At 41.1% G+C, this 72,089-nt stretch overlaps 1 protein-coding gene across 1 annotated transcript; it reads left to right on the top strand.

Moving 5' to 3' along the window:
• The first annotated feature begins 19,316 nt into the window (after window positions 1-19,316).
• Window positions 19,317-33,717, top strand: LOC147445631 (succinate dehydrogenase [ubiquinone] iron-sulfur subunit 2, mitochondrial-like). Its single transcript, XM_086525085.1, has 2 exons — window positions 19,317-20,028; window positions 33,326-33,717. The coding sequence occupies exons 1-2, from the start codon at window positions 19,367-19,369 to the stop codon at window positions 33,501-33,503; spliced, it is 840 nt and encodes a 279-aa protein (XP_086381211.1). The 5' UTR covers window positions 19,317-19,366; the 3' UTR covers window positions 33,504-33,717.
• Window positions 33,718-72,089: the final 38,372 nt, after the last annotated feature.

Raw genomic sequence — 72,089 nt, 5'->3', positions numbered from 1 at the left:
ACCCTCTTCTCCTTCTTCTTCACCTTCCTCTTCTTTCGATGAAAGCTATGGCTATTCTCCTAGAGAATACAAGAGGGGAGGACATTGCAAATCATACCCTGCATGGCAAAGGTCCCAAAAGCTAAAGAAGTTCAAGGAGGAAGGAAAGAGTATCTCTTTTCTCACCTATGATGGCACCTTTGGTGCTACAGACAAAGTGTTGGCCTTCATGCAGTAATTTGATGTGGCCTTTGGAGACAACGGATTCACGGAGTCCTCCAAGCTACACCATGTACATATGCACTTTCAAAAATCATCTTGTCAATGGTGGGCTAGCCTTCATGGCAGCAGCAAAGCCCCAAAGACATGGAAAACTCTATGAGTTTCCATCATGAAGCAATTCCTTGCAAGTGATGCAAAGGACAAAGTGCTTACCGAATGGCGCAGCTTGAAGCTTCTCTCTCATGAGTCTATCCACAAGTATGTAGAAAAGTTTTGGGATTTACATCTCAAGGCTACTGTCTTTCAAAAGATAGACTTTGCCGAGCAAAGGCAGCAATTCTTTGTGGGATTACATGAAGAGATGGCCGAATACATCAACTCTTAATGGCCTGGTTCTATTAGCGAAGTAATCCATCACACCATGGTTGCTTCACGCATCAATTTCCATCAAGGGGCTAGACAGAATGTCAACAAGACAACAATGATGCAAAGGGGAAAACCAATGCTCAAAATTCTTCCCAAGGCACTTCCAACAACAACAACAACAATCGGTCAAAGGAGAAGGAAGTTTACAAAGGTAAAAAAAAACTCTCTCCTGAAGAGCTTGAAGGTTTTCGCAAGGACAATTGTGGGGAGAAAGGACATGGCTATCGTTCTTGCCCCAAAAAGAATGCTCGCAGTGAGACTCCTAGGGCTTCCACCATCGAAGCTCCAAAAGAGGATGCTCATTGCAAAGGATCATCACTTTCCTATGCTTGGGGAAAGGTAAGAGAGCATGATGCCTTCATCTTGTTTGACCCTGGCTCTACTCACAACTTCATATCAATGGAGTTGGCCACCAAGTTGGGCATTCAAGCTTTTAAGATGGGAGATATGGTAATGGTTGGCACAGCTTTCAAGGGACAACAAGCCTCCGTCACTCCCTTGATTGGGAAGTTGAGGCTTCATGTCCAAAGCTATGTCCACAAAGAAGACTTTTTTATCTCTCCTCTCCAACATGAGGATGCTATCCTAGGGGCGCCATGGTTTAATTGCATGGCTGCCAATATGAAGTTCCCTAAAAGAAGAATTTACTTCACCTACAGGGGGAAGAACATGTATATAGATGCTAGTGAGCGTGGTCGCACTATTCCACTTGTAAATCCTCTTGCTTTTGATAAGTCAATGAAGAGCCCAGTTTCTGCGTACATGATTTTTGTCAAAGAGTCTCTAAAAAATCCTAATGCTTCATCAAATGTAAATGGTAGGAATCAAGAAGAGAGACTTGTCTAATTTTCTAAAAGGATTTCAAGATGTGTTCATTGATGATATCCCTATGGAACTACCTTCAAAACGAGGGGATGATGACCATCGCATTGAGCTCCTTCCAAGAAGCTCACCGCCTAACAAGCCTCCTTATCAAGTCTCTCAAACTCAACAAGAGAAGATCATGAGGCAAGAATAGGAATTGGTAGACAAAGGGATGGTGAGGCCTAGTTCCTCTCCCTTTTGTTCTCCAGTCCTTTTAGTGCAAAAGAAAGATGGTACATACCATATGTGTGTAGACTATCGAGCACTAAACCATATCACTATCAAAAACAAATTTCCCATGCCTCAGGTAGAAGTCTGTTTGACAAGCTACAAGGCTCTACCTACTTCAATAGGATTGGCCTTAAAAGTGGCTATCATCAAATAAGGATAGTGGATGAAGATATCCTAAAAACCGCATTTCACACAACGTTTGGTCTTTATGAATATCTAGTCATGCCTTTTGGCTTCACTAATGCAACAGCTATATTCAATCGTCTAATGGAGAAAAAATTTAGACCGTAACGCAAATTCACTGGAGTGTTCTTTGATGATATCACCATCTACTCCAAGTCTTTGGAGGAACATAAGCAACATCTCCAAGTGATTTTTCAAGCATTGAGGGAGAACAAGATTTTTCTGAACCAAAAGAAAAGCGAATTTTTCCTTCAAGAGATTCAATACCTAGGTCATATTATCTCTCAAGATGGTATCTGTATGGATCCATCCAAGTTAGAGATAATAAAAGCATGGCCTAATCCACGGAATCTACGTGAGCTAAGAAGCTTTATTGGTATGTGCGCATATTATAGATGCTTCAATACGGGCCATCAAAAGTATTATACTAAGTTATCAAAAAGATACTATGGTCCTTTCCAAATCTTGAAGCCCATCAATGAGATGGCTTACCAACTCAAGTTGCCCAACCATTTGCTCATACACAATGCCTTTCATGTGAGCCTACTTAAGCCCTACAAAGGAGAGCCACCAAGTGAACCAATTATCAAAGACCCTCCCGAAGTTGAAGACCAAGAAGAGGTGCTACAACCCGAAGCTATCCTTCGGCATGAAGACAAGGTACTACGGCATGGTAAGATTATCCGACCGTATCTTATTAAGTTCAAAAACTGTCCTTTTTGAAGATGCTAGATGGATGCAAGGAATACAACCTTAAGGATAGTATGAACCTTGTCAATGCTTACAATTCTACATTAGAGTAAGCAAATGTACAAATTTCTTTTAAATGACCCATGGTTTTGTCTTATAAGACTATTTCTCTTTTTAATTATGCACAGATTTAAATAGTATGCATGCTTAGAATCATGTTTGTGATGACGAGTCCCTCAAACACAAAGTAGAATTTGTCACTATGTTTTGGGAGAATCAAATGGACTAAAGAGCATACATGCTTGCGACAGCTATGTCTCCCAAGCACCAAGTGGATGAGTCCTCCATCTTGGAAAGATATCGTGGGGTAAAAAGGGATCCTCTACCTTCTAAGTAAGATTGACTAATGACTAAGGATTTATCTTTTCTACCTCATAGTCGAGGACGATCATGATTTCAAGAGAGAGGTAATGTCATAAATCTAATATCTAACCAACCCAAATGATTTTCTCATATTAAACTGATCATTTAATGTGGGAGAATAAATGGGAACAAGGGTTAAGAATAGACATGTGCTTATAGATCTATCTCAACACGGGGCCAATGGTAAAGGGGCCCAAAGACCTCCAATAATGAGTGTAAAAGTACTTTGACCTTAGGTAAGCTAGGGCTATGCTTGAGATGGGAACCCGGCCCAAGCTTGAGGTGCTTGTCGTGCTTGATGACTAAGGTGATTGAGGTGCTTTATGATTGAGGTGTTTGAGGTGCTTGATGATTGGGATGCTTGAGGTGCTTGTCATGCTTGAGATGCTAGGGTTGTCTTGAGGTGGGAACCCGGGCCAAGCTTGAGGGGCTTAAGGGCCAAGCTTGTGGTGGGAACCAAGCCCAAGTTGAGTGTATTGAGATGTGAAAGGTCAATGCCAATCCGTACAAGGAGGGGGTGAGCCCTACATGAGGGGGGATGAGAGAGAACACACACACACACACACACTCACACAAGGCATGCATAGTACAAAGAAAGCAAAAGGGACACTTGTCAAGTTCCTCCTCATGTTACCCTCATGGTGTGCCTGAAGCCTATTGGTTGGCCACCCAAGGGGTCCAATGGTAACTTAGGAGATCTAATTAATTGATTTTTCATTTATCAAGTCCTATATCTCAAAGGGGAAAGGGGGACACTTGTCCCAAGGCTTTTGTCCCAAGGCTACCCTTGTTGCTTGGTATGACTCCTGCTTATGATTGGCTAGGCTTGGAGGGGTCCAATGAGCTTCAAGCATGAGCTACAAGGGGGGGTCGACCAAATCAAGCTAGGGAGTTGCTTAGTGGGTATACTCTCCCACACACACACACTCATTATGCATTGTAAAAAGTGCAAGAGCTCCATATCCTTCTCCAAGAAAGTAGAAGTTGGGAGACTACACTAACACACTTGGCTATAGAGTGCAAATCCAACCAAGAGCCATGCTTCAATGCTTAAGCTTGCCATCTTTATTACAATGCTATTATGTATGCTAGCAAGAAGAGTTATGATAAGTGAGGAACTAATTCTTTCTCCTATGAAATGTTTCTTCTTCCTCTTCCCTACCCTCATTCCTTGCTAGCTCTCTCCACCTTCGAAGTGTTTGAGGTCTTGGGACTAAGGCTTGGGATAGTTAAAGCTTTCTTCAAAGTTTATTTTAAGCTTGTGATGGATAAATATTTCCATCTTCATTGCATCACCTAGGTCACAAGGAACACAAAGATTGTATTGTAGCAAGTCTCTCTTAATGGGAAATATCATAATACAAAGGCCTATTGGAGGGGGGACCGGCTCCACATAAATCCGGTCCTTAACTGTTGTCATGTTCTCTAAATTCTCTCTCTTGCAAAAATATTGTTCATGACAAGTTAACTAATTGCTATGTTTATGTTGTTATCTTCAACCATGTTCACCCGCTATGCTCACGAAGTAATTTCTTAAAAGTATTCTCATTAATTTCTGCTACTCTCAAGTTAATACATAAGGACCTCTCTTCTTAAGTAAGAAAAGAGAAACCAAATTCTTTGATACCAATGTAATGGGAATGGCCTATGGACTTTGAGAATAGCGGAATTAAGAGACTTAGGGTGAGCATTTTTGTGAGATCACTTTGAAAACATAGAGGGTGAACTTAATTGATGGTAGCAACATAAACATAAACACAAGCAAGAGAGAGAGAGAGAGAGTATTAGAGAACATGACAATAGTTGAGGACCAGATTTACTTGGAGCCGGTCCCCCTCCAAAAAGCATTTGTATTATAGATTCTCCCATCAAGAGAGACTTGGTACAATAAAATCTTTGTGTTCCTTGTGACCTTGGTGATGCTATGAAGATGGAAAGCTTCATGTCACGAGCATAACATAAACTTTCCAAAAAGCATTAACTATCCCAAACCTCAGTCCCAAGGCCTTAAACACCTTTGAAGGTGGAGAGAGCTAGCGGGGAATGAGGGTAGGGAAGAGGAAGAAGAATCATTCATAGGAAAAAGAAATAGTTCTTCACTTATCATCATTCTTCTTGCTTAGCATAACATAAATAATAGCATAGTAATGAAGATGAAGAAGATGGCAAGCTTAAGCATTGAAGCATGGCTCTTGGTTGGATTTGCATTCCATAGCCAAGAGTGTTGATGTAGGCTCTCCACTTCTCAACAAGCTTGGAGAAGGAGATGGAGCTCTTGCACTTTGCACTCCACATAATGAGAGAATGTGTGTGTGTGTGGGAGAGTATACCCCCCTCTCATGCTTGGTCCACCTCTCTCTCTCTCTCTCTCAATATTTAATTATATCATTTGGAACATGTCCTCTTTTTCCTCTTTCAAGGAAAGAACTTAATTATTTAGTTTTATGCATCTAATTCTCATTCGACCCCTTTAAAGCCTATAGGATTCAAGCACATCATGAGGGCCACATGTGGAGAATTTTTTGAACATGTGTCTTTTATGCTTCTTAAGTCATTTGGTTTGATTTGAATACTTTAAGCACTTAGTCAATCAATCATGTGTCTTTTATGTTTCTTAAGTCATTTTGTTTGAATTGAATACTTCAAACCTTAGTCAATCAAGCATGGAAACATTCATGCCTCTTGAGAATTTATCTTTGAACTTAACATTTCAAAAACCTTAGTCATTAAGCATAAAAATCACCTCAAGATTTGGGCAAGGTTCCCACAACCACTTTAAGTATCTTAACACCTCATGCTTAGGTAGGATTCCCACCTTGAGGTTAACCCTAGCTTACGTAAGGTCAAGGGGCTTTTTAACACTAACTTTTGGAGGTCTTTAATGAAGTTAACCCTAAGGTCTTTTAAGCTACATTAGATGCACGTTGCTCTTTGATAGACTACCTCCTTTTGGACCCCTATTGAGATGTAACCATCTCTCCTCTTGGTCCCTTGCTAAGGTAAATCAAGAAGCACTTATTGCACATTTCTCTTTGGTAGACCGTCTCCTTTTGGACTCCTATTGAGATGCAACCATTTCTCATTTTGGTCCCCTATTGAGATAGGTCTAGAAGCACATATCTATATCCTAACTCTTGTTCCCCTTTATCTTCCCCTATTAAGTTATCAGTTTAATATGAGAAAATCATTTGGTAAAGTTAGATATTATATTTTATGACAAGCTGGGTGCTTACAAAGTCCCAAGAACTATGCGACACAATCATGGAGGAATAGAGGAAACACATGACACATAATAACACTGGAGAAACTTATACTATGGGTGGCACGAGAACTTAGAGATGTCCCCTAATAAGTTTGTATGCACCATCCATGACAAAATGCATCATAAAAAATAGAAAATCCTTGATTGAAGACTAAGCCAAAGGGTGTGCATAACTCACAACACCTGCAAGTGTCCTTGACTAGCATGATAACTTATGGGCACAATCGTGGAAGACATAACCTAGAAAGCATAGATAAACATGACAAGTGGGATTTGGGAGAACAATACTGGACATGATCATGAAAAATAGCTCGTCTAATACTTTGCTACACAAAACTTCTTTGAGTGCTTCAAGAGATTTGGTCAATGAGGGTTTCTAGACAACGTCCCATGAAGAGGTATGAAAAACCTTGATCAAGGGAGGAAACTGACAACAAACTAGTGTGAAGGTCACACGCAAACCCAAAGAACTTTTAAAACACCACCAGGTAACTTCCTATTGTAGATAATTATGCATCTGAAAATAAGAATATATACGCGTTTTCATATCCCTCCATGTTGTCTGCAAGACTATGCAATTGGGTTTCTTAATGGTGGGACACACACATGAAGACATTGATTCCATGTTTTGAAAGGTCTTATAAAGCTTAAGAAATAATAGTGCCTTCACGTTCACTCATTTGATGGAGATTTTCCACCATCAGTGTGAGAAGTCATCACCAGCTCCATTTTTGTTGAGATAAGTGCCCGACTTCAAGAGCTTTGTCAAAGGATACATATGTCATGGTCTAGATGCTCTATTGAGGCACTCAAAACTCTTACAATCTAGATTTTTCATGCAAGATGATGTGTCTACCATGCAATACAATGTGCACTCAAAGATGTGTGATTGGAAACCAACATAGGGAGAGATAGAGCTATGGAAGAGGGATGATACAGGCAAAGGTCAAGCTTCCTCAAGGTCACCAATGGTCTTACAACTAGCTAATTTTTTTGAAAACAATAACCAAGTGGTTCGAGGGTTAAATGATTACATAAGGTATTGGGAGAAATGGGTGGGCATGAAGGGTTTTAAGTCGAGTGATGAAAAACATATCAGTTTTGTGATTGATTATTGGAAGTGGATGGTTTTGAATTTAAAAAATCCTCTACTAAATACACGAGTGTATGAAAGATTATGGCCTCTATTTAAAGGAACTCATTATGTGGAGCCTTTGAGATGGAAGAGGATTCTGAGTTTGAGGGCTATGAGGAGCACAATGACCACCATTATGCAAAACTAGAGGACAAAGGACTTATTTGCACTATTGATTTATGTCAAGAAATGGAATTTCATATTGGTACGATCTTTAGAGGAAGTATAACCGATATGTCTCGGTGTTTCCCAATCTAACATTGATGTCGATCTTAAATCGGGTAGCTTTAGGAAGGTCCTCATTCAATATTGGGCACCAATGTGCAAGAAGAAGGGTGTGAGTGATGTTGAGGTTTATGAAAACTGTTGGGATAAGCAATGAGGTCGATGCAATTATCTTCCTATGGGTAAGAAGGCGGAAACCAAATAATTCAAATAGGGTGAAGATCCCAAAGCATGTTCTTGAAAGGTGAGCAGTAGAGCACGAACATCCTCAAAGAAGGATTAGATGTTATGGGTTTCTTAGCAATTGAGGAGTGAGCAATCAAATTATGTAAGGCTCTAATTTTTTAATCCAGCCCTTTTCAATTTCTTTTCAAAAGTTGTGTCATGATGCTTGTGGTATATAAGGTGTTTATCAACCCACATATCCTATGGGATGTGGCCTCTTTTTCAAATCAAAAAAATCATCCCACGAGTGAGTATAGCATATATTTAACCTCATGCTTGAACAAAAGTCATGGTGTGTATAGTTCCTAGATTTTTCTAAAATTATATTTTCCCAAAATCGGTGGCATTTTCTCATTTTAACTGGGAAGTATCAAAGTTTAAGATCCCCAGTTTATTGAGAATTTTCCATTGTATCTAATATGGTGTAAAATTTGAGAGACTGACAAGAATGACTAATAGTGTTGGTAGACTAACACATATCTAAAGACAGGATGATGATTGCTCTTAGAAATATCCAAAAGAAACTTTTGAAATTACATCTCCCATGGCATGCTATTGTATACAAATTTGAAGACCTCATGCGAGATCATATAAAATCTCCTAGGACCTAGCACAAGTGTCATTGGAATTTTAATACATCTAACAAGATGGGAGTACATGAAGATAGGTTTTTTGCCCAGCAACTTGTAACAATAATCATCAACTTTCTTATAATAGAATCCCTTCAAAATGTACGACCTTGCTTCAATTTTTCTACCCCAACTGTCCACTTCGAGTGCTTTGAGTTACTACTTTGTACTTGCGCACTTGATGAGGTAGAAGTTCGCACATTCTTCATTGTTTCCCTCCTCATCATTGACAACAAGGTTATCACCTACTTGGATTGCCTCACTCAAAGCTTCATACTCCCCTTCATAGGTAGGCTCTTCCACTTCATCATCGTACCGTCACTTAGAGTGATCTTATGGAAGCTCCAACTTGACACTTGTTTTATTATTGCATTTCCTCCTATGATTTTTCATGCATGCACTAAAGGATAACTTCCTGTGTGTAATGGATGAACCATCTTGTTTTGAGTAGCTAAAAATTGAATGCATCAAGTGTGCATCAAGGACATCTTCACAATCCCACATATTCTCTTGGTGTACATCTCCCAACTTGATCTCCTAAAATAGACGTTCTACATGCCTATAGTTGGAAGGGTAGTGTGCAATGGATCCACCGGATAAGTGGTGACGAAGGAATTGCACAACATCAAGTTACCATATACATGTGTTAGTGATGTGTGTGAACACACTTAGGACCATCGGGGCATTTTTTCCCTCAATAGGACGTTTTCTCCCGCCCATCACTTTAAGGCTATCTTATCTTTCCATTGCACACTAAGTAATATACTCTCTATTGTGTGCCTTGAGCTTCCTTCATCTTCTCCAAGCTGTGTGTGTTTCCCTACAACCCTAATTCCAACAATTGGTATCAGAGAAGGTTGCATCCTCCTGCGCTTAGTCGCCAGCAGCTCCAACACACACTTGCTCACTTTCTCCAATTTTTGTGAGCTTTGGCGAGCATGAGTAGGTCGACAAATTTTGGTCTCATTTTGGCCTCCGTTTCACTACAGGAAGTACTGCACATGCTATTTTGTCATTTTGTGCAAAAAATTTGTCACTGCCAATTTTGGCATAACATGTCTCTTATAGTCTTCTACGGTTTGTGCTATATAGCACGTATTGTTCCCGCTTTGTTTCTCCTCTTTTGGGCAGTTTTTACATCAAGTACAACATTTTCCATGGCTGACAACAACACAGACATGTCCAAGATGTTTGCTGATGAGGATAGATTGGATGGGGACGATTACCCTATGTGGGCTTACATGATGCAACATGTCCATGTGTCAAAGGGCATTTGGAATATTGTGCAGGGCATTGATGTACATCGTGGTTCTGAGGATGTAGGCAATGTTGAGGATGGTGCAGGTTTTGGTGGTAGGATTGTTACTGCCCTAGAGCTGTTTTGCCTACAACTGAGCAAGCTCGTTGGGATGTAAAGGATGTGCACACTCATGCATTGATTGTGTTGTCTGTGAAGTGCACCATTGCTCCTTACATTTGTTCATTGAAATCTGCAAAACAGGCTTGGGATATTATGGTTGGTCTTTAAAATTGCATTGTTGCGTAAAGAGCTAGAGTCAAAGATTATGCATGAGGAAGATTATATGATACTTTCCTTGTGGTGTCAAGGATATCAAAGAGCAACTTTTTTCTGTAGCCAAAGTCATTTCTGACAACGTTTCCTTGTGTAGACTATTCTTGATGCTTTGCCAGATTCTTACCAAATTTTTGCTAGTACTTGGAAACTTATGATCCAAGGAAATCTAGAAGTTGTCAAGTTTGATGCATTATGCCCATTGCTGTTGCAAGAGTCACTTTCCAGAAAAAACAAGACTAGACAACATGCAATTGTGCATGCCTTTACTGTTGCTCAAAGAAAGGTGGTAACAACAATGTAGCCACTTCTCATGGTTCTTCTACGAGTGGTATATCACATGATCCTAATGCTTTTGCTGGCAGCAATTCATTTGGGAATTTTGATGAAAAGGGCAAGAAGAAGATGTGTTGCCATTATTGCAAAGCTAATGATCACTTGATCAAGAAGTGTCCTAAGTTGAAGGCAAAAGAGGCTAAGAAGAAAGATATTGGTTCCACTACAAATGATGGTTCCATTACAAATGCAGTTGTTGAGTCTTTTGTGAAAGGAGACTGTGATGTTGATGCTGATGTTGATGTAGAATGGGCTTTTAGTGCAGAGTGCACTTATGATCCTTCCATCCATGATGCATGTTTGTCAGTTGTTATAGATTCACATGTATGGTATTTTAACAGTGGTGCTACAAAGCACATTACCTCACATCATGATTTGTTTACCTCTCTTGAGTCTATCCTCATGTGAATTCAGTCACTTGTACCAACAATGCCTCTTATTTGGTTTAGGGAGTTGGGAAGATTGTGCTTACTAATGCAAATGGCAGTTCTTTCACACTTGTTGATGCACTGTATGTACTTGGGGTCAAGAAGAATGCTTTGTATGTATCTACACTTGATAGACTTGATCTTGTAGTTAAATTTGTGGATGACAGATGTACAATATATGATCTCGATTTTGGTGATAAAATTGTTGCATCACGCACTTTATGTCGTGGGCTATATAAGCTCACTCTGTATGACAATTGTGGGAAGAATTTTACAAATGTAGTTATGGATTCTAAGGCTATTTTAGATGCAAACTTTGGCATGCACGTTTTGGGCATCTGAATTTTGTCAGTTTGTTGCGTTTGCATTTTCAAAAATTTGATATGGTCTCTTCTTTGCCACCTCTTGAAGCACCTTTCAAACACGTTTGTGAAGGCTGTATTTTGGGTAAGATGTAGTGTTTGAAGTTTCCAAAGGATGGTTCAGTTAGGGCCACATGCAGATTGCAGCTTGTGCATAGTGATGTTTGTGGGCCCATGCAAACTCCATCCTTGGGCAATTATCTTTACTTCATGACTTTCATTGATGATTACTCCAGGAATGCATGGGTGTATCCGCTTAAAATACATTGGTCCAATGTGTTTTTGTGCTTCAAGAAATTTCTGGCTATAGCTGAAAATGTCTCGAAATGTATTATGTGCACCCTCCGTTCTGATTGAGGGGGGGATTATATGTCTCATGAATTTAATGAATTTATGGCAAGGTGTGGGATAAAACACCAATGTATAGTTCCATATACACCTCAACAAAATGGTGTTTTTGAGAGGAAAAATAGGTCTCTTATGGAAATGGAAAGATGTATGGTCAAAAGTCAAGCTTTGCCACATTCATTTTGGATTGAGGCTAATATGTGTACCAATTATGTATTTAATAGGTGTCCTACAAAATCTTTGCAGTCTATGACTCCATATGAAGCATGGCATGATAAAAAGCCCTTTATTGAGCACATGCTTGTTTTTGGTTGTTTGGCATATGCTTTGGTTCCACAAATGCAATGGATAAAATTGGATGATAAGGCTGTCAAATGTAGTTTTGTTGGTTATAGTGCTGAAAGCAAGGGTTACAAGTTGTATCATCCACAAATAAAGCGTATCTTGGTTTCACGGGATGTGTTTGTGGAAGATTTTGTTTAGCCCTTGTTGTCATGTACTAGAGATAATAATGTAAGCTAGGAAATTTATAACACTTTGTTGCCTCTTTTCGGTGGTGGAAGTTCGAATGTAAATTCCAATGAGGCAAATGTGCAGCCTACGGGGGTTTCTGAAAATTTTACAGATCAACCTACTACTAATGCAGAAATACATGATGTCATTGATGAGGAAATGGTTGAGAATGAGCAGGGTAGAGGTATGCCTAAATGGTTGGTGCATACTTTGTGTGACAGTAAATTGGATGCACCTTTGTCTTGTTGTAATTGTTTAGGTTCTCACCATGCATCTTGTGCATCAAATTGTTATTCTTTGGTTGTGTCTAGTTTATGTGACGTTGAGGAACCTCTCGCTTTTGATGAAGCACAAAATTTAGAAAATTTGATGGCTGCCATGCAATCAAAATATGATGCACTTATGGAAAATGACACATAGACTTTATGTGATTTTCCCCCTAGAAAAAAGGCCATTGGTATTAAGTGGGTTTACAACTTGAAACGTAAGCCAGATGGTAAGATTGATTGATATAGGGATCGACTTGCTGCAAAGGGTTATGCACAGCGAAAAGGCATAGATTATGAAGAGACTTTTGCTCCCACTTGTCGTCTGAATACTGTGCATTTTCTATGTGCATTGGCATCTCATTTTGGTTGGGATGTACATCAGTCAGACATTGTTACTGCTTTCTTGAATGGTGAAATATTTGAGGAAGTTTATGTTACGCGTCCTTGTGGTTTTGTGAAGAAAGGTTGAGAGGATAAAGTGTGCAGATGTAAGAATCTTTGTATGGGTTAAAGCAATCTCCTCGTGCTTGGTATGAGAAATCTGATACTCATTTGGTCAAATGAGGCTTTCGTAACATTCCAACAGAAAAAGCACATTGTATGTAAAGCGTGAGGGTGATGTACTTCTCATTGTCATTCTCTATGTGGATGATTCATTGATTACTAGACCAAATGAGAGACATGTTGCTAAATTTAAGGTTGTTATGAATGCTACTTTCAAGATGAAAGATCTAGGACTGTTGCATACAATTTAAGCAATGTGTTGGTGGTATTGCCTTGTGTCAAACAAGTTCCATAGAGACATTGCTATGTAAATTTGGACTTGAGGATTGCAAACCTGTTGCCACTCCCATGGAAACAGGTTTGAAATTAAGTCTTCATGATGCTAATGATCCCGCTGATGTCACTCTTTACCAAGATGTTGTTGGATGCCTTATTTACGTATGCAACACGAGGCCAGTTATTTAGTTTGTAGTCTCACAGGTCAACAAATTTATGCATAGCCCAGGTGCACTCAAATACTACTGGATGGCCATGGAGGTGGACCAAAAAAAATTAGGCTAGAGTAAATCTAGTTTAATTAATTTAAAAACACTTAATAAAAGAACCAATAAGAATTAAGCTCTCTAGAAGACTATTGGATAGTCTCCCAAGGGGTCCAATGAGCATTTAGTAGCCCAATGGCTTGCCTGATTCCTATTGGCCAGAAGACAAAGGGATCCAATGAGAGTTTAGTTGCATTAATTAATTATCTAAAGCTCTCACAAAAGGGGAAAGGGGGACACATGTCAGAAGGCTATCACTTATGCTACTTAATTCTCATTGGCTAAGCTTGGAGAGGTCCAATGGGGTGTCAGCATGAGTAATTTTGCATTAGGGGTCGACCAAGAGAGAGAGGGGGCTGAATTTCTGAAGGCGTTATTCCACACACACTCACACTAGCTCATGTGTGAAGCAAGAAGACTCTCTCTCTCCTTCTCAAGCTTTAATGGAAAGCTTATCATCTACTCCAAGCTTGTGAGAAGGGAGACCTACACCAACAACTCTTGTGAGAAGGGAGACCTACACCAACAACTCTTGGCTTTGTGATGCAAATCCAACCAAGATCCAAGCTTCAATGCATGCTCATCTCCTCTACCATGCTAATTACTAAGCTATGCTATGCTAATATGAGTGATTATGTGAGGAGATGTATATCTTTCTTGTAAGACTACTCCTTCTTCCTCTCAATCTTCTCTCATACCCCGCTAGCTCTCACCATCTTCGAAGGTATGTCAGGTCTTGGATCTGAGACCGTGAGGGAATTGATGTTGTGTTTATAGGTGTTTTGCTTAGTGCTTGAAGCTTCCATCTTCATTGGACTAGCTATTTATTGAAGGAACACAAAGAGTTGTATTGTAAAATGTCTCTCTTGATGGGGGAAACCTATAATACAAAGACTTTTGGAGGGGAACCAATCCGGTTCTCAATTGTTGTCAATAGCTTAATTTTTCTCTCTTTTGAAGTAATGTTCATGCCTATCTAACGAGGTGTTATGCTTTTTGTTGCTCTCTCCACCCAAGCACTCTTGTTATGCTCATTAGGAACCTATTCTAATGAAATGCTCACTATGTTCATGTTATTTTCCACTACACACAAGTTACTAGGCCATTAAATGTTACAACTCCCCTTTGACTAATCATGTCCTCAAAACATGGCACTTCCCTATACTCTATGTGCCAGCTCTCGTTCAACGCATCACTCCCAGGGGGGATTTGTTATCATATACATGTGGTAGTGATGTGTGTGAACACATTTAGGACCGTCGGGGCATTTTTTCCCTCAATAGGAGGTTTTTTCCTCTTGCATTGTATATACACCCATCACTCTAGGGCTATATTATCTTTCCACTGCACACTAAGTAATAATACTTTATGTTGTGTGCCTTGAGCTTCCTTTGTCTTCTCCAAGCTGTGTTTGTTTCCTTGCAACCCTAATTCCAACACATCAGCAACACACTTAAATCGCACTCCATTGCACTTCAATTGCTCATGTGTTAGAGCCCTCTTCACAATTGCTCTTGCCCCATTATGTTCTCCCTTTCCGTCACCACTTTCAAAGAAATTCCACACCATGACTTTTCCTGTCATTCTAGCATATGTGCCAACAAAATAGAAGGGCCTCTTTGCCTTAAATTGGTACATCGCTCCATTAAACCAAACCCAATGCTGGTTGACATCTATTTTGTGATGTGTTGTTTAGTGACATAGGTGGTGCTATTTTGACCAGGTCTCTAGGGGAAGCTAGTTACCTTGTAACATTAGTAGACGACTCTACTCAGAAGGTGTGGGTTTACCCTTTGAAACATAAGGATGAGGTAGTCACTATGTTTCATTAGTTCCTTGTTCTTGTTGAGAATCAGTCGTGCAAAAATTTAAGGGCTTGAGAACTGATGACAGTGGGGAATATGTCTCAAAAGGCATGACAAAATTTATGCAAAAAGAGAGATTTGGTGGTAGTTTATTGTACCAGACACACTTGCTTAGAATGGAGTTGTTGAGCATATGAATTGCATGATTCAAAAGCATGTTACAACTATGCTTTTTATGGAGAACTATATACAAGGCTTTTGGGTTGAGACTGTTTTGACAACAGTTCACATCATTAATAAATTGCCTAGAATGCCATTGAGATAAAAACTCTTGGTTTCATTGAACCTCCTACTGAACCGTGTTTTGGTCAAGCAAATAGCTGGATCCAAGAAGGATGCCACTCTTGTTTTCAAGGACAAAAACGCTTCTCCAAGGGGGAGTAATGTCATGCCAAGGGTAGGACCGGGCAGGGCCAAGGGCCAGGACGGACATGCAGTCAAGGGGGTCTCTATGTTTAGCAGGCCAAGGGCATATATAGAGCACGTCTGGGTGGAGATTAGCATGTTCTAGTCCCCTCTACCTCACATCGCACATACTGGTAACTCTTTTAAAAAACATTTTTGTCGAATATTCTCTCCCCCCTTTCGCCTATACGGGGTCGCCTTCCTTGCCTCCACCTAGCCATTGCCTACCCTGCTTCCCACCCTTGCACCTCCTTTTTTTCTTTAGCCAGCTTTGCTTTGGTGAGGATACCACACTAGGCATACCCGCCCCAACCCTTGACCCCCGGTTTTGTCATGGTTCTGTTGTACACCATTGTCCATAGTAGCACAACAATATCACGCTATCAAGCATGGCTGCCCTTCTTTCCATAGTGATAGCAGGCATCCAACAGTAGCCTTACCCTACACACGCAAACAATTGCACGACACCTCTGCTCTCTTCTTGCTCATGCGCTCATGCGGCGGCTTTGATTTTGTCCGTTCATGATATTAACATATGTGTGTGTGCCGACACGTCGACTTCTTCCTCTATGGTTACAACTCAAGAGTATCCGATTCTTCCATTGGAGAGTGGCATAGCTTGCAGATTTGCTTCATTTGAAGGCCCCTCCTAAGATTCTGTGTTTTAACGAATTTTTAACTAGTCTTGCTTGGTGGGCCTTGATATATAACATCTATAGAATATAATAGGACATATGCAAATTGACTTTTAGCAGCTAGCACTGAAAGGAATAAGAGCAAGACTAATTTGGCAAGGGCGGCACTGCGTGAAAGGGATATACATTTGAAAAATGCTATAATGTTTATGGGAGGAGACAAACTTAAGTGCATCAATTATTCGAGATTATAGGGATGGTTATAGATGAGATTATATCCAAGCGAGGTTGTCTAATGATGAATGTTTTTTCTAGTAGACGTGCTACATGTAAATTCTTGCAAACAAAAAGTTCAATATTTTTCATCGAATGGTTGGTAGCGCAACACGTCGGCTCGCATTTTTGAAGGTGGATTTCGAGCGTGTTTTGCCTTTCTTCTTTTATAGTTGTTTGTGTTTTGCCTTTCTTCTTTTGTAGTTATTCCCAATACAATGAATGAGGACAATCATACATGTAAGTTCACCTTCTGTGTTCAGTGTTATGGCATTGGCAATGCATGCTCCAATCTCTATACAATGCAGTGATTTCAAACCATGACCTAGCATATGGACGGTAAGCTAGTATGGTATAAATTATTTAGAGCTAAAAGTAAAGATGAACAAGGTGAATTCACTAATGTGATACACCACATGCATTCACTACTTGTATATTCACTTCTGTAATACATCACATAAATTTGGCAGGCAATCGTATGCTAAAAGTTACATGTGTAACTCACGTGCATATGTTGATCGACATTGAGTGTATACTTCTGAAAACCAGATCCAAATAAACCAAAGCAAAGGAAGTAATGCGGAAAATTCTAGAACAAGTAAATAGATAAAGCATGAATGAACTGCAAAAATGAGGTCCTTTACTGACCTGCAATGTTGTACTCCTGCTGTTTGATTGTCCAATCTACAAGCCGATATGTGAGTCAAGCTACAAAAAAGCAATGTAAATAGTTAAACATATCGTCTTGCAATGAAATGGCACATTGAAAGTGCAAAGTATATTGTGCACGTCATACAGAGGTGCCATACAAAAGTATGGTGGAGAGCTGGCACTGTGGTCTCTCCAAAAAATTATAAGAAACGGAAGCCGTGCCCTACCCCGTAGCGTTTATGTGTTGTGCCAAGCAAACGCATGCGCATGGACAATTGGATGCAGATAACGGACCTTGCAATGTTGTCGAGCTGGAGTCGCATTTGTGTAATTGGAACGTGTAGTGTTGTGAATATATGTCCTCCCTGCCATACACAAAACATGTAGATGTAACTTTATGCTCTATGTCCTATGATCAATATTACCTTCTCTCTCTCTCTCTCTCTGTCTGTCTCTCTCTCTCTCTCTCTCTCTCTCTCTCTCTCTGAGTTGTAAGCTGCTTCGCTCAGCAATTATGTCTTCTTGCCTCCTTGCTGACTAACTTGCGTTATGTATCGATGCCAAATTGATGTTTGCATTTGCAACCATCTGAACTTGATCCAATAGCTGCTGCGTACATGGACCTTTGCTCATAGAATCTGCCACCAACATTCCCTGCTTCGTATGCATATGCTGAAAAGCAACACTGCAATATACTATTGTTGCTAATCCCAACTGCGACCGCATTGACTGCCACCTGCACGCGGTTTAGAAAGAGAATCTCTTTACAGGACACAATATTGACCATATTGTCTATTAAATTTTCTGCTATCCCATTGAATGGCCAACAGTAGTTCACTGCTGGAGTCTAATAAGTGTTGACATATTGGTATGCCTGTCTCCGGAAATGCTATTGCTCCGTAGTCCTTGTTCTCCAGCTTCTGCAGCATCAAAGCTCTTTGTGTGGAGAAAAGAATTAGCTTCCGCTTTTGCTCTTTGACTATTCTTTTGATCCTGGCCAGCAGCGTAGGCACCTACATGATTGACTACTTGACTTCCGCTACAATGCTCTTGCATCTCCTTGGAGCTATACATTAACCAACTCCTACGGACACCATATTCTGCGTTGAATTGGTTATGAGAGATGTTTCTATTTGTTTGCAGATCGTCGTGAATTGCTCGACTCATCAAATTTTCAGATAGGCTATCAATGGAGTTGGACGAGAAGTGCGACTAAAGTCAACAACTCAGCAGACCATGACTTGCACTAGTGACAATATTCCCCAATGCCTTTCCCTCGACATTGAGCTGTCTGCCACTAATCCCCTCACACTCTCTACTAAAAGCGACACTCTTTGCTAAAAGCGCAAGCAGCTAGCACTAAGGCCGCTGGCTTAATTACTTGAGGATGACCATCATAAGCTTCGGTATGATCGATCCTGCTAAGCTTTTCTGCCCTCATGTCTAGTTCGATGTTTATTCTTTCCATTTCTTTTACCTCTTCCGTCTGCATCGCCAACACCCTGAACGGGCCTACGAAGGCAATGAGTTTTGGTGGTTCGACTCCAGATTAGGCCAACTGATTATCTTTTGTTTCATGAGTAGCACTAGAACAAACCTCTTCCATTGGTTGATCGCATGAAATATCTGATCTTTGAGCATGCTCATCACTCCAGCTTGATGATCTACGAAATATAACCGGTCTCTGGTATTCTTTTCCGGTTCTACCCAGCTTACTGCTGCACAGGCAAACTGCGCGGAAAAAATTGGTGTGGATCTTGAGAATTAAGCATCGGGATCTGCTGCATATCTCTCGCAAACTTGCGGCTTTTGGGGAACCTGCGAACTGCCTGCGTGGAGAAGTTCGAAGTGCTTTTGAGCTCTGTCTGCGAACTCGTTGCACGGCGGCGTTTTTATTGTTATTTGAGCTTTTTGCTAGCGCCAGTGGGAATGTGCCACGTGGTTGCTTGTGCGATCAGAGAGTGGGAAAAGAGCCTTTGGCTCACCAAGTAAAAATCGATGGAAGGCCAAAAAATCCATTGTGAGAAGTCGGTCTGGGACAACGTTGCCACGTGTCAGGTTTTAACTGGATGTTAGTTCACTACTGCGAAGAAAATCACTTATTTACGCACGGATTTTGGTTGCAACAGTGCAAGAGAGACGATCGCGGGAAGGAGAACATAACGAGCATGTCGGTCTGCTCCAAAATTTCTGCATTGGCGCGGAGATCAAGAATCCCTAACACCATCTTCCTAAGAGCAACCTCTACCGCAGCGCAGAAACAGCCCTCCTCTTCTTCTGCGCCCCCGCCTTCAAATCTCAAGAAATTCAACATCTACAGATGGAATCCCGACAATGGGGGCAAGCCCGAGATGAAGACATACACCATTGACACCAACGATTGCGGTCCCATGGTGCTGGATGCTCTCATCAAGATAAAAAATGAAATGGACCCAACTCTCACCTTCAGAAGGTCATGCCGAGAGGGAATTTGCGGCTCATGCGCCATGAACATCGATGGTTGCAATGGTCTTGCCTGCCTCACCAAGATTGACACGAATCCGGCAAAGGAATCGCCCATATCCCCTCTTCCTCACATGTTTGTAGTGAAGGATCTTGTTGTGGATATGACCAACTTTTACAGCCAGTACAAGAGTGTGGAGCCTTGGCTCAAAACCAAGAAACCTCCTCCTGAAGCTGGCAAGGAACACCTCCAATCAAAGCAGGATCGTGCCAAGCTGGACGGCATGTATGAATGCATCCTTTGTGCCTGTTGTAGTACCTCTTGTCCCAGTTACTGGTGGAATCCTGAGCTGTATCTTGGTCCTGCTGCACTTCTTCAAGCCCACAGGTATGTCTGATTAGCACAGTCTTTTTTCTTATTTTAACAACTGGCTAGTATGTATGTTCTTATATTTACTTTATCTTTGTCTTGTGGAGTCATTTCTACTGATGGACTTTCTATGAGGGTTTATGTGGTTTTTTTTTTTGGATGGATTTCTTTTTGGTAAGAGAAAACAAACACTGACACACTCTTATCATCTATCATTTTAGATACATATCAGCGAGGGTGTTAGGCCTTCTTATCTTTAAGACTGGGAATTTCTATTAAAATGTGGTCAAAGAATTTTTTTCCTATAGTAAACCCTTTGACACTGAAATGACCCTTTGACTTCCTCATTTCAGTGTCACTTGTAAATTGAGTAAAGTATCTCGATACAAAAGAAGCCTGGATTGCTAGCCACTGGTTATAACAGTTGGACCTCTTGTTGTCAAAGTGCGTGCGCGCGCGCACTTACACACACACACACACACACACACACACACACACACACACACACACACACACACACACACACACACTTGCCAATGGTCCTATCTTGCAGAAAATCATTTTTTATGTATAGGTCGCTGTGCTAGGGCAACAGAAATCGATTTGTCTTTGGAGTCAAGTAAGAGCTACATGGCTGGGGGATTAATTGATCGTACTTTAAGTTTAAATTTCCTGAAAATATCTGGACATTGGCATGTAGACTATATTTGGTCAGCCTTTCCATGTTACCACTACTTGTATTGTGACGTTGTTTGTCTTTACACGGTGGTCTTTGTCTTCCTTTGATGTAGAAAAAACTCAAGAAAGGCTACAATGGAATCGCCACAATACAAGTAGTGTATCTCTGACATTTTCAAAGATTGAAAGACAGATACCTGTCGGTGCCCTAGTGTGTTTGCTTGATCTCGAAAAAAACGGGGGATTTGCTTGTTTTCAGGCGTGTAAATAAACTCGTTTGTTTTATTGGCCCTGTATATTTGTTGTCTTTTTTGAACGTGCTTATTCGAGTTGGTTTGGGTAGTGTTAAAAGATATATTGAGAGATGTCATATTGATGTCCATTAACTATATAAAAATTAGTCTTAGATTGCACGATCAGTGCTTTGAGATGGTCATATGCATCATCAACAAAATGGGGCAAAGTTTGTTTGTGCTCTCTGTATGCGGAGACATGTTTCCTTGTTTGAGAGAAGACTTAATGACCAGAAATATCTTGCATAGTTTTGCTTTAAATTTTTTTACATGTAGAAGAGTAACTAGTTATAATAGACTTGGACACTCCAAGCCAAAGATCTTCATCAACACATGCATAGTCACAAGAAACACCGTTTTTTTCCTTGAAGAAAGGGATTGGCCATTTGCCACCATTCCGTTTTTGAGAAACGGCGTTTCTGACCTCTCGTTTTTTATTGGGAGTAAAAAATCTGCATGTTACTTTTTATTCTCAATCAATCATCTTTTAGCCTTAGTATCATTTTTATGCACTTGCATTTCTTTGTGCAGGCTTTGTGCTCTATGCATAATGCTTTCCCTCTCTCCCCAAGGTTTACCGGGTACTTGAGAGTGAGTCTTGGGGCTTCTTTACACACTTATTATGGTGTTTAGGCATTTTGAATGGCTCTATGGGTGGTGGGTGTGTGCATGTTTAAGTCCTATAATAGTTTTATACATCAAGTTAATAATTGAATTAAAAGAAATGCCATATCTTGGCCGCTTCGACTTCTACAAAAGCTCTGAAAGTTTGGTTTTTTCGTTTCTACCGTTTCCATTTCTTGTTGTGACTATGAACACACGTGAGAGGGAGAGAGAAAGGAGAGTCGACGCAGCATGGTGTATATACATGTTGGCCCCAAAGACTCGCACCCCTTCTTGGTATTTCATTGTTATTATGCTTCGCGAATCGCAAAATACAATGGCTGAGGGTCCTCTCTTTGGTGATGCTCCCAAGCTAACCTGCCAAGAGTGAGGCCTTGGGTACACTTTTAAAGGGCCCTGGCCAAAAGCAGTACATGAGAAGCTACTGCTTTGAAAGGTTTTGACTCCCAAAAGCTAGTGCTTAGTGGGCTGTCCGTAATGTTGTTGAGTCAGCCGTGTCCGCAAATCCCGCCACAAATTGCAGAAGTCTGCCAACTTCCACGTCAATTGCTCCACATGATTTTGGGATCCTAGCTTTTATTTTTAAAGGTTTTAGGCCCCTCGGTGAGGTTCTACACGTTGGGAGGATTAGGGTTTTAGGCCTAATTCTATTTGTGCCATTCGATTGGAGCTTGTAAGTTAGAACAACTTCTTTTGCTTCTTGTCAAAGGCACTTAGGCTGGGTTTTGTCGTTTAGGCCAAGCCACGTCATCACTTTGTGACATACCCTCTTGAAAGAATTGTAATCGCCCTCGATTATGCTTACCTAGAACAAAAACTAGTTTAGTATACATCCACTCTTAAGTACCGATACTAGAATACACAATATCCAACAATTGCATGAAGACGGCAGTCATTGAACATTCACATCACTATCCCCAACGAGATCTTAGATGAACTTATTTAGCAATCACATCCATATCGCTTTGATCGTTTCACGGATGTCTTGATCTACTAAATTTTGTTACTATCATATCCACATCGCCCCTCAGGTGGCTAAGACAAAATGTTGCAGTCGTTTCATCCTTTAGACACGTACTCAAACAATAAACACATGAGAGCACATGTAACAAATTCATTTTAGGAATTCCCATTTCAAATTACTTTTTTACATAAGTCATTCAACTGAATACTATAATGATAGCCTGTTAGTATTCATGAAATCTCAAAAGAAATCAGCGACTTTATTTCCATCGAGGCAACGTGTGACAAAGGAGCGGAGTAACTCCCCTCTTGTGCAGTCCACAACAGATGCAACCTGTTGATTCATCGGTAACTCTTGGAATAGTCGGTGCTAATCCAAAAGCCTCAAGGTAAGCTCTAGTTTCTGAGGAGTATCTGCTAAGTCCTCTCCATCCACTTGGCATCAAGAGTTGTGGATAATTCCTGAACTTGACCCATGTCAGTCTACCTTTTATTTTCCTTTCCTTATGAGTAGGTTCTATTTGGGAATGAGTCTCTCTTCCATCTCTTTCACTTCTGGTTGCTTGTCCATTGGTGCCTCACCTTTGAATGTTTCAATAGATTCACATTAAATGCATTGTAAATCTTCCAAGTATTTGGTAACCTTAGTCTGAAGGCTACATCATTTATCTTTTCCAGTATCTGGAAAGGTCCATCGCATACTACCATGAGCAGAAGGCCCAATACAACAACCAGATGATGGAAGTGGGTATCCCCTAGCCCCATTCATAGGTGCCCAAGAGTAGGTAGGGCAATGCCAGATAAAATCCCCCACGACCCAACAAGAAAAGAAATATATATGAGGGCGCCCGGTCAAAGTGGGCGGCCGAACAGTGATGCAGCCTAAATGCATATGCAAGGGGTGGCCAGCCGAGAGGCACACTAGCCGTACATGTATGCCCTAGACCTGTGAAGCAGCAGAGTGGTGTAAGTCTTAACACCCCCTCTCAGCACCGGATGCTGGACAAACCGCATGAAACTGAAGATGTGAGGCAAATGATGAAGATGTCTGCTGCGATGTCCACTGAAGGACAATACTCCGGCGAACTCCGCGAGTGTAGCAGCAGTTTGGGGTGTCCCAACCGCCAAGAAATCTCCATGGTAAAGTGCCGTCATGAGCAGTGTAGCAAACTGCTGTACTTCGCCGATACAGTGTGAAGATACTGCGTGAAGGTCTTGAAGTGAGTGTGAAAACAACTCCTTTTCGTGAAAGAAGTGCCTCATTTTTTTGCTAATTTTTTCGATTTAATGCTTCTTTTAGTGCTAGGCTTCATTATGGCTGAGTCTGCCCTTGATCTCCGTAGTCATGACAGAAACTCAATACGCTGAACTTTGTGTTGATGTATGCTATGTGTGTGTGCGTGTGCGTGTGGTGTGTGTTGTGTTTGGGAGCATATGTTAGTACCTAGTTCTACACCCACTATTGGGCACTGACGACGTTAGTGGGGATGTCGTGGTATTTAGTCAATACTATGCATGATGGAGCTGATGGTTATATTGTCTTGTGGGTGACTACCATTGGTCTATACCTTGCACTTTCCTTTAAGGGTGAATCTGGGCTTATCCTGGATTCATCTAGGTATATCCTTTTCGTGAAAGAAGTGCCAATAGACCTATAAGTGTCATGCCCAATAGGATGTGTGGTGTCTAGTCAAATCGTCTGGAGAAAATGGGGAAGCCCAGGAATCGTCATGAGAGTGGCCAGAAGCCTGTCAATGCATGAACCTACAACCCAAGGTCGCCAGGTGGCTAAGCTGTGTAAAACTCCAGGAAGGCCAGCTGTAGCAATCTGCGCCGTAAACATCCTCAAGGAAAGCTAGACTAAACAGTCTGCACTTAAGAAACTACTGTAAGCTGCAGCAGTCACCGATAGACTGCACGGACCACCACCGGATGATGTCTTGTCTGTCACAAGACAGGCACCACGTGCCAATAGAAAAGAATAGACTGAACAGACTTTTAGCACTTCAATAAAAACAAAACTGAGAGAGAGAGACGACACGCGACACGGAGTGGCGGAATTCCACCCCAGAGAGTATTGGGCCCCAAACCTTGGCGCCCCTTTCGATATTTCTTTATATTGAATCAACACAGTACAAGCTGGTACTCTAGACTCTGCAGCTTCTCCAAGAAGCATGCCAGAGAATGAGCCCTAACCTCATATTTAAAGGCCCTTGGCCTGAAAAGCACTTACAGTGAAAAGCCTTCAAAACTCAAAAGCTTCTGGTCCAAAAAGCAAAGCCAAAAGCTGCCAGCGTAATTTACGGAAACCCGTATAGTTGCCACGCCATCATCCAACGCAAAATGTGAAAATCCGTACAACCTGCCACGTCATCATGCTAGCGCAATTTTCGAAAATCTGCCACGTCATCAGTTTTTCCTGTGTGTGTGGGTCGTACTTTATTATAGTGCTTTGTCACTTGGGGCCCCATCAAACGGGGTCCCCATAAGTTGGGAGGACTTCTTCTGTTACTTGTTCTTCTTAGGGTTTAGGCCCCTCGGCCGGCATCTGTAAGTTGGCTCCATTCTTTAGGCTTTGACACGTCAGCAGTTTCTTACATTGTCAGTAGGTAGGGTAGTCTAAGATGAGGGGAAGGCCAGACTCAACAGTTTGCGCTGTGAAGGGCCTCTGAGAAGAGGTGTGGTCAGACCAAGCTGTTCGCATCGTAATCATCTCGTAGAAGTAGGAAGCCAGATTGAGCAGTCTGCGCTGTGAAGATCCTCTGAGAAGAGGAAAGGCCGAACCAATTTGTCTGCACCGTCTTGCCTGTATCTCCTGCCTCCAATCCTTAGTGTCAACCAAAACAGAATCCACACCAACAACGCCACTAAACCGCATCTCGTTGTGGCTCTCAATGTGAATGAGCTGGGAGTGGCCTACTGCCCAGGTCGGGGGATAAGTCTGCTGTAAAGTTAATGAGGGTGAGTGTAAGCAACTCTGAAGGTAGCAATCCAAACGATCAGGAATGTAGAAGAGCAACTTACTACCATCCAAGCCAAGCTCCGGGTGACTCCGGATGTAGTCGTGTAATGCATGATCTCCCGCATCTCGCGGGTAAATCTTTAAGAGAGTCCAAAGCACTGTAGTCCCACTCCAGTCTGTATATTTAAACAATGAACTTGTCGAAGAAGAGATCTAGGATCCTCATCCTAAGTCCATGTAGATGCTCCTGTGTAAGCAAGTGATCTAACGTGTCGAGGTCAAGTGGTAAGTGTCTGTCCACCCAAGATGGTTGTGTCCTCTCTGGAGATGTTGGAATCCCATATGCCGTGAGCATGGCCATATCTCGTATGAACTCCTCTGATGAGTGCATAGGTGTGTCCATAGCAAACCACAAGTCATCACCCCCTCTAGAGTGCGCAACCGTCAAATGATGGCTGAAATGAATGGATCTTCCAAGGATTAAGGGATAGGTCTCTCGTCGCCGTAGAAGGTACCATCTCCAAAGCTGTAGCAGTCCACAATAACCGCTCAGACAACCATCAGATGGTGTCGTGACGAGCAATGGAGTGATCGACACACAATAGGCGAAAAATCAGCCTGCTGTTTGCCCAAAAAAAAGGGTGCTGAAAACACTGCTCTAACAGAGATTTCAGCGTGCCTGTACACCATCGATCGGTACAGGAGCGTCGCAGAGGTTCAGATGAGGGGGTTCTCGTAGTTCGCAGCCATCACAGAGGGCTGAAACAGAGAAAAAACAGCAAGTAAAAGATGCCAAAAAATGCCGATCTCGTGTATGTACCTGATGTGAATGGATGTGGAAGTACCAAGCAATGTTGGAGACTCCCGTGGATGTCTTAGCCGCTCTTGTGTGTGCGAGGGCTCAGCGTTTTGCAAAAAAACGCAGCAACCACAAAAACGCAGCAAGGGCTGACAAAACGCAGAACTGGTCCAAAAATGCAGGGCTGATTTGATGCGATCTGCTGCGTTTTGCTGCAGGGAGGGGGCGCCAAGAGAGGGAGGATGAGATTGATGCCTGTAGATGCAAAAACGCAAGGCTGAGGTGTAAAAACGCTGATGGTTTCTGAAAACGCTAGGCAATTTTTTTGTAGCTTTCACGCGACGAAAGTGTGCAGAAATGCTAGCGCTAACCTTGGTTTGCTGGATCGTAATGGTCTTCACTTGTTGGCGACTGATACCATGTGAGAGTGCTGGGTTGTGGAGGCTTCTTCATGCTCTGATACAATGTGAGTGTGCGCGTGTGCGGAAGCGTGAGAGAGAGAGAGAGAGAGAGAGAGAGAGAGAGAGAGAGAGAGAGAGAGAGAGAGAGAGAGAGAGAGAGAGAGAGAGAGAGAGAGAGAGAGAGAGACAGGAACACAAACGCAAGGTATGGTGGAAGAGGGGGTGATCACTATGAGCAGAAGACCCAATACAACAACCAGACGATGGAAGTGGGTACCCCCCTGGCCCCATAAATAGGTGCCCAAGGGGAGGTAGGGCAATGCCAAATAAAATCTCCCACGACCCAACAAGAAAAGAAATGTATATGAGGCCAGCCAGCCCAGAAGTGGGCGGCCGAACAATGATGGGAGCCTAAATGCATATGCAAAGGGTGGCCAGCCCGGAGGCACAATAGCCATCCATATATGTATGTCCTAGACGTATGAAGCAACAAAGTGGTGTTAAGTCTAACAATATTCTCCTCTATTGCTCTTCAAAGCAAACTTGTGAATCGGGGATCTCTATCTAAAACTATAGATATTGGCGTGACCCATGAACTATTGAATGGAGTCCGCCTTCTTTTGCAAACATATTGCTGTATCTCCTTGGGAAACCGCAACAAAACCGCTCAGCGTGTTGCTTGAAGGTAATTTTCTTGAAGGACAAGGTTGGGAGAAATATCCCGGAACCTCTAGCAATAATCGTCTAGGGTGTCTTCTTTGGTTGTCCCAAGATGGTGCCAGGCTGTGATAACATCCTCTTTATATTCTTCGGTGAGCGATGTGGAGGTGAAAACATGTTTGAATTTTACAGGGATATGGGTGTTTCCTTTCACGAAAGTATGGTTGACCACCAAGTCTGGGCATTTCCTATCAGATAAGAAGATGCTCTTCGTACTGTAGAGTGTTCAGAAAAGCGTCCTCTCGTGAAAACAATGTCGAACTCTTGTATGAAAGCAAGAGCTCTGTATACATCTTTATATCCCGAAAAGGTGTGGAATTTAAGTGCTTGCCCACCCCTTTTAAAGCTCTTGGTCTTCTCGCCCTCCTCCTCAAGATGGTCAAATTGATTCAATTGGTAGCCTGGTCTCCCTCTCTTTCCAAACGTCGACGTGTCCAAATCAGAATTGTCCGAGGACGACGTATCCTCATGAGAGCGGTCATAATGTTTTTTATGCTTTTGGGATCCTTTGTGGGATGTGCTCTTCTTGGTTCGTCGGTTCTTCTTGTTCTTCTTGCTCTTGTGAGTCTCTCCACTTCCGATGCTTCCCATCCTCCCCGTTGCAATCGGAGGAAGAGGAACTCTTAGAGTTGTCTGAAGTCAAAGATGAACCTAGATCATTCTCAAAGTTTACACGCTTCTTGAATCTGCTAACTGCTTCGAATGTAGATTTCGAGCCTAGGTAGCCGGTGACTACCATGGGTCTATACCATAGTAATAGGGGACGCCCTTTTTCAGGCTTCCCGTCCCCACTTTTCCGTCCCCACTTGCCGTCCCGCTCTCTTTTTTACACTAAAAATCCATTTCAGCCCCGTCCCCCGTCCCCCGTTCCCCCGTCCCGGAATGCGTCCCTTGTGACTATGGTCTATACCTTGCACTTTCCTTTAAGGGTGAATTTGGGCTTATCCTGGATTCATCTAGGTATATTTTTTAGTTGTATAGCGGACATGCAGACTTCACATTGTGAAGTTTTCGTCCGAGTTACGACCAATTGATATTGTGATAATTCTTTCTATCTTTTGTGGTAGCGTATGCCCTATCAACTACCTCATTTTTGTGCTAATTTTTTTGATTTAATGCTTCTTTTAGTGCTAGGCTTCATTTTGGCTGAGTCTGCCCTTGATCTCCAGAGTCATGACAAAAACTCAGTACGCTGAACTTTGTGTTGATGTATGCTCATGTGTGTGTTGTTTGTTGTGTTTGGGAGCATATGTTAGTACCTAGTTCTACACCCACTATTGGGCACTGACGGCGTTAGTGGGGATGTCGTGGTATTTAGGGTGAATTTGGGCTTATCCTGGATTCATCTAGGTATATTTTTTAGTCATATAGCGGACATGCAGACTTCACATTGTGAAGTTTTCGTCCGAGTTACGACCAGTTGATATTGTGCTAATTCTTTCCATCTTTTGTGGTGCGTATGCCCTATCAACTACCTCATTTTTGTGCTAATTTTTTCGATTTAATGCTTCTTTTAGTGCTAGGCTTTTGGCTGAGTCTGCCCTTGATCTTCGGAGTCATGACAGAAACTCAGTACGCTGAACTTTGTGTTGATGTATGCTCATGTGTGTGTGTGTGTGGTGTGTGTTGGGTTTGGGAGCATATGTTAGTACCTAGTTTTACACCCACTATTGGGCACTGACGACATTAGTGGGGATGTCGTGGTATTTAGTCAATACTATGCATGATGGAGCTGATGGTTATATTGTCTTGTGGGTGACTACCATGGGTCTATACCTTGCACTTTCCTTTAAGGGTGAATTTGGGCTTATCCTGGATTCATCTAGGTATATATAATCTCCTGAATGACTTTTCTTTCGAGGTCTGTTTGAAGACTTTGTTGATGTGCTGCTCTACCGCATTGTCAAACTCATCTTGCAAGTGCAGAATGAGCTTGACTTGCTGCTCTACTGCATTGTCAAACTCATCCTGTGAGTGCAGTTGTCGCTTATTTGTACTTGGCTTGGATTTTTGTTCGTTGCCGACTTGAGAGGTGAGTGAATGGTCGCTTGCCATCCTGAGTGGATCTCGTCAAGTGGTGATTCTTCAAAAATTTCGCGTATTGCCAGTCCGTGGCGTATTCAAGCATCTGGTTGGCATAGATGAACTTGAAGTTGTCGTTGGGCTTCCATCTTTTTGAGGCCGCTCGGCGGAAGAGAGCCATACTCGGCTCAGGAGTCCTCGGAAGAGCTCTGACTCTTGCTAAAACCTCTATGGGTCTCCTCACTCATGCGAGTAGGTAGAACCATTTCCTCCTTGCCAGATTCACTGTAGGAATCCAGGCGTGTTGCAGAAAAGGGATTGGATCCTTTCTAGAAGAAGAATCATCTAAGCTTTGATACCACTGTAATAGACTTGGACACTTCAAGCTGAAGATCTACATCAACACACGTGAGAGGACTGGACTGGACTGGAAACAACTCAACTCAACAAAACTTGAAAAGAGAGGGAGAGAGAAGAGGAGAGTCAATGCGGCACCGTGTAGTTCCGCACCCAGAGGTGCTGGCCCCAAAGATTGGCTCCCCTTCCCGATATCTTTTTATTATTATGCTTCGCAAAGTACAAATTCTGAGGGTCCTCTCTCTGGCGATGCTCCCAAGCTAATTTGCCAAGAGTGAGGTCTTGGATACACTTATATAAAGGCTTTGGCCAAAAGCAGTTTTCAGTGGGTTGTCCGTACACATTGCCACATCAGTAGTGTCTGCAAATCCCGCTGCAAATCGCGGGAGTCCGTACGAGCTGCCACGTCAACTGCTCCACGCAATTTTGGGGTCCTAGCTTTTATTTTTAAAGCTCCTCGGCTAGGTTCCGTCAAGTCAAGAGGATTAGGTTTTTAGGCCTAATCCGATTTGGGCCACTCGGTTAGAACCTATAAGTTGGAACAACTTCTGTTGCTCCTTTTCGAGCTACTTTGGCCGGGTTCTTTCGTTTAGGCCATGCCACGTCATCAATTTGTGACACTAGTCTAGGGAATGTAGCTAGTTTTGTGATAGTACAATATAACTTTTACATATTTTTCCTTCAATCTTTACCTATGCCACACCTTTGTCTTTACTTTTTAGGTTGGCGTCAGTTTCTTTTGTCCCCCTTTTTCCTTTTGGCTTGCTAGTTATAGCACTTTGTTTATGTGTGTTCTTACAATGAATTATTGATTACCTGGAAAATAGTTCATGGCTCTAAGAGAGTCATGTCACGAAACTAGTTTCAGTCTATTAAGCTTCTCTATCTTATTTTTTGGAAGCCTTTTCTAAAAGCATAATTGTTTAAATAATGTTTTTTTTTTGTCTAGAAACAATTAAGGCAATCCATTTTTTTTGTTTATCCGTTTTCTTTTGTGCCTTGCGTTTGTGTTTTTGTGATTCTTTTAGCGCCTTTTATAATTCATGAGTTCTTATCAAAGTATGTATATTAGTTTATTAAGAGGCTCACCCATGAAGAGGAGTTTGGTAGCTGCTAAGAATTTTTAAGGGGCTAAAAGTTGGTGAGGTGGCTTGATTTACCTTTGAGTAAATATGTGATTTAGGCATAAGAAAGATGGTTTATGCATCGGTAGTCTTCATGGTATTAGGGGAAGAGAGTTCTCCTTTATCCAAGTGTGTGAGTGTAATGTGTAGCGGAAGTGATTTATGGTGATAACTTAGGATGAGTTCTTAGTGCGTACTCAAAGGTTCCTTTTAGTTCATGAGGGGTTTATGCATTGGTTTCATGGTGTTAGGGAAGAGATATCTCTTTTATCCGAGTTTGTGTGATGTGCAGCGGAAGTGATTTATGGTGATAACTTACGATGAGTGCTTAGTGCGTACTCAAGGTTCATTTTAGTTCACTAGAGAGATGTGCAATAGATTAGAGAGAGAAGAGATACTATGAGTGAAGGTTTTGTGAGTGATACTATGCTAAAGTTCTCGGACATGCAAGTCTTGTGTACAGGCTCACAAGGGTGCCAGAACACTTCCTAGGCTATTTTAAACCCTAGAGCTTGCACATAGGGTTAGATGTGCACGTGACAATGAGTATTACCTGGTTGTGGGTTGGCCATCCCCTTCTTGGCATATTTCTTGGAGTATGTTTTGGAGGCGGCCAGCCTTCAGGGCCATCGAGGTATAGCAGGGCAGCTCATGTATTTATTGAATCAGTGCCCTTATTAGCTAGTAGAATTGGAGTCGTGAGTTACATTTCTAGCTTATGGCTGGATGCTCACGATGTATTAGAATTTAATTATCAATCGGTAGAAACTCTATTCTAGATTTTAAATATCAATTGGTAGAAACTCTATTGTAGATTTTATACCATTGTATCGTCACAAACCGAGTTGTTAAAGCAATGTAGGGCAAGGTAGTTATGAACCATACGTTATTCTAACCTTATGAAGGTATATATTAGGTACAAATATGATACGCGTTATGTACAGTAGGTACGCAATGTATTGAACATAACGTACATAATCATTTTTTCTCTACATTGTTGTTCAAAGAATAATTACATACATAGAATAGATTTTAAGTGAGCCCGCAACGATGCTTTCAAACTATAATAAAGAGCTTGAAAGTGTGAAAAAATGGCTCTATCGCCATACCTTTTCTAATTTTAAAGAATGAAATGTGTGAGAGAAACTGATCAATAGAATACGTAGGGTACCAACTGGTTTGATAAGTTTTTTTGGGATCAATCATCACTTTATCAACTTGGTCAAACGGAAACAATCATGTGCCGTAAATTTTCGGCGATGACTCATACCTATTTGCTAATAGGGCCTAGGTCCTTGTGTGGGGGCTGGTCCACCACCCAGTGTGGGCACCCTCTTTGTGAGACGGTGGACTCCGACGTATGTATGCTCGTGCACTTATGGATGCTGAGGTAGGAGGGGCAGCCCTGTTTTCTAACTTGTGAGTCGTAGGCCTATGGCCCCCCTCTCTCCACCCGCTCGTTCTTGTGGCCTGCTTGTTGTTTTGAGCTGCCTCTGACATATTGTGCGTCTACTGGGTATGTTGCTGTGCGCAAACTAAATTGAGCATTGGAATCAACATATTAGCAGGCTACATGAAATCTGTGGTGTCGAAAACAGTTACTGTAACCATGCATCACTGTCTCTTGGAAGAGTGTACTGTTCTTGTTTTGTTTTGTGTGTATTAGGGGAAGGGGATCTGCACTTCGTTGATGTGGTAGGTTCGTCCGCATGTTCAGTAGGTTTGTCACACTAGCTGATCTAGAGCAGCTATGAGCGAGTGTAATAGGCACAGCTTGTAACATACAAAGCATTTATGTCCATTATGGCCTACCATCGAGAATAAGCTTCACATTTCACCTGATGTATCATGGATATCTGTTACAATTCAAGTAGAGGGGGATTAACTATGCATATCATGTTTACGGTTTGGGAACCCTGATAAATCACAATTGTATTAGGGCTATGTCAAGTACTGTTTTGTGATAAAATCTCTATTGTTCATTATAAAAAGAAAAGCAGTTTCAGTCGCATACAAGCCTCTGTGAGCGTGTTTGAGGTGGAAATGGACCGTATTATCTGAGGCCCATAAAAACTCGTGTTTTTCTTTTGAAGATGAATTTCTTCTTGGAATTGTACTAATTATCACTCTGGCTTATCTTGGAGGATATCTTCATAGCACCCTTGTCTGAAATCTGCAAAACAATATCAAAAAGCACGCTTGGTGTATGTCAATGAATTGTGATTGTATTGTAGAGGCTGTGTGTTTGTTTTTTCCTCCTGTTAAATTGAAGCACTTCCAGGAATAATGGGCCAGTGGTGGAGCCTTGTTCTCTTAATTGTTATGTACGGGTTGAAGTTTTAATTTAACTGGATGTGTGTGGTGTGTTGCAGGTGGATTGCTGATAGTCGTGATGAATATACGAACGAGCGCTTAGAGGCACTTGATGATAAATTTAAGCTTTATCGCTGCCACACTATCATGAACTGTGCACGTGCTTGTCCAAAAGGATTAAATCCTGGTAAGCAGATAGCCAAAATTAAGAAGTTACAGGTTACAAGACCACGGTGATGCATCGAGCAAGGAACTATGGATTGACAGAAGATGGTAAAGAATTCGGCATTATTGACTTCCATCTATATTTTTTTGCTATACAAAGTGGTGCTTGTTTGATGTAAAACTGGAGAATAAATTGAGACTTGTCTCTCTGTTGGCAACTACAAGGGAAAGTGTAAGCCCCTTGATGTAGAAACTTTGTTGATTTGTGTAGCTACTTCTGTAATAACGGGGTCTCTCTCTCTCTCTCTCTCTCTCTCTCTCTCTCTCTCTCTCTCTGTGGGGCATGTGGGTTTGTGTCGATAATAATGGGTTTGAGTGTGAATGTGTTATATGTCTAGATACAGGTGGATCAATAGGCATGATTATGTCTTTTTTGAATGTATGTATATGCCTGCGTCGATATAAATACAAATAACATGTTCTTTAGTTTTATGGTGTTTGTTAAATATTATGCATGCAGTTTGTATGCCTGTAATAGTGCTCATTTGTGTAAACATGTCAATTTATCTTTGCAGTAGCCGGCGGCTAGCCATCTGTTCGTGATGTTATATAATGTTGTTGATTGTCTGTCGACATTTTGTGATGTCGGTAGGATCAGATTTACTTCTTCCATTAGCAGCAATGGGCAGTTTAAGCTTAAGCACGTGTTGTGCTTAAAGGGTTCATATTTGGTAAAAGAGAGTTCTTCTAGTGTCCATATCGATTTTGAGGTATCATACCAAACAAAGCAGGCCACTGTGAGGTTCTTGTTGTCACGGAGGCTTTTTTGTATTTATTTTTCTTGTGATGGTACGTTTGATTTAAAAATTCTACCACATACTTGATGTAAGTTTCTCACTTGGTAGATATTCCCTACATTCACGTGTGCCTGACCTTTTGCAATGTATTATGAATGTCATGTGCTCTACAAGGTTCTTTAAAAAAGGAATTTTAAATTCCTTGAGTGGTTAGTCGGTGTCGCATGCATGTGCGCATGCAAATGTATTTTTGTGCTTGCTTTTGTGGGTTGTGTGGTGTGCATGTGCATATATTTTTGTATGCAAGTCTAGAGACATAGACTTATGTTCTAGATAACAGTGCTTAATGCTTTTGTATGTGCACAATATATGGTTTTTATAGTAGATAAATGCCCAAGAGCTTTACTTTTTTTCCCCCTCCCTCATTGTTCAGTAATTTGTAACATGTTAAACAACATGGCAATTCCTCAGTAATAAGTTTTTGTTAAGTCTCTTTGTTGGCCATCTATAGTTTTTGAGGAGCAATGCTTTAGCTTCTTCATATCTTGATGTACTTTGGTTGTTGTATACTTAGAAGCTATGACTATGATTGCAAATAGGTGTAGAAGTTTACAAAAATTCTAGACAGGAGGTTTAAAATTGAGCTTTGAATTGCGCATCTTGTGGTGTGCATTCACAGTGTATGTGATGCAACTCTGGGGAGGAGAAATAGATTAATAGAAACAAAAAATGATATTGATGATTACAGAAGGAGCTTAGTGCATATTATAACCTTTTAACCACCCCCAAGCTCTCTCTCTCTCTCTCTCTCTCTCTCTCTCTCTCTCTCAATCGCTTGTCACTCTCACTTCCAATCCCAATCACACACACACACACACACACACACACACACACATGCAATCACAATCTCGATCGCACTCACAATCACACTCTAGCAGCTTCTCTGACAATTAAGGCAATCTCACAATGATCGAAAAGCGGATATTTTCATCGTTAACTCTAGTCTTTTAGTAATGCAAGGTGAAAAATTTGTCCGAAGGATGCGTCTTGCATATGATTACAAAATGGTGCTAAAAATGTTCAATATGTACGAATCTGAAAAAAATAAACTTTTTCTATTTTTTTCTTGAAGTGTACAATTTTAGGCTGTTTTTAATTGCTCGTAGCTTCCAATCGGCCCTTGAGTCTTCTCTCACATCAATTCATGGTACTCTTCAACCGTCGTGTGATTCTGAAAGTCGTATCCTACTTGAATTTTCCAAGTTGCAAGTGGGCAATTTCTATAAAGATGATGTACAACATACATTTCTTACTTTTTCCTTAAGCTATGGGCTACAATGAGCATCTAAAACATGAATTTGCAAATATCAAAGTGCCTTTTTTTTTTTTTTTTTGTGTTGGAGTATTGCATTTCCTACATAAAATATTGCCTTAACACCTTCAAAATTGGTTCTCAAAGAGTGCCCCCGGTCAAAATTGGAAACTGAAGGAAAACAATCACAATGAACTCTTAAACAATGAGCAAACTTTAAACAAAAAATATTTCCTTCAAACAAAAGTTATTGCTAAAAACTTTGAAAAGAAGTCGTATTATAGCGAGCTTTGTGGATGATTCCCTCATGCTACTTAGTCATTCCAATATTGTCTTTAGTAGTATTTTTTTGTTAAAGGGAACTAGGGAGGGGGAGAGATGCATGCGCTCATAAACATCTCACATGTGTAAACCTAAACTATAATACAATGGTTATGAAATGAACCCTTGTTGTACTCATGGTAAAAATAACCATACTACAAAGTATTGTAAACTTAAACACGTGATAAATCACAAAGAGCATTTAAAACATCAAGGAAAATAAAAAATTGACCTTGCCATTGACAATGCCAATGACGAAGATAGCCTTGTGGGCTTATCTATGACAACAATGTTATATTGTAAAAATCAAAGAACTTCGTGCACCAAGCCTTTTTTTGTGTAGGGATGGATTGCGAGTCTCTCCACATACTATATGTTTAGGACATGGCTAGTGTATAGTGTCTCACCCTCTGTGAGTTGTGAGGGGAGAATTGGGTAGTACTTTGTTAGCAGCTACGTTAACAGATCCATTGAATGCCTATGCTAGTGGCAATTTTGTAATTTTCCCATTATATACATGCAAATTTCATATTTTTATATTCCTGTAAGGAATCACACTTACGAATGCCACCATATGCCTATGCTTATGGCCATTTCATAATTTTCTCATTATATACAACCAAATTTCATATTTTTACATTCTTCACAATTGTACTTATAATTTTCATGAATGTATACATGAGCTCCGATTGAGTAGATTGGGTATGTGAAGGGATTGCAACTCGTAATTCATGTATCCAAATCACTTAGATTGCCAATTTTGAAAACCTTTTTGGCAAGAGGACCCGATTTTCACCATTGGCACAAGTATAATGACCAATTTTATTATTCGTAATCTTTTTGCAGTTAATGAATTGAGTGCACTATGAGATGCGTACTTCTACCTACATACATGCTTTATCTATTCATTATCTCCCCATGAATTGAGTGCACTATAAGATGTGTGCTTCTACCTACATACATGCTTTATCTATTCATATCTCCCTCATGTAATGCCAATTTTTAATTCTAAGAACGACCTTGTGCTTCCAAGTAAAAGCTTTGCACAACCACATAAATTGTGTTATTTTCATGTTTTTGTCTTGAATCCCCTCTTGATTTTTCAAAACTTTTTATTTATTTTGAATTCCAAGAGTATCAGCGAATAGAGCTCACCTTTATAAATCTACAAAGTACTCTAGCTGCCTGAGGATTCATTAAGGGTAACATATGGTAACATGTGGGTGTAAGAAAGGGGGTTTATTCAAGGGAGGAAAGGTGAAATTTACAAAGATCAGTCCCTTTTTTAGGAGTAAAAGGGTTGCTTCTTGCACACATGGGACATCCCCTTACTATTACTACATAATTCCTCACGATTGATTGTAAAAGTTGACTTGCTAAAATTAGATCAATTGTAAGAATCATGTTTTCATCCGACTATGTGAAGATGGATTTGAGATTCTACTTGAGTTCTAATAGGGTTTGTCTCTCAGCGTAGCAAGTTTGTTTCTTATTGGTTCACATAAACAATTGTATTCGGTTGGTGGATATAGACTAGCTTTTGGTGATTTTGGTTCACTTGAGACTGTCATTGATTAAAGTAAGTTATGACTGTGTGTTATGAAATCCCGACACTGCACGTAATGTACATTCTTCAGAGTAATATTTTTTTCTAAGGACCTCGTTAGTACTGTAATAATATTAGTAGAGTTGGAAAACCCCGTAATGTTTGGCAACTTAAACTAGAAAAAAACATGTACTTAAATCCATTATCCAAAGCTTCCTTTAGATCACTCTAGAGTAGTGACCTTTACCTTATTTTAGTAATTGGTTTTACTGGCTATGCTGAGAAGTTTGGGAATATTAGGATACTTGCCAGAAACCCCTTTAGTGTTTTTAGCCTTTTTTCATTTAGTGTAGTATGCTTGGGACTTTAGGATAAGTCTTGGAGGTATTCAATGAGTCAAAGATTGATTGAAGTTATTTTTCTTATTTTTCATATCCGATGTACTTTTTAGTATTTCAAGGAGTAGGTAAGAGGTTTACATCATTAGAAGTGTGAACCACCAGAAGTTTGCATCAAGTATATTTTAAAATCTTGTTGATATTTGTATCTCTAAGGGCCAAACCAAAAAAATGCGAAGTGTTTTAATGCTTAAACAAACTGCCACATCATTGAGGGAACACTCTACCACAGCTAAGACTTGAATAGTTCAAGTTTGCTACCTTTAAAGGTCACGAATTTTAACATTTTCTAATGATAGTACCTTTTGTTTGCAAGTTTATTGATTTTCGAGATGTGCATATGTATGAATGCATTTGGATCACAAAATTGGAACCAAAAGCACAAACTGGTATTGAAAAAGCACTCTAAGACTAGAGATATCATCATTTAAAAAAAAATGTATTTTAAGTTTAATAATGTATTTTATCTCTCTAAAAATGACTATATTACCCCTATATTAGAGAGAGATGGCACAAGAAACCACATGTCAAAAGACAATGATGCACACAAGGAAGTGCACTCATAGCTAAGAAAGAGTTAGAAGATGAATACCATTTTATAAATGCATGAAAAATTTCCTAAGATTTCACAAGATTTTACGAGGCTCGAACGAGATTTCGATCGATCCAAAATGGAAAAATATGGCTTGCAAAGAGTGGGAACGGGAAGCAAAGTGAGTAGAAGAGCATGTGGATGGGCATTAGGGTTTGAAACATTTATTTGCCTCTTTTAAAATCACACAAGAGGTTATATATCCACATTCATACTCCCATACTTTGAACTCTTCCACCTCCTTTTAGAAATTCAAAGTTATTATTTTTGAAAAGGGAGAAAACTTGATCTTCACGAAATTGATGATAACTTGCTTAAAGCAGGTGAGATTTCAAAACTTTGTTTTTTCAAAATTTAACTCTTTTCAATCTCTATAACTTTGTGGAAGAAGTTGAAAGCTAATTTGGAAATTACAAAGGTGATATGATAAGATTAATAGAGACTATCAAGAATTTTAGGAACCTTTACACGTATTCCATATACTACTATGCTATGAAATTTATTCTTTACAAGCTCATAACCGAAGCCCCATGAATTCCACTCCTTTCTCTACAATATACAAGTATATTGATTATATATTGACGCTTTGAAGAAGAGGAGAACGACATATGATGATCAAGGAAGCTACTAAGTTTCTTTGAATCATTGAGACCTTAGCCTCCATAGCCCTACGTGTACTCAATGTTGTAATGGTTATAAAGGACTCCAAGAGTGTGAGTAATAAAAAGCATATTGAGAGGGATTGGCCTTATGAAATTGGATAATTTTGTGTTGTTTCATTTTAGTAATTTTTCTTCATTTTGGTTATAAGAGTGCTAGTAGTATGTGTGTGGAAATGATGCTTGGTTATGAATTAAAAAATCTCATTTATGCTAAAGTGAATTTATGATTAAAGAACACTAAATTTCATTGCTATTAGAGCTTGACATTTTTCTCTCTTACACAAGGTGGAGGACAGATGTAGCATATAATTTTTGGGAGTTATACTTTTTCTTCAGCTTCTAAGCTATTTCATTGAAGGAAAGGGAAAAAAAATATGGTGCTTAAAGATAACCATGGAGAATAATCTACCTAACAAGATTAATTAGCAAGAAATCAATCCTAGATACATAACTCATCCAATAAGGTATTTACTACAAAGGTTTCATAAAGCACACCATAATATCTCTTTATAAGCCATGGTATGAAGGACGTTCCACATGACATGGTTCTTACTACAATGACTCCTCCTCATGAAGAAGGCTCTTTACAAGGGAGTGAGCATGTTAAGGGGATGCCAAATGGAAGAAACTAAATTCTTTAGAATGACATTCTAGTCGCTCTCCTAGTCACACCCCAAAGAGGCAAAGATCTCTCTCAAGAATTGATTCTTCTTCCATGATTGGAAGAAGTAAAAAAGATAGCTACCATCAAAGGAGGAGAAGATCTCCCTTGGCATCAAGGAGGAGAAGATCTCCCTTGGCATCATCACCTTTTTTGTCTTCCCATTGCAAAGAAGCTAGCTCTGATGAAGCTATGCCAAGCACAATGAAACGTCCCTCACAATTACACAAAATGACATATCATGCATGGAATTGAGAAAAAAAATCAAAAGTTCAAGGAAGGAGGAGCCTCACCGTTCTTTCCTTTGATGGCACTTATGGCCATACAAACAAGGTGCTCAATTTCATCCAGCACTTTGATGCCACTTTTAGAGGTGAGAGTTTCTCTGAGAAATCCAAGCTATTCCATTTAGCTACGTACATCCAAGAGTCCACTCATAAATGGTGGACTAGTATGCAGACTCAAGGGACCATGCAAAAGATTTGAAAGGAAAGTAGACTTGGCAGTTTTTGATGGATGAAGTGAAAAATGGCATGCTTTTGGCTTGGCATAGTTCTTAGGATGAGTAGATTCAAAAGTATTGGACAAGTTTAGAGATCTCCATCTCAAAGCCAATGTATTCAAAAGTATTGACATCTTAGAGAAAAATCAATAATATTGTGTAGGGCATCCTGAGAATACGTGCACATACATTAATGTGCAAAAGCCTAAGACGATCTCAAACATCATCTATCATTCCATGGTTGCTGTCATAATAACTAATATCTAATTCTCCTAAATGATTTTCTCATGTTAAACTGATCATTTAATATGGGGAAGTACCAAGGGAGAAAAAGCTAGATTATTGGTAAGGCTAGCAGACTAGTCACAGTAGGGATCCAAAGGAGAGAAAATAGGGATCCAAAGGGGGACCTTCTGCAGAAGAGAAATGTGCAAGCAATGGGCTTCAAAGACCTAAGGTTCAGCCCATTAAGACTTCCAAAATGCTAAGGTTCCAAAGGGTAAGTCCAAATGGTCAAGCTTAAGGAAATTGGATGCTTTGTAATTGTACACAAAGTCTTCCTAGATCGCTACATGGGAGGGGGCGAGCCCTAAAGGTAGGGGAAGAGAGAGAAAGAGGTGAGACAACACACACACACACACACACACACACACACACACACACTCAAAGGCTCCCCTTACACAAAGGGCATTGTGGACACATGTCGGGTTCCTAGCTCAGTTGCCCCCAAAGTGTATTCAAATCCTATTGGATGACCATAGAGGTGGACCAATGAGAATTAGGCTAGAGTAAATTTAGTATAATCAATTTAAAAACACTTTATAAAATAAACCAATGGAAATTAAGTCTCCTGGATGATTATTGGACAACCTGCCAAGGGGTCCAATAGGAATTAAGTAGCCCAATGGCTTGCTTAATTCCTATTGGCCAAAAGTGGAAAAGGTCCAATGGGGATTTAAATGAATTAATTTATTTAACTAAGATCTCTCTAAAAGGGAAAGAGGGACACTTGTCAAAAGGCTCTTCATTTGACCACTTAATACCTATCTAAGCTTGGAAAGGTCCAATGGGAACCCAACAAGAGGAATTCGCAAGAGGGGTCGACCAAGATGAGAGAGGGGGCTGATATGAAGGCATTATTCAACACACACTCACACTAGCTCATGTGTGAAGTCAAGAAATTCTATCTCCTTCTCAAGATTTAATGGAAATCTCATCATCTACTCCAAGCTTGTGAGAAGGGAGGCCTACACCAACAACTCTTGGCTTTGTGATGAAAATCCAACCAAGAGCCAAGCTCCAATGCATGCTCATCTCCTCTACCATGCTAATTGCTAAGCTATGCTAAGATTTTATGAGTGATTATGTGAGGAGATATACTTCTTCGTTGTAAGACTACGCCTTCTTCCTCTCAATTTACTCTCATACCCCGCTAGCTCTCACCATCTTCGAAGGTGTGTGAGGTCTTAGGTCTGAGACCGTGAGGGAATTGATGTTGTGTTTTATAAGTGTGTGCATGGTGCTTGAAGCTTCCATCTTCATTGCACCATCAAATTATTGGAGGAACACAAGGTATTGTATTGTAAAATGTCTCCCTTGATGGGGGAAACCTATAATACAAAGCCTTTTGGAAGGGGGACCGGCTCCATGTAAATCCGGTCCTCAACTGTTGTCAATAGATTAATTTCTCTCTCTTTTGAAGTATTGTTCATGCCTATCTAACTAGGTATTATGATTTTTGTTGCTCTTTCCATCCAATCACTCTTGCTATGCTCAGTAGGAATCTATTCTAATGAAATGCTCACTATGTTTATGCTATTTTCTGCTACACACAAGTTACTAGGCCATTAAAAGTTACGTTGGTATCAGAGCACAAGGTTTCTCGTTTCTTGCTCAAGAAGGAAGGTCCTCAAGCTAACTATAAATGGTTGGTATTATTAATTGCAATTGAGTAAGTAGAATATGGATTTTTAACCCTTGCAATGTGCCTGCTTCGTGCAGATAACAGGGCATCACCGTTGAGAGATATGTTCTTAATAGTGGAGTCCTACGGGGCTTGCCTACGGCTTAACCACTATTGAGCTATTAGAAGCTTGACAGGAGCTGGTACTGTTTTGGTGTTGAAAGATCCTCTTTTCTATTCCTTGCAATTAATGATATTCAAGCCACAAGTACAGGAGCTTGAGTGATTTTCTAAAGGGGTAAAGAGAAGTAGCAACTAGGGGTTGAAGTGCCAAAGTACACCTAAAAAAAGTTTACCCCTAAGAGTTGTTAGGATGACTGACAATAGTAAAGAGAGTGAAATTAATGGTGATAGCTTTGATTTTGCTAATGAGCAGGCTACTAATGATGTCCCTATGCTTGTTAACTACCTTGTTTCTAGGCTTCAACAAGCCATGGGTAATCCATCCCTCCAAAGTGAAGTGCAACGGCAGCTTCGTGCTTATGGGATTCTCCAAACTCCCCACCAAGAAGAGAGAGTATCTAGCAAGCCTCCTTGTGAGACTTCCAAAAGAGGCCTCTCTCCGATTGGGGAGAAGAAAAGGATTCGTATGAAGGGCTCAAAAATCTACTTGATGACGCATCTCCTTCCCAAAGGAGAACTCAAGAGCCCCCACCAAAAGAACAAGAAATAAGTGAGTCTCCTGCCACTTCTACAGAGAAGGCTCCACGAAGACGACGGGAAAAACACTCTCCATCACCTCCTAAACAGAGAAGACTATCGCACACTTCTCCACACCATAATTCAAAGAGGGATGACAAAAAACAAGAGAAGAAAAAGGCGAGAAAGAGGTCACCCTCTTCTCCATCTTGTTCATCCTCTTCCTCTTATGAAGAAAGTGATGGTGCAGACAAGGAAAAACAAGGCAAGAATGGTCACCCTCTTCTCCATCTTCCTCAAATTCTTCATCTTCTGAAGAAAGCGATGGTGTTACTTTTGAACCACCAAAAAGAAGAGGCGATAGGAATCCTATGCCGCGAGGAAGAGGTCGTCCAAGCTCAAGAAGTTCAAAGAGGGAGGAAAGAACATCCATTTGTGTGTGTGTGTGTGTGTGTGTGTAACGGATCAAGCTCTCTCTCCTTCAACATGGTATTAGAGCTTGGTTGTGTTTGAGGAGCTTGGAGTAGGAAGCAGGTGTAGCATAAGAAGCAATCTTGGGATTCCCAAAGCCATCCCCAAATGACCTCCATTTGAAGTGCTTCTTTTTGGAGATTGTACATCTTGGGCTTGTGTGCAAGCACATTTTGACCCTCGTTCTAGAGTTAGAGTGCATTCACATGCAGAAATGCCAAGTTGGTATTTTTGCTTATCTACATTTTGATGGTGCAGAAAGTTCTATTTTGGTTGTAGTGTTCATAGATACTGTTTAGCATTGTAGAGTAGGCTTATGTATGCATATTGTGGTTACAAACAATAACTTATGATTTTTAGCACGCTACTTAGAAATTGTACATAGTATTAAAGTTCTGTTTTGGTTGCAATGTTCTTAAGGTTCAAGGAAATGCAAACTTTGTAGATTCTTGGTTACGTAGAGACTGGGGATGATACTGCACATCCCATTATGCATACATGAATGTACCATTGTCTATGAAACATGGATAGACTTTTGGCAACCAAATATAAAATCCATAGTGATACTCTCCCATGGAGAATCAGGAATTGGGAGCAGCTTGAGCAAGCCAAGTTGCTTTCCACGGTCATATTTGATCTTTTGGCAAGTGCTACATTGAGTCATATATTATTATATGTCCCTTTTCATTGTAGGCCAAAAGAAATACATCGCAATTTCATTCATTGTTTCCTACATCCCTCTATGCCAATCATATGGTGGAGCATGTGATTCATACATGCCCTTATCTCTTAAACTTTCAGTAACACATAGCCGCGTGCCATAGAGAAGATAACTAGATTGAATTACGTATGGTTCTTGCATCTTTCCTTAGTGCTATGATAGACATAACATCTCAAAGCATCAACTCCTTGATTGTGCTTTCCAAGAATGCGAGAATTTTTCAAAAAGCTTGGTTTGTGTCGTGAAGTACTTGAGACTCTAGTGATCTGTTGAAGGGCATTTCAAGTCATTTATTTGTCAAAGATTTTGGTTTGTGTCGTGAAGTACTGTAGACTCTGGTGATTTGTTTGAATGATGAAGGGCATCCCAAGTGCAAACACTCTACGACGAGAGTGAGAGGGACCCTCATTAGCCTTGCTCCACACTGGCTAAACCAAGCTCCTTGAGTTCTCTAGACCATGTTGTATCCCATGTGACAACATGTGCCAAAATAAACCCTATAAGTGGGTCCATAACTGTGTAATACAGAAGTTTATTTTGAACACTACAGCCTAAATTTCTTGGCTCTTATATGACCTTGTCATTTCTCTTAAGAGCAAAAATGGATGACAACATAGTTTATGCATCCTACGTAGAAAAAGCAAACAAAAAGAAACAAAACCAAATCAGATGCATATGTGGAGGTTAAACATAGTGTTCACTTATTTGTCGTGAAAGGCACCTGCCCAAATTTCCCGTCGGCAAAAGCCTGGGAGCACTAATTTGAAAATCAATAAAATGCAAGTAATATTTCACATGTAACCTTGGGCATTGCCGTTGCAATCTAAACCCCTCGGTTAAAATCGACATTGTCAAACCCCTTGGTTAGACTTTTGTATGGAAATTGATCAACTAGTAGCCAACAGTATTTGAATTCAACTTTGGAAGTTGAAATTATCCAATAGCCCTTGACAACTTATGGATTTTTTCCCTTTAAAGTGCAAGTGTGAAGATTCCAAGAATTAACCATCACACTTAATAAGTGATTTAGTAATCACAAGCTGGGTCTTACCCCAAGCTGTACGTATATAGACACTCTTAGTGCTATAAATGAGATAGGAGATCCATTGAAGGTGGAACCGTATTCACCTAAAAATAAGTAATCTTGGGTTTTTGTGAATAGTCGTGCTGTCTGAAATGATGGCTGCATCTATACACCTTGGTAGAGATAAGCCCTTACGAGTTTACGAAATTCAAAAAAACTACTTGATCCTCACATTTAAGACGTGTGGTGCTACAATCATGCACAACAAATTTCTAATGGCAAGATTGTTGCTTGTCCATTAGAATCAAGGAGTACTCAAATGAATAGAGTTGTTCGATCTGGAAAGCAATCACTAGTGGATTACAAAAAGATGTCTCTTAGACATTTCAAAAGAGGTGGCTCTTTGCCCTTGAAAAATAGATGGCTCTTTGCCCTTCCTGTTACCATATTGACAGAGAAAGATTTGAGAAAATTTATGTCTAGTTTCACCTTACCCATAGAGAAGGAGGAAGAAGAGAGACAGAGAATGTTGGGCTGAGGAAAGTCCCTTATTTGAATGTGTTGTATGTCCCTTGCATATGACCCAGTGTAGACCATGTCTGTGTCATAGCTTATCATATAAGCGTACAATAGTGTACGTGTACCACGTCCTCGTAGAGAGAGATACCATTAGTCACATCTTGATCCACTTACCTTGTATGTGATCGTGATTGTACCACGGTGACTTTAAATATGGCACTTTGCCTGCATGAATAAACATAAAAAATATTGTAAGATATCAGTTACTTACCTTGTCCTTGACAGAGTAGTTAGTGTTATAGCGGAAGCGTACGTAGTAATGAGATGGAATTATGTCAATCTCATTGGCATGCCATGCACGCAGAGGTGTTAGCCCTTGGAGACATTGACGGTCCAACAGATTGAGGCGAGACCAAAAGTGCCTTGCACAATCGAGCATGGATACATCGCAATTTGCTGTTGTTTGATGTAAATTGTGAGCTTATACTCGCACGTTGCAAAATGCCCATAATTGTGTGCCAATGTCATTGAGTTGAAGTCAACAGCAGACACTTGGCGCACTGGGTAGAAGCCTTGCTTTGCATAAATGTTGTCCAAGCACGGTGCTGTGTACAGGCAATCTTTGGCAACGTAAAAGTTAGAATGTATAAAAACAATAAAACTTGAAATTGTCTAACCTGGTGGCCATGCTGTGGCGAGTGATCCTAAGTTTTTGAAATAAAAATTTGCTTAAATCTGGATCATGACCATATTTGTTGCTTGAGTGAAGTAGCTACACCCTCGTGTGATTTAAAAACCTGCAGACATCTTGGCAAGTTTCCCTACGTTTGTATGCTATTAGCATATTCCAAACTGTGGGAACCTCTATGCCAAATGTCGAAAGGGAAGCCCTGTCCCACATAAGTACTCATGCACTATTATGGTGTCCATAACAAACACATACTCTTGCCAATTAACAAAGGCATAACAAGAGAAAGTCAACCTTGTCGAGCATCCACAAATAATCGACCATGTCGAGTTGGACAATGTGTTGAAAAATAGAAAAATACTTGCAATAGATGTGCCTCGTACTTGCTTGACTTGAGTACTATTGTCCTTGACCACTCAGAAACGTCCATTGCATACCATAGTTATCAAGCACATGCTCAAGAAACAAAAAAGCAATTGCGTACCTCATGAACGATGCCTGCCGATGGATCTTCCATCGAAATAATCGTCTGAGTTGTCAACAAGAATAAAACCAAGAAATGCTTTGATGAATTCGCAACTGACTTGGAAGCTTAAAATTACGAGACAAAGTGTATTTTGAGGTGTGCAATAGTGGTAGCATTCACCTTGCCTATGACTTCATGCTCAACATCCAGCCTTATTGAGCAAGCCCTGCCTGAACTTGCCATGAGTGCTAGGATACTCCAACTTTGTAGCAAAATAAAGGTTTTGAAGATTGTGTCGGGATTGAAATACATAGTAAACTACCTTGCATATCATCATAATTTGTATTCTCTATACTGAAGCCTCCCCATGACACACGGGCCATGCCTTGCATGCATTCGATCTGTCACATGTGTTGCCGAACATCAAAAAATGACTCTTACAAGTCCGCTCCAAATGGTGAGAACATGTCGTTGTAGCTGCAATGCAACATCTGTCATGCTGTATGGCCATCCATACCAAGCTTCTCGTGAATCCAAGTGGACTCGCAACCATGGTGAGTCACCCTGTTGATTCTCAAATCATGCTCGAGTGTCTAAGAGCTATCGTAGCCAATCCACAATTTTCAGATAGTTGAAAAATTTATGTCCTACTAAGAATGACCTGTGATCCGCGCTGGCTTCGTGTATTGCCATCAGCTTGTACCGCTCAACAAGACCTCGAGGGCTTATGTGTAGATATGGGGTGGGGTGGGAAAGCCTCCTTGGAAAGGGGTCGGACAACTTGACAAGCCCTAAAGGGCTCCCTAATGAGAAAAAGAACCATGCCTTCCATGGTCAATTGACCTGCGATAGTGCAGAGCCAAAAACGGGCTTGCAACACCCTCTATCAACCTCGGGTGAAGTTGCCAAAGAAATGAAACCCGCTCAGGGTGCCATGGCACATCTTCTTGGAGCCAGAATTGCCACCAAATGCGCTGCCTACCATTCTGAGCCCTCCATGATAGCCGTCGTTCCCGTGCCGCTTGTTGGCCCTTGAGCCCACCATGGCAATTTCCCTATAAAGGGGCTGCTCTTGCGGTGATGTCCTTCTCATCTTCTCCCACTGTGGAAAAACCCTCACAAGAGAGAAAGAGACAGAGAAAGAGAGAGTACACATGCAATACTTCCCACGTTCCTCCATAGCTCCCTCCTCCATCGAGCTCTGATACCAGTGAAAGGCATAGGTAACTGGAACATGTGATTCTCCTCCCAACCGTGTTCTATATAGGCCCTTGTCTCTGCTAAATATAGGAACCCCCTTAACGCACATCCGTCCTAGCCCTTGGCCTTGCCCGGTCCTACCCTTGGCATGACAAGGAGATTGCTTCAACCCATACAAAGATTTATTAAATTTTCACACTTTATCCTCTTGTCCTTTTGTGAAAATACCGTGAGGCTGCTTTACATAAACTTCCTCAAATATGTCACCATTCAAGAAAGTAATAACAATGTTCGATTGATGTACATCCCGACCAAAATGAGCTACCAATGCACATAGAAAATGCACGGTAGTCATACAACAAGTGGGAGAAAACGTCTCTTCATAATTTATGCCTTTTTGTTTTGCATAATCCATTGCAACAAGTCAAACGTTATAACAATCCCTCTCACCATTAGGCTTGCGTTTCAACTTGTAAACCCACTTCATACCAATGGCCTTTTTTCCAGGAGGAAAGTCACATAAAGTCCATGTGTCATTTTCTATAAGTGCATCATATTCTGATTGCATGGTAGCCATCCAATTTTCTAAATTTTGTGCTTCATCAAAAGACAGAGATTCCGCAACATGATGTAAGCTAGAACAACCAAAGCATAACAATCTGACGCATAAGATGCATGGTGAGAGCCTGAACGTTGATAGACCGCTTTTGGCGTGTACAAAGTAGCGTTTGTATGCATGGTCATATGTACAAAAGGATGTAAATACATGCATTCGGGAGCTTTTCAAAGTGGTTTCAAGTTCAAAAAAAGATGCAACGTGTACACATTGTGAATAGTTAGGTTCGTGCGCTAGCAGTCGGACACATGTACATGCCCGTATAGGGTATCGGGGCCTTGGATATGGTTTTAGGTGGCTTATTTTGGTTCTAGATAATGTGTTTGAGCTTTCTAGAATGTAAATAATTCAAGTGACAAGTGTGGGTACTCTCATCCCACTCGAGAAGTTTGACACATGCGGTAACTGTCTATTTGCGGCGCCTGATCTACGGTGATACGTGCATCGCCCTAGAAGTGGTCAAAAATGGAATGTGGGGATGTGGAAATGTGCTTTGGGTATTGAGAATAAAGCGTGCAAAATTTGGTGAATTTTGGAGTCCGTTTGGGGTTTTTCTTGCGAAAAATGCCCGACAGAGGTCAAAACTGGGCCAAAAAAGGTCAAAAAAAGGTCAAAAAAGTTGTGAAATGGCTCAAATTTCCACATCACTCACGGTGGCGTGAGTGTTCCAGCTGAGGGAGGACTTTGGAAGAGGAATATCAACACTTTCACCCCTTTGTGTGGGAGGAAGCAGGGTTTCTACAGGTGGTCTAGTGCAGTCCCATTGCGTTCCCGTCCTGTTTTCGAGTGTAGGGAGGAGTGAATGAGAGCTTTCTCCCTTCAATGTTGCACTTGGGAGAGTCTATGGAAGTTCTGAGGTTTCCATGGATGTGTGTGTGCAAGGAATTGAGGGAAGAAGGTGCAGCTTTCTGCAAGACTATGTGACCCTGTATCGGTGCCATTAGGGTTGGCGCTACTCCAAAGAGTCCAACAGAGTGGAGTTTGGTGAAGCTTTTGCAATGGTTTGAGAGTGGCCTTTTGTGGCTGGAGTTTCTGGTTTTTTGATAATTTTTCTTGTATATTTTGGTCACCATCAAGCGTGATTTCAAGTGTTGATCACCTCGACTCACCTTGTAGTGTCTGCGGGTAGGCAAGGGCTTGTAGGTCGAGGCATTTGGAGTTTGAATTGAGCTTGTGGGTAGAGTTTTTAGGGAGCTTTTGAGTGGTTGTGAGTGAGGTGAGGAATTCGAATAAATTCCTTGTGTTGTGTTGGGTGGTCTGGGTGTGTGAGTGTGCGCACGACATCTTTTGCTCCATCATCCTTTGGCAATCCCGCTGGGGAGCTGAAATTTGCCAATTGTGCACCAAGGTGAAGCGGTTTTGCTGTGAAGGTCGAGCTTCATTGAAGAAAAGTGGTGGTTTGGTTGAGGTGCAAGACTTCAAATTTCGTGGAATTACTCATGCAAGGGAGAAGCAACTTCAAAGGGATGGCGTATAGTCGGCCAGTGTATATAGGGAAGGAGGATGTGAAGGACTGGATTGCGGACTTCGAATGGCATAGGCTTGGCATGCACATTGTGAATGATGAAGCAAAGCTTTATGTATTTCCTCTTGCGCTCAAAGGAGAAGCTCGCGAGTGGTTTGAAGGTTTAGAGGAAGACAAAAAGCAAACATGGGAGCAGGTGAAACTGGCAATTTTGGACAGGTTTGGGAAGAAACTAACCGCAACAGAAGTGACAACAAAATTGAGAGGTTTGCAGCAAGATGTTCATGGTAACTTTAAAGATTTTTTGCAACACTTCAAAGGGCTTTGGGTTCAATTAGAGGTGGCATCCCAAGTACCTCCAGGGGATTTCTTTAAAGTGCGTCAGTTTATGGATTGTCTCCATCCAAGTGTAAGGGAGAAGGCCGATCAAGATGAGCCTGCTACATTTGAAAGAGCTGTGGAATTTGCCGAGGCCAAGAGCAAGAAGATCAAGAGAAGGTGGGAGCAAGGCATGAAACACACTGAGCCAGTTGTGGTGCAACCAATGGTCCCTGTGACAACGGATGATAGAGTGGAGCGAGTGGTTCAAGGTCCAGATCCTGTTATGGCTCGGGTTTTGCATGATCTTGCTGGTTAGTTGCAAGAATTAAGAATTAACATAATGAATAGGAACCAAAGAGAGGAGCGGCCAGCTGGGAGAGGCAGGGGATGAAGGCTACAAGGTAGATGCTACAATTGTGATGAAGAGGGTCATTACGCTCTTGATTGTCCTGAACCACCAAGAGAGAGAGGAGGGATATACCCCCTATATGGCCGTGGTTGAGGAAGAATAGAAGAAAATCATCAAGAACGGGCACTAGAAGCACCGCCGCCGCAACAACAACCGCAACCGTTGCCTAGAAATGGAGAAGGTAGGGCTATCAATATCATTACCCTTGAGCATCAAGATGTGGATGTTTTGGCCAATAAGAGAGCTAGGCATGATAGGGAGAAAGAGACAGAAAAAGAGAGGGAAACAAGAGCAAGGAAAGGAAAGGCTAAGGTAGAAGACAAACCAGAAAGTAGAAAGAGGCGGCGAAGAAGGAAAATTGGTCCAAAGGACTACCTCCTTGGCCAAGGTGTTGAAGACTATAATATTGTCGACGACATACAAAATCAAAAGGCAAATATATCTTTTGGTTAGTTGGTGGCTTTGAATGATAAATTGAGGAGGCAGTGGACCAAGTGTGTGAGTACGCGGCTCCCTTCCAAGAAGGAAAGGCATCAAAGCATGGTGTCATCTTTGAGGGTTGGTCACCCAGTGGATATGGTGCCGATAGTTGAAGCTATGCTGGGAAAGAATATGGAAGTGCAAGCATATGTGGATGGTGGTGCCCAGGTGTGTGTCATGACCGAGGCTATCATGAAAGAAGCAGGTGTCAAGATGTCAGTGAATGCTTCGATCCGTATGAGGATGTCCAACTACAAAAAGGCAAGGTGTCTTGGAATAGCTGAAGATGTGAAGATAAAAGTCTTGGGGATTGAGTGCTTGGTTGATTGCTACGTGATGCAAGCGGGTGAGAATGCATATCCAATCGTTTTAGGGAGGCCATGGCTTATAACCCTTGGTGCTAAGCAGGATTGGGGCACGGGCTTGATCACCATCCCCGAAAAAGAGAAAGGAAGGACCATTGTCTACAACATGAAGACACATGAGAGCTATACACAGCCCCTAGTGGAGATGCAAGATACAGATTCGATGAAAAACACATCATACGATAGTGATGCTTTGTCTACATCACCAGAAGAAAGTGTAGAGGAAGGCTTGATGCAATTATGGCCTGATCTTTTTGAGATAAGTGTTGAAAAGGAAGCATCGATGCATGATGTGAAGGTCAAGGAGGAGAAGGATAGTCCAAAAGCAATTGTAGAGTCTGCCAAAGTGAATGTAAGGAGTATGCTAGGAGAGGACTTGACAGAAAAAGAAAAAAAGGAGTATGAAGACATGTTCAAGGAATTTCCAAATCTATTCGCCATTGAATATACAGAGTTGCAAGGAGCTAAAGGAGTCGAGCATAGAATCAATCTAAAAGAAGGTGCCAAGCCAAAGGTTCAAAAGCTTAGGAGATTGGGGGTCATTCATGAGAAGGCACTTCATGAAGAGGTGACGAAGCTTTTGGAAGCAGATTTCATCTTTCAAGTGGAGGAGTCCGAATGGGTCTCTCCTGTTGTTATTGTGCCCAATAAGAACGGAAGATTTAGGATATGTGTTGATTTCAAACCTTTAAATGCTGCCACAAAAAGGAATCATTATCCACTACCCTTTTTAGATGAAATCCTCAATCAGGTTGCAGGTCATGAACGTTACTCAATCATGGATGGATTTTCTGACTACTTTCAGATCTTGATAGCGATTGAAGATTGATTGAAGACGACCTTCATTACTCCTTGGGGTTGTTATGCCTACAAAAGAATGCGTTTTGGGCTGGTTAATGCATATGCTACCTTCCAAGGCTGGATGAATAGAGTGTTTGGTCCCTACTTGGGTAAGTTCATTCGCATTTTCATGGATGACATTGGGTGTTATAGCTCAAGGGTCACACCTTTGGAGAAGTTGAGGTTGAGTTTTGAAAGGCTTCAACAAGAGGGTGGGCAACTCAACCCAAAGAAGTGTAAGTTTTCTCATGCCATAGTCCATTTGCTAGGACATGTGGTTTCCCAAAATGGAATAGAAGCTGACCCAGAGAAAGTTAAGGCTTTATTGCTTATGGATCTGCCCAGCAACACAAAGGATTTGGCATCATTTGTGCATAAGCTCAGGTACTTGTCACGTTTTTTCTGGATGCTATGTCAGTATGTGTATCCTCTTTAGAAATTGAGTCAAAGAGTTCAAGGGTTTGAGTGGAATGAAGACATGCAACAGGCTTTTGATGGCATCAAGGAGGTATTGTGTGCTTTACCAACAGTAAGTCCTCCCGACTTGCAGTCGATTTTCTATGTATCTATTAGTGTGGGGTCAGTAGCTTTTGGGTTGGTTCTCTTACAAAAGCAAGGAAGGAACTTCAAGCCAATTTATTTTGAGAGCAAGATGAAAAATGTAAGCGAGTTCTCCTACACGGAAATGGAACAGTGGGTATTCGCCTTGGTTCTTGCTTGTCGTAGGTTTAAAACCTATCTGTTGCCCCAAAAGTTCTATGTGCTCACCACATTGAATATTTTGCCGGATGTAGTACAACATTTGAAGCCTAGCAAGCGCATCTTAAAGTGGACTTTGGAGCTTCAAGAGTATGAGTTTGAGTTTAAAGTGGATCATTCTGTTAAAGCTCACTTGGCAGACATAGTGGTACATAAGGGGGGGGAGCTTCCATCTTACCCAAGGGTTGACAAGGATGATCATGAAGAGGAAGTAGATATTACAGATGTATATACAATGATGTTTGATGGTGCATACAGGAAAGTTCTTCAAAAGGCAAGTGGTGGGGTAGTCATTAATAACCCAAAAGGCGATGTAATCTTTTCTAGAGCTTATGATCTTGATGAAGCTGAAAGTAACAATGAGGCCGAGTACCTCACGCTTTTCCTTGGGTTGAAGTAGTGTGTTGAGTTTGGACTGAAGAGGGTCATTGCAAAAGGGGATGCATTGCTAGTCATGAATCAGTTGCTTGGTTTGTGGAATGTTAAGAAAAACAATTTGAAGAAGTGGTTCTATGGCATCAAGAAGCTTTTGCATGAGTTTGAGAAGATACAGTTTAAGCATGTTCCTCGTGAGCAAAATAAAGAAGCTGATGAATTGGCTAGGGACAAGTTAGATGCCTTGGTAGCTCCTTTAAAGGTCAAGGAAGCCTTGTATGCAGGAAGGGAATCATTGCAAGATGTAGAAGTATTTCTTGGTAAAGGGCAATGTCCAGAGGGCATGTCAAAGGTTCGGCGTAAGAGAATAGTTGCAAAAGCAAGAAACTACACATTGGTAGGTGAGGATCTCATGCTTTATGGCAAGGATAGAATTTTGAGAAAAGTGCCGTACAAAGAAGAGATAGGCTTGATTTTGGAGCACTGCCATGAAGAAACAGGCCATCAAGGCAAGGATCAGGTTGTCTTTCGTGTTTTGAGAGCAGGTTACTGTTGGCCCTCTATGATGAGAGATGCTTATTTTTGGTGCAAGTCATGCCATGAATGCCAAGTGTTTGCAAATCGGAAGCTTTTGGCTGAGCCTCAGAAAGCTATAATGTCTTTTGATGCATTTGCAAAATGGGGAGTAGATGCTGTAGGTCCAATGCCAAGGACCAACAATGGTAAAAGGTATATCCTTGTGGTTGTGGACTATTTGACAAAATGGGTGGAGGCAAGAGCAGTAAAAGATGTAACAGCAGGAAGAGTGGCCTCTTTTTTATATAAACAAGTGTGTTGCAGGTTTGGAGCTCCGTTGGTTATTATTTCTGATCGTGGACCAGGATTTAAGGGAAAACTTGTTGCTGCTCTCATGGAGAAATTGAAAATTCAGCATAGGCATTCTTCTCCTTACTACCCACAATGCAATGGGTTGGTTGAGAACTGCAATGGTCAAATTGTGAAGATGTTGTCAAAGTATGCTAGAGAGCATCCTAAAGAGTGGGACTTGGACTTGGAAAAGTGTTTGTGGGCTTATAGAACTGCGTATAGAGTGTCAACATAGTTTACACCATATGAGCTTGTTTATGGAAAAGAAGCTCTTATGCCCATACAAGTGCAGTTGGATGCCTTGAAGTTGTTGTGCAGAATGCAAGGTGAGCATAGTCACAAGCTGCAAGAAAGAATTCTTTCTCTAGAGTTGTTGCGAATGAATAGAGAGAAAGCCAGTAATTATTATCTTCAACAAGCAGAGAAAAGGATGGAGAAAATGAATAAGAGGCTGCCAGAGAAATAAATCAAAGAGGGAGATTTGGTGATGAAGTATGATTCTCGCTTGGATTTTACTTTTCAAAAGAAGTTGAGGGACAAATGGTTAGGTCCATACAGAGTGAAGCATGTATTTTCTAATGGCACCTATGAGTTGGAAAAATTGTCTGGTGAATGTTTGCGCTACAGATTAAATGGTTATAGACTGAAGAAATATTTTGCAAGGGATGTGGTTCCAGATGCAAATAGTCTCTTGGTTGAGCATAAATGCTCTACCTAGAGAGTGGGCACTGATGATAGACCGCTTTTGGCATGTACAAAGTAGCGTTTGTATGCATGGTCATATGTACAAAAGGATGTAAATACATGCATTTGGGAGCTTTGCAAAGTGGTTTCAAGTTCAAAAAAGGATGCAACGTGTACACATTGTGAATAGTTAGGTTCGTGCGCTCGCAGTCGGACACATGTACATGCCCGTATAGGGTATCGGGGCCTTGGATATGGTTTTAGGTGGCTTATTTTGGTTTTAGATAATGTGTTTGAGCTTTATAGAATGTAAATAATTCAAGTGACAAGTGTGGGTACTCTCATCCCGCTCGAGAAGTTTGACACATGCGGTAACTGTCTATTTGCGGCGCCTGATCTGCGGTGATACGTGCATCGCCCTAGAAGTGGTCAAAAATGGAATGTGGGGATGTGGAAATGTGATTTGGGTATTGAGGATCAAGCGTGCAAAAGTTGGTGAATTTTGGAGTCCGTTTGGGGTTTTTCCTGCGAAAAATGCCCGCCAGGGGTCAAAACTGGCCAAAACTGGGCCAAAAAAGGTCAAAAAATGGTCAAAAAAGGTGTGAAATGGCTTCAAATTGCCACATCACTCAAGGTGGCGTGAGTGTTCCAGCTGAGGGAGGACTTTGGAAGAGGAATATCAGCACTTTCACCCCTCTGTGTGTGGGAGGAAGCAGGGTTCCTACAGGTGGTCTAGTGCAGTCCCGTTGCGTTCCCGTCCTGTTTTCGAATGTAGGGAGGAGTGAATGAGAGCTTTCTCTCTTCAATTTTGCACTTGGGAGAGTCTATGGAAGTTCTGAGGTTTCCATGGATGTGTGTGTGCAAGGAATTGAGGGAAGAAGGTGCGGCTTTCTGCAAGACTATGTGACCCTGTATCGGTGCCATTAGGGTTGGCGCTACTCCAAAGAGTCCAACAGAGTGGAGTTTGGTGAAGCTTTTGCAATGGTTTGAGAGTGGCCTTTTGTGGCTGGAGTTTCTGATTTTTTGATGGTTTTTCTTGTATATTTTGGTCACCATCAAGCGTGATTTCAAGTGTTGATCACCTCGACTCACCTTGTAGTGTCTGCGGGTAGGCAAGGGCTTGTAGGTCGAGGCATTTGGAGTTTGAATTGAGCTTGTGGGTAGAGTTTTTAGGGAGATTTTGAGTGGTAGTGAGTGAGGTGAGGAATGCGAGTAAATTCCTTGTGTTGTGTTGAGTGGTCTGGGTGTGTGAGTGTGCGCACGACATCTTTTGCTCCATCAACGTGTACGATTAGACAAAGGTGCATCCAATTTATTGTCACGCAATGTATGCACCAGCCATTTTGGCATACCTCTAGCCTACTCATTTTCAGCTCTTTCCTCATCAAGAACATCATGTACATGTACATTAGTAAAAGGTTGATTTGTAACATTTTCAAAAACCCCCATAGGTTGTAAATTCACCTTGTTGGAATTTACATTCGAACTTCCACCACTGAAAAGAGGCAACAAGGTGTCATAAATGTCTTGTGAGCTCACATTTGTGTCTCTAGTACATGACAACAAGGACTGAACAAAATCTTCCACAAACACAACATTCCATGAAACCAAGATACGCTTTGTTTGCGGATGATACAACCTGTAACCTTTGATTTTAGCACTATAACCAACAAAAATACATTTGACATCCTTATCATCAATTTTCTACCGCTATGTTGTGGCACCAAAGCATGTGCCAACCAACCAAAAGCATGCATGTGCTCAATAAAAGGTTTTCTATCATGCCATGCTTCATATGGAGTCACAGATTGCAATGCCTTCGTAGGACACCTATTAAGTACATAAGTGGCACACATGACGAATGCGGAAAAGCTTGACTTTTGACCATACATCGTGCCATTTTCGTAAGTGATCTATTTTTCCTCTTAGCAACACCATTTTGTTGAGGCGTATAAGGCATTGTATATTGGTGTTTTATCCCATGACTAGACAGAAATCCATTAAATTCATGAGACATATACTCCCCCCCTCAATCGGAACAGAGGGTTCCCATAGTAAATTTCGAGACATTTTCAGCCATAGCCAAAAATTGTTTGAAGCACATAAACACTTCAGACTTCACTTTAAGCGGATACACCCATGCATGTCTGGAGCAATCATCAATAAAAGTCACGGAGTAAAGGTAATTGCCAAAGGACGGACTTTGCATGGACCCACAAGCATCACTATGTACAAGCTGCAACTTGCATGTGGCCCTAACTGAACCATCCTTTGGAAACTTCGAACGCTGCATCTTACCCAAAATATAGCCTTCACAAACATGTTTGATAGGTGCTTCAAGAGGAGGCAAAGAAGCAACCATATCAGATTTCTGCAAATGCAGCAAATTGGCAAAATTCAGATATCCAAAACGTGCATGCCAAAGTTTTGCATCTAAAATAGCCTTAGAATCCAGAACCGCATTTGCAAAATTCTGCCCACACTTGTGATACAAAGTGAGCTTATATAGCGTATGACATAAAATGCCGGATGCAACAATTTCATCCAAAATTGAGATCATGTACGCTACACATGTCATCCACAAATTTGACTACAAGACCAAGTATAGCAAATGTAGATACAAACAAAAGATTCTTCTTGACCCTAGGTACATAAAGTGCATCAACAATTGTGAAAGAACTACCATTTGCAGCAGTAAGCACAATCTTTCTTGCTCCTTGAACTGGATAGGAGGCATTGTTGGCACAAGTAACTGAATTCCCATGAGGGACATACTCAAGAGAGGTAAATAAATCACGATGTGAGGTAATGTTCTTTGTAGCACCACTATCAAAATACCAAACATGTGAATCTATAGCGACTGACATGCATGCATCATGGACATAGGTACACTCTGCACTAAAGCCCATTCTGCATCAACATCAACATCACAGTCTCCTTTCACAGAAGACTCAACGCATTTGTAGTGGAACCAGCATTAGTAGTGGAACCAACCTCTTTCTTCTTAGCCTCTTTGGCCGTCAACTTAGGGACATCTTTGGCCTTCAACTTAGGGACACTTCTTGATCAAGTGATCATTAGCTTTACAATAATGGCAACACATCTTCTTTTTGCATTTATCACCAAAATTCCCAAACAAATGGCCGCCAACAGAAGCATTAGAAATAAGTGATTTACCACTCTCGTAGAATATCCATGAGAAGTGGCTACATTCATGTTACCACCTTTTCTTTGAGCAGCAATAAAGGCTTGTTCAACTGCACACTTTCTAGTCTTGTTTTTTTTTGAAAAGTGACTTTTGCGATAGCAATGTGCACAATGCATCAAACTTGGCAACTTTAGGATTTCCTTGGGTCATAAGTCTCCAAGTAATAGCAAAAGTGTTGGTAAGAATCTGGCAAGGCATCAAGAACAGTCTGCACAAGGGAGCTGTCTGAAATGACTTCACTTGAAGAAATAAGTTGCTCATTGATATCCTTGACACCAACAAGGAAATTTTCCATATCATCTTCCTCATGCATAATCTTTGACTCTAGATCTTTACGCAGCAATGCAATTTTTGCCTCACTGCGACCGGCGTAAAGACCAACCAGAATCTCCCAAGCCTACTTTGCAAATTTCATTGAATGAATGTGAGGAGTAATAGTGCGCTTCATAGAAAACACAATCAATGCATGAGCCTATGCATCTTTTACATCCCAACGAGCTTGTTGTGTCGTAGGAAAAACAACTCTAACAACATCAATCTTTGCACCAAGACCTGCAACATCCTCAACATCGCCTACATCCTCATAACCAAGACATACATCAATGCCCTATGCTATATTCCAGACACCCTTTGACACAAGAACATGTTGCATCATGTAAGCCCACATAGGGTAATTGTCCCTATCCAATCTGTCCTTAGCAGCAAACATCTTGAACACATCTATGTTGTTGTTGGCCATGGCGAATGCAAGCACATGATGTGAAAACTACCCAAAAAGAGTAGAAACAAAGCGGAAATAGCACGTGCTATATAGCAAAAACCGTAGAGAAGATTGTAGCGACCTGTTATGCAAAAAATGGCAATGACATAAATTTTGCACAAAATGACAAAATATCATGTGCAGTACTGCCTATAGTGGAAACGGAGGCCCAAATGAGCCCATATCAAAATTCGGAGCAGACCAAGCTCTTCGAGTGTCATCAAATTTTTTGTCAACTTGCAAACGCTCACCAAAGCTCACAAGAATCAGAGAAAGTGAGCAGGCATGTGTTGGAGCTGCTGGCGACTAAGCCCAGGAGGATGCAACCTGCTCTGATACCAATTGTTGGAATTAGGGTTGCAAGGAAAAACACACATCTTAGAGAAGATGAAAGAAATTCAAGGCATACAATAGAGAGTGTTTTATCTAGTGTGTAATGGAAAGATAGACAACCCTAGAGTGATGGGCGTATATATAATGCACGGGGGGAAAACCTCCTAATGAGGGAAAAAATGCCGCGGCTGTCCTAAATGTATTCACACACAGCACTAGCACATGTATATGGTAACAAGCACCCCCCTTTTTCAAAGTGTTAGTGGGGTTAGCGCCGGGTCACACCATGGAAGAGTGGGAGGAGAGTATGCACTATATTTAGAAAAAGCGAGAGACAAGCATGGAAAATCGAAGCCAAAAGTTGCTCCTCCTAGCACTCGGAAAAATGAGGGGCAATATGCTATATTTTAGGGTGACACATTCTCTCCTCATTTGTAGGGCATCTCCTTCCCAACAACAATGACCAGGCCATCTCCATTCAAGCTTGAAAAAACTCCTCCTCAACTCTGGAGCACAGGTGCACCCTGTTCATTTCCTTCCCTCTGCTACTCACATTCATACTGGTGCGACCCATGTCTCATATTTCTCACTCTATTCTCTTGCCTTATTTTTCTCTTTTTCCCAAAAAGTTAGTGTCCTATTCCCACTCCTTCCACTATAGCTTTGTGTGACTCAGCTCTAAAATCTCAAAACACAATTAATTTGTGTTTGGGATTTTGGAATCTCAAGGGGAATCTAAGAAGCAAAAATATGTTCTCCTATTGCCATCGTCCCCACCCTCCATGTCACTAAAATCTAGATTCAAGAACCCTGGAGGTTTCTCCACATGCACCTCCTCCTCTTTAAGTTACCATTCCTCTAGTTTACAACATTGCAGATGTCCTACCTTGGGCCTATATCCCTTGGTCTACACAACAAGATGGCCTCCCAGGTACCTTCTTGTATTTTGCTACAACCTTGCCATTGCCCTACGTAGCAACCTCCCACCCCCTGATCATTGCCCCTATTCAAATCCCTACCTTGGCATGCTTGAGCTCCACTTAACTTGCCTGGTAACCGGTACTTGCATGCAAGCCATCATGCACTTGCTAACTGCAAAGCTCCAAGGAAAGTGCAAATCTCTCTCTCTCTCTCTCTCTCTCTCTCTCTCTCTCTCTCCACAGGCCATCCCGATCTCCTAAGATGCCCTCTAATGAACCCCAAAAGTAAAATTTAACACACCTACTTGAAAATTTAAAAATGAGGGGATTAAGCTATCTTTTAGGCACTGAAAGGTTCTCCCAGAACAGAGACTTGTCCACTCTAGTCCAACCCTTTTCATCTACTACTATGAGTGCAACCTCGGACCCTTCTTGACCCCACTAACCTTTCTTGACCCCACTAACCTATGGTGCAACCTAGCTCTAAAGGTGGTTTGGGAGGGCCCTCTAATTCCTTTGAACGTGCCCCCATATCACCCTCTTAGATAAGCAGTGTCCGCTATCTTGAAAAATTGAGTGGCTGCTTCATTTGCATTGGGGGTTTTTTAACCACCCCGCACATTAATGTTTTGCCTTTTGCACCAATGATAGCAGGTGATTATTGACTCACAAAGGTGATCACACTCGTAGAACCTTGCATAGCTACAAGTTGAAAGTCGAAAGTGAGCGGTACTCACAATTTGAGTACTGAAGAGCGAGAGATTATGATGGCAGATGATGCAGCCACATGCTACAACAGAGCCCTGCCAACTATGGACTTGCAAGCTACAAGAAGAGGAAGGTTGTTGATTAAAGTTGGAAAATGAGGGGAGAAGAAGAGAAAGGTCGACAACCGAAGCTAGTAGAGGCAGAGGTGACTGAGGCGCACCATGAGCGAGGCTCCTATTGGGAGATTATGGAGTCAAGTTGCAGGGAAGATGGTGCCATTGGCTCTCGTTATTAATAGCAATTTTCAGATCGATCATTGTTGGGGTTATGTGGCACACTTGTAATTATTTTAGGGCCCTATAATTGGTAATTGGGGGTCCTTTAAAAAGCCTATGGGGCAGCCCTAGCACTTTGCAAATGTGATGGGTGGTTGAAGCACCCGCCAGGGAAAATGTTGCAATTGTGGCTGATGAGTGTCATGTTTTAGATCTCTTATGGGGCACGCATGCAGAGTTGCAGGGTCCTTCAAAGGGCTGCTTAAAGGGCCCAGTAGAGAGGGCCTCAAGGCCTACACACAAGCAATACAATTAAAATTTGCTTAGTTGCCCAATAGAGAGGTGCTTGATCATTGAATGACCCTTGAGTCTCTCAGGTGGGATCAAGGTCCTAAAATAGGCATCGTGGCATGAGAGCGAATATGGAAATTGGATATTCATGTGATCACAGTGTGATCAAATATGCATGTGATCAAGGTCCTAAAATAGGCATCGTGGCATGAGAGCGAATATGGAAATTGGATATTCATGTGATCACAGTGTGATCAAATATGCATGTGATCTAAGTGTAACCACAGTGTAAACTAAATGTGATTGTGATGGGCACATGGTTTTACAAAATAGTAGTTTGAACTCGGTGTGATCACAGCGAGCATGATCGCAAACACAAGACCATTGGCCATCCATCATAAATGACAAGTCACATGATAGCTTACTGGTTTCATTCATCTCTCAAGGATGTGAGTGCATGGGTTCAAACCCCAAGGGCGTGTTGGGAGGGGGGGGGGGGGAGGGGGGGGGGGGGGGGGGGGCGCTCCACTTTTTCATTCCCCTAAGGAATCCAACGCCTACAATCACTAGGTGATTTGTGATTTGTGAGCCATAGACCCTCCTGAGAAAGCAAGTGTAAATATGTGACAAGGGTAGAGAGGACCTCAAGGCCTGCGCTGCCCAATTGTCGGTCATAGTCCTAAGAGCGAATTCACACGGGATTAATTTCCCAGTAGAGAGGGGCTCGTCACTCAAGGCCTACACACATCTATACAATTAAAACTTCATGGCCAAAAATTGCAACCTTCCCACCCTTCCTTTGTCTCTTAGCCCTTCATATGCACTTCCTTTGCAGAGAGACCCATTTTTTCTTGGCCGCTTTGTGGCCAAATAGTTTCTTCCCACTGGTCAACTGGCAATACGCTTTCTTGTTATGTTCACTTGATCCATGCATGATATGAACTTATACTCTTTTATGTTCAACCAAAATACTACGCACACTTCTTCACATCATAATGTGTGTCAAATAGTTTGCATATCAATTCCACCATACTTAGCCATAGATATATTACATTGAAAACAATGCATAATACTCTTAATGAAAAGGAGCAAAGACAATACAATAATGTACTAAACAACTTATCTTTTCCAAAGAAAACGAGCATTCGAGTAACTAAGAATAATTTGAAAAGTTCTTTTTTCTTTTTCAAAAACTCACAAATGTGAGTCAATTATATTAATCAACCCAAATAATTACAAGGTCTTGTCATGCTCGTGTTGAGCCATAACATCATCCAGGGACCATAATTACATTGGCAAACAAAGCAGCCATCCCTACCAACTTGCCCCCTTATCCTCAATACATAAGGTCCATTATCATGTTCTTCTGAGATCTTTTAATTACCGATGGTCAAGATTTTCCCTCGTCCTAGGCATGCCCTCTGCTGACAACAAGGCACAAGTAGTCCTAAACCAATCCTCCGAGTGTTGCTTGCACCCAAGTGTCCATATTAGCACTTTGCTTTCTTGTATAATTTCTGTGAAGCTTCCCACCTTAAGACCTCCTTCAAACACACGGCGGTTCCTTTTCTTCCATACATTATGTAAGAAGAAGTACTTGACGATTGGAGTGTTGATGAGGAGGGCAAGACCACCTGAATTCTTCCCTCCAAGGAATAGATCAGTCTTGTAAAAACCAATTTTCCATGTTCTTTGGACCCCACTTGCATATTTTCCCTGCGAGGCCTTTGATAGTTGGGCAATCCATGAAGAGGTGGGCCAGATCTTCACTAGCCAACCTGCACCCCAAGCATTGATTTGACCCAATCCCTCTTACTTGGCACAAACGTAGGTGGATGACTAGTAATGTAGATTATGGCTCGTCGAGGATCCATCTCTCAGTAAATGAAAGATAGTTAGTCAACCACATCCAAGGCCCTTGATATAATGGTAGAAAAGAAGAGTATATCTACATTTTTAAGATTGCACATTTGACAATTGCAACACTTCTTTGTAGACAATATTAGGATTTTTTTTGCAAGAATTGTTACATTGCCATTTGACCTCTTGACTTTCCTATCCTCAACTGCAGATTTCATTACATTAGAAGATATAATGTGTGATATTACCACATAAAGTTGATTGTGACTAAATATAGGGGAAGCCAAGTACATTCCCAAAGTTTCAAGTGTTTGTCCTTGTGCTTTATCGATAGTTATTTCAAAAGCGAGCTTTGGGAGGAACTTGTCTAAATCTTATCTCAAAAGGGATCCCCAAGGAGCTTGAAGATATGAACTTGATTCGTGGTGTCAACCTATATCTCCAACATTCTTATGAGTGATTATCTCATCTTCTACCGGCCTTTATAATCCTGCTCCATTGCAGAGACCACACCTCGGATCCAAATTACGTAGTAGTGAGATTAGAGCATTCTATTTTAGTTTCAAAATGTGGCAGTGGAAATCTACCACCAAGATCTAAGCAGTTGAAAAAATCAAGTTTATAGAAATGGCCAATTTGATCATCAATAGAGTTGACTGAATTTGTAGTCATATACTCCCTACTTGCACCTTCTAACTTGCTCAATGCTAAGGTATTGATAAGATCAACTTCCTTACTAGTAATCCACACTTTTTGAAGAGCCCAAATAACTTTTTTCTGGATGAGACATTGGCATATATGTCCTTTATGAGAGACTGAAGAGAGTTACCTTCAATCAGCACGTTGAGCGGTAGTGCACTCTTATTAGTGATGTCACTTGCAGGCACATCAGCATTACCTATATCAAGAACCCAATTGGCAAAGTTTCTCTCACTATCCACATTGACACAATTAGAACAAGTGTAATTTATGAGAGACTGAAGAGAGTTCCCTTCAATCAGCACGTTGAGAGGTAGTGCACTCTTATTAGTGATGTCACTTGCAGGCACATCACCATTACCTATATCAAGAACCCAATTGGCAAAGTTTCTCTCACTATCCACATTGCCCCCTTAACAAGATATGGAAAAAACAATGGCTGGAGGAAAGGTGGGAGCAAGTAATGGAGAACATCTGGAAACCAAAGGTTCCGCAGTATGTGAAGGTATTTTTGTGGAAGGTAATTTGGGGTGCTCTACCGATGGGGGTGAAGATTCAGGAAAGAGGGATTGGGTCAGATCGATGCTTAGGGTGCAGGTAGGCTAGTGAATATCTGGCCCACCTCTTCATGGACTGCCTAACTATCAAAGGCCCCGCAGGGAAAATATGCAAGTGGATCCAAAGAACATGGAGAATTGGTTTTTACAAGACTGATCTATTCCTTGGAGGGAAGAAGTCAGGGGCTCCTGCCATCCTCATCAGCACTCAAATCATCACGTACTTCTTCTTGTATAATGTATGGGAGACAAGGAACCGCCATGTGTTTGAAGGAGGTCTTGAGGTGGCAAGCTTCGCAGAAATTTTACAAGAAAGAAAAGTGCTAATTTGGACGCTTGGGCGCAAGCAACACTTAGAGGATTGGTCTAGGACTACTTGTGCCTTGTTGTTAGCAGAGGGTATGCCTAGGATGGGGGAAAATCTTGGCTATCGGTAATTAAAAGTTCAAGAACATGATAATGGACCTTATGTATCAAGGATAAGGGGGTGAGTTGGTTGGGATAGCTTCCCTGATACCGGATGTAGTTATAATCCCTAGATGATGTCATGGCTCAACACGAGCATGACAAGAAATTGTAATTTGATGGGTTGCTTAATATAATTCACTCACAATTGTGAGTTTTGCAAAAGAAAAAAAAGTGCATATATTTTTGTGAATTGTAAAACCATTGTTTCTCTCTAAATGAGCAAATAACATAGTGATGTGTTGGAATATTTCAACAATAGATGTTTGCTCAAGATAAGGAGATGCTCGAGAGGTTTTTTGAGTGTTTGTAACACAATGTCGAATGTAACTTTCTCGTCAAAACCCATTAGAGTATGTCTCACTTTTTAATTATGTGGAATACGAGGCTATGAGCTTCCAAGCTGAATCATAAGCTAGACAAGTTTCCCGGATAGGTCACTTAATTTTGAAGCTATAAGACCCTTAGCCATGGTATAAATGGCATTTTTTGTAAGGTTTTGAGGACACGGTTCTATTATCGAAAATAAAACAGATAAGTTTTCCTTGTACATTGTGAGCACTCTCTTGCTATTAAGATTTCATCTCTTTGCACCACACCTCACGGTTATTGTATCAACAAGTTGAGAGCATCAACGCATTAGCCTCGAGGAGCTCCACATCGATATCTACATTGCAAGAGCGTTTCGCAAGATTTGAGCATCGAATCCCTTGACCTTCCCTGTGACATATCTCACTATCCGGGCGTCATTTTGAGATTCCGTTAGTTGCATTAGGCTCCCATGCTTAGGAGCACCTAGTAGGTGTGTCCAACATAAGATTCGATGACCTACAATTTTGTTGCTGGAAAAAATCATGATTTTCCTCAGTGTGCAGATTTGAGGTTTGCTAGTTGAGAAATGTTTTTGACCTAGTAAGAAATGTGTCTGTCAAGTTTGGTGTTGATCGGAGTTGATTTGCTATTGGTTTTACATGTGGATGTGTGAATAGATTAAAGATATTGTGTTCAAATAAGAGAATGTCAACCTCTTTGGCGTGCCTCCATGCCCTAGTCGAGTCACTTGCTCCCTTGGATTGACATTTTAGTCTTGGGACCATCTCTTTGTGAGATGTGATAGATGTTTTAAAAGCCCCCTAAGACATTGGCACCATTTCCGAGGAACGAGTACCTAAACTAGTGTGAACACATACAAAAACTGACATAGTTACCTTACATAGAGTAAGATAGGAGTGGAGATTGAGGCACCCTTGGTCTTTGTGTTTTCAATGGTGAGTTTCTTGCTATAAGATTGTTGGTAAATAGAGTAAAGTTTTGAGAATAGAAGTAGAGCTTGGTGTGTGGCTTTGTGTCCTGCTAGAGCAATGAAGTTTGCACTAGACTGAAAAACGCATGAAAAATGAAAATTTCGGAGTTTTTGTAGCAGGTCGTTATTTTGAGGATTGTTTTCTTTTTTTATAGGAGTAAGGTAAGTAGATTCATATCTGGATGAGGTTTTATCCACACTTCGGCTGAGATTTGTGTCAGAATGTGCTTCGTTTGAAAATGAGCAAAAAGGAGTGAACAAATAGTTTTTAGTGTGAGGAAAGAGGAAATTTCACCCAAAGAGTTCAACTTTCTGTTCAAATTTTTATTTCTTGTGACAAATTAGACCTAAAGTGATACGGTGAAAGCTTGTTAATGTGTCGCGCTTTTTGTGTTGGTTAACATATGCCAACAAGCATAGCTTGTAAGCATAACACATGGATAGGACAGTCATGTTTTTTCAAGTGTCTGGGCCACCATCATGAACTATACAAAGTGTAATACTTGGACTTCAAAAAAATGAATCATAATATTTTTAAAATCTCTAACAATTAAGTTCAGTCGTTACGTTGAGGTAGTGATGTAGTCATGAAGCATGGAGGGAAGCACAACGCAGGGGCCATAGGTCAGACAGAGGGAGGAAAGCGATTGCAAGCTGCAAGCAGGTTTGTAGTCAGAGGCCAACACTCAGCCCAAGTGGAGGATAGCTCACCACTAGAGCGAGCCACCTCCAATAGCAATCTTGATAGTACTCCACCGAGAAGGAAGTTGAGGGGCAAAGGTTCTGTTGCTTCTCCTCTACCCTGTAAAATATTGATTGCTTCTAATTCCCAAGGATCCCCAATGTCAAAGTACATGCATGCAGGGAAGGGAAAGTAGGACTCAAGTATTCTCTCTCTCTCTCTCTCTCTCTCTCCCCCCCCCTTCAATGAGGGTGTGAGATCCCCAACCCGCCAATACCAAGATCAGGATGGGATCCTTGACAGGTCTCTAGGTCTGATAAAAATTAGAGTCTCTAAACAAGAAAAATCCAAGGAATAGACCTTTACCATTGACAATGACTTGGGTCTATAGCCTTAGAAGAAGACCTATTCCTTTCTTGCAACGAAAATGGGAAAATTTTGACCTTATAACTTCCACAAATTGGGCTAAGGTATCCTCAACCAACGCTTTTTTCCCCCTAACATATGTGAGGGCACAGCCCCCCGCTGGTGGACTCCTCTTCCAAGTGAAGATGTTTTCCAACTGTTTTAGTACGCGGGGATGGGTAGTTACCTGACTAATCATGTCCACCCGTCCATGATTGAAAACCTTAGTCAATCCCCACTTACCACCCCACACTCACACATGATTCATTTCTTTTCTAATTACTATCACATTATTTTAACATTTAAAATAATGGTTTCTTTTAACATTTCGTCACAGTAATTCCTTCAATCAAATATTAAAGACAATATTGAAAACATTCTTTTAGCAAACAGACATCTTTAAACTTAAGACAGGGTACTGTCAATCAAAACATTGTCCATAATAACCATGACAACTACTCTTCTTGTCTCAAGACCACCTAAGGGTGAAAAAATGACAACCATTCCTTATTCACAATCCCAAGTGGGTAACCCTCACCCAGGATTCCGGGTGCCCATACACCAAACAAGTTTCCCATACAACCAGGTGGCTTCCCTATGATAAAAGACGGTATCCTTACTTATGTAAAAACATCAAGACATGACATGCATCGTTCATGGGGGTAACCGACTTATCCATGGCTGGAAAGCCATCATTATTCATCAAAATATACCAAGGAGTCGGAGGTGTTTTGAGACAAGCTGTCGTAAGGATGATCAATTATATCTTTCCTAATTCAACCAATTTCAATCCAACAATTCTTTCCTACTTTATAAACCAATGCACGTTGGAAGTTACCTTCCGTTTTTATTCATTTTCTAATCCTTACTCACTCCTTACGTATGCAATGCTAACTTATAAAAGAACTTAAACTATTCAAAGACTTAATTGAATAATGGGAAACCCACCTGGGGTTGATTGGCCATCTGCTACTGCGCTGGGGGCTGAAGACTCTCCTCTGTAGGCCTACTACTAGGCCCAACTTCATCGTCATGCCATGCTCTAGTTCTTTTTAGAGCTTTGCCCTCATCATTAGATGTAGGATTGGCTCGGGTCCTTTTAGGTGCCATAACTTCTTATTTTGTTGATTAAACAACTAGAGATTTGCTCTCTAGTGATTTTTGAGAAGAGGTCCCTCTAGATGAGAGAGAGTTTGCCAAGGCGCCGAGTCTGTTCCAAATTGTGAAGCAAGGGGTCATATTTATAGGTTTCTGGGCACTCTGGCTGAATATGGTAGTAACTTGCATCCCAAGCAGCCCTACAGCTCCACAGGCGTCCCCTACTGCTAATTTCAACCTGGGCAAGTTCATTACTGCCCACACAGCCCCCCCCCCCGCTTCTAGAATCGATTTCTTCTATTTTCCAGACTTTTAATGATTAAACTTGGAAATATCTGCAATTTTTAGAACCTTAGGATAAAAAGTCTTTAGCAATAATAATTACTGAAACCATTCAATTTTACTTAACTATTAAATTCATAGTGTAACCTTTTAGAGCTCGTAACTTTTCTAGATTTTATCGAAATTCGGTTTTGAGAAATTCTAACCCTAGTAAAGCTCTGGTTACGGTTCCAAAAATACCCATATTTGCCATAGTTGGATCATTCTACAATGTTTTCTTAACAACCAAGTTACTTTGATCAGGCTTTGTACGATTTCTAAGGTTTCAAAAACTGGAACCTTACAATCACCCCAACTTAAGGAATTGAGATGTCCTCATCTCAACCGAATTTGGGGAAATTTTTGAGAAGAGAAATTCATCCTCCCAAGTGGGATAGTATTTCCACTTTACCAAATGTTACTGATTACTCTAAGAGTTCTTTCTAATTTTTCAAGGGTACACTGTGGTGAGAGTTTCTACACTTCCTTACTGATTACTTGCTACTCAATTTTATCCTAAGAAACTCTAAGTGTTGAGCCCATCTTAAAAACCTTCACAAACCAGTTGTATCATCTCAAAAACCAGATTAAATCCATTCTATAAAAGATCCATTTATCCACCTTGTCAACATGAAAGAGCTCGGCCTAACTGACCATCCAGAACAATCAGCGTTCAACAAGTATCATGTATTTGAGCTTTGCCAATCTGAATGCGCTCGGCGTGTTCTTGCCATCTTGAGCAATCTGCATTCGGCACAAGCTTCCACTATTGCACCAAAGGTACCCCCTCTGTGCTCTAACCTGGTTGACCAACAATATGTAAAGGGTTTTAAGAAGTATCATACCAAGAGTTCTTTTTGGCTTCCTATTAGTCTCGTACATTAATGCTTTCATATCTAGGTCATTTTTCAAGGAAGGCTATAGTGTGCACAAAGATTGTGACTTGGTTTCTTGATAAATATCTCATTCTCAAGATTCAAATTCTTTTCATACTATCAAGAACCTCTGTCTCAATTGCTAGATCAACCCTTAATTTCTTGATTGAATGCTAATTTAATTTTAGATTCCTTAAGTAATTTGGGAAAGAAAATAATATATACCATTATATAAGTAACTCAAAGTTTTACATTATCAACTTATAGTGGTTTACAAAACTGCCTATTGTTGTTGAGCTCTAGGATTACTAATTGTAGCCAAGCAAGTGGCTCTTTCATCTTCCTCGTTCATTAAGGTTGGTTCTCCCATGATTGCATAAGCTCTGGCTCCTCTTGCCCTTCCTCTACCTGGTCCTCCATTTCTACCTCCTCTTAGATTATCTCCTTGATTTTGAGGAATGGCTCTAGCAGTAGTTTGAGGGTTTTGCCCGTCAGAACAATTATTTCTATAGTGCCCCATTTGATTGCATCCATAGCACCTAAAGTTTGGGAAGGTTTGCTCCATGTTCACTGTTGAAGCTACTCCACGTTGTTGATATCCTTGGTTGAAAGTTCCCTTGGCTCTTCCCCTAAAGTTATTAAATCCATTATAGTTCCTTGTAGAGCTGGTTCCTTCCACTGCAAGAGGCTTATCCCTGAGCATCCTGTATTGATGTAGGCCTCATGGCTTCTAGACGTGTACTCAAGGGTTTGTGGAGGCCTTGACAGAAACGAGTAATTTGTTGCTCCATGGTCATCTAAGGAGCATAGCATCGTAAAGACACAGACTTGGTGTAGTACTCCTCTAATGAAAGTCCTAGCTAGTGTAGACCAAAGAATTCGTTCATCTTGATAGCCTGATGTGCAAGAGGGAGATAGAGTTCTTTGATTGCCTACTTCATTTTCTCCCAAGATGGGCTACTCGTGGGATTATCTCTACAGTGTTGCTTCCACCAAAGTTTGGCATCTCCGATGAGACGAAACATACCCAACATTGTTTGGTTTTCTTGAGCAGTTCTTGCAATTTTAAAATAGTCGTCCATAGCATCTAACCATGCTTTGGCATCTCGCTCTAAATTGGGTCCCTCTCCCTTGAAAGTAGGGAGTTGAACTTGCTTTAGTAGTAATTTTTTCTCTTGAGCAACAGTGTAAAGGCTATTTACACGAGTGTTTCCTTGAGATTAAATTAGTGGAATTTAGTACCAAATGAAATCTCTCTTAGTTATGCTTTTAGCTTATTTGCACACAAGATCAAGACAATTCCCAAGCCATAAACAAAAATGCTTATAGCATTCCCATGAGAACCATAGTATGTACAAGAGTTAATACAATCCATGAAGGTCCTACTATGTACAAGGGTGACGACAATCCTATACTAGAATCTTGTGGACTTTGGGTGGATCAGACATAAAACATACGACATATTTTGGTCCATTAAAACTAGGGCTTACACCTATGGGCCTAATTCTATGTGGGTAGATTACTTTAGACACCTGATCAAACACCCATTGATTTTGTGATACTTGGGCATCATCTATTACAAGGGTTTCCTCATGATTCTCCATTCCAATGAAAAATTATACTTCAATCACTTGAAGATCTTCAGTCCATTTGAGTCTCTTCATATTTAGTTCTAAACCTTCTAACTCTCTCGCATCAATGAAGAAAATTCCACCAAATCCTGACCAGCTGATCCTCCAAGTGGAAGGAGAAAATCTCTTATCTAGCCATTTTATCACGCTTTTTCACATTGAATAGTGTCGGGATAGGCAAGCCCTCATAAACCTAATGTTGAAATCCATGGATTTGCGGTAGGCTTGATGGAAATCTACCTACAAAGATGAGGATAATTCTGTCTCTTTCTTTCTCTCTCTCTTTTCAATTAATTACCTCTTTAATTGAATTTGTCAAAGATCTCTTATTTCAACCTAACATCTTAAAATTTCCCCCAGGTCCAAGACTTTAATTAACACACGCTCTTGTGAGATCCCCAACCCGCCAATACCAAGATCGGGATGGGATCCTTGACATGTCTCTAGGTCTGATAAAAATCAGAGTCTCTAAACAAGAAAAATCCAAGGAATAGACTTTACCATTGACAATGGCTTGGGTCTATAGCCTTAGAAGAAGACCTAGTCCTGTCTCACAATAGAAATGGGACAATATATTAAAAGCTCAAGACTATTTCGACCCTAT

This window comes from Adiantum capillus-veneris, chromosome 12 (assembly GCF_014529385.1).
Source record: "Adiantum capillus-veneris isolate H3 chromosome 12, ASM1452938v2, whole genome shotgun sequence".
NCBI lineage: Eukaryota > Viridiplantae > Streptophyta > Polypodiopsida > Polypodiales > Pteridaceae > Adiantum > Adiantum capillus-veneris.
Note: the sequence above shows the minus strand (reverse complement) of the source record. Positions and strands in the feature narration are given on the sequence as shown.

Coding starts and splice junctions, on each gene's coding strand:
- LOC147445631 (XM_086525085.1), top strand. CDS start 19,367: ATGTCGGTCTGCTCCAAAATTTCTGCATTGGCGCGGAGATCAAGAATC. Junction 20,029..33,325: donor GCACTTCTTCAAGCCCACAG/GTATGTCTGATT, acceptor GGTGTGTTGCAG/GTGGATTGCTGATAGTCGTG.